The following is a 72,089-nucleotide window of genomic DNA, read 5'->3' as shown; positions in this document are numbered from 1 at the left end:
AATAAATACTAGTAATAAAAAGAAGGATTTGTCTCTCATCGCCATCCTGCCTGGCAGCCCCATCAATGGTCCTGCCAGTCAGGAAGCAAGAGTTAAAGATCTGTCAATCACAGATAGCAAATAAACACTATCCCATTCCCATCCCATGAGCCTTTTCTCCTGCAGTGGAGCTACCTAGCCATCAAAGTAATTTCCATCTTTTTTTTTTTTTTTTTTTTTTTTGTGTGTCTTTTTCTAGATGATGAATGCAGCTGATGATTATTTGAGAGGTGATTCAGGCCATTTCTGGTGAGGTGAGAGGCTGCTGTTAAAAAGGCAGTGTTTGGCGCTGCTGCTGGAGAAGACAAGAAAAATGAATGACAGGATTACATACGGTTATCCTGTTTGTTAGCACTTGCTTGGGTCCCATCAAGTATCCTGGCTTTAGCTCCTCTGGAAGGGTCACCAGGAGGACTGCAGTCTCTGCTCTTGCTTTGAAGTCCCTCCTGGGAGGAAGCAGGTAGGCTGAGATTTGTTCACTACCCGAGACTGAAAGATGCTGAACTCTTGTCTTCCTGGATAGTGGTGACATGATATTGCCTGTGGGGAACTGATGGGGCTAATAGAAGGAGATGGCAGTACATCAGACTGAAATCCAGATGACAAAGAGGCGTCCTTCCGGAAGGGAAACAAAAGCACCTTATGGTGCTGTGTATTTCCAAGGCTTATTCTCCTGACATTTTGGGGGGAATTTCCTTACATTTAGCTACAACAAGGAAGTGCAGTTCAGAAGAGAACATTTCACCTTAATTTTGCCACAGTCTAGTAGTCTAAACTAGTCTAGTAGATCCTGCCCTCCATCACCTTTGATGTTCATTGTGGCTTGTCCCTGAAGTTTTAATTTCTTCTGTTTGTTTGTTTTGTTTTGTTTTTGAAAGGAAAAAAAAAAGTTTCTTATTGAAGGGAATAAATTGTAGTACTTCAGGGAAAGGAGATCAGAGTATGTTCCTCACTATATTGCTAAATATATTTTTTGAATATATATTTGGCTTTCCCTCTAAGACCCATGACACAGGTAAAAGAGTTGGTGGAGAAGATACTGCTGATGCTTTCTGTTTTTTTGTGAAGCTGCAATCGATTCCTGTTAACAAAAGGCCCAAATCTTCTTTCAGTGGTGTTGGCTAAGACTACAGGAGAATCAGGATTGCTTCAGCATTTTTAACTTTCAGAACGTCTTTGATGTGAAAGCATTGTGAAGAAAACAGGATTTTATCTAAGATGACCACAATCCCCTTCTCTCAAGGAAATAATTTCAGATTTTCCTACAATCTTTAGTCTATAGCTCAAAGCCATGTGCTTGCCTTTGAGATGATTAAGACTTACAGACTAAGTACTGAAAGCATTAAATCCACCTCTTCTCTCCCTCTTCTTTCTCCAAAAGGCTATTTTAGTGCTTATTCCTGTCCTTCATACAGGTGATGGTAAAAGACAGAAGCATATGAAAATGGCTATGCTGGATCAGACTAAAGGTCTCTTTGGCCTGGCAGCCTGGCTCTGAAAAACACCAAGGGAGGCGTCCAAAGCCAGTGAAGGTCATGCAGAGATATTTCCGTCTTCTCTCTCCTCCCACCCAACCTCCAGTGATATGGGATTTCCTGAGCATGAGGTAACATCTTGTTGGACCCTAAATTTAATCTGAGTACAATGCTTTTCTGAAATTACTATATTTGTTTGTATTGGTGCAAACCATGTCAGCATAGCCTAGCACAGAAGATGTGCTATGTGTTATGCAATCATGGGACAGAATGGCTCTCTCTGCCACACCAGAACCACGTTGATGATGAACTTGCAATGCTGGTATGTGAAACATATTAAACAATTTAAAGTAAAGAAGGGTGAGGCAGCTGTGAGACATTATTAGTCTGCAAGCATATCAGAAAATCAAGAATCTACATATTTTCCATTTTACTGGGTGTATCATGTCAGAGTAAAGTTCAACAGGAGGGCCTGAGGCATTTTTCTTGCTAAGGAAGGACAATGAACAAGCTAACCGTACTCTCATCTTCCTGTTTTTATGTTCAAAACTGTTTAATCATCTCCTTGTTTTTGATGCTTACAAAAAATGCTTGAGCATGAAGGGAAACTAGGAGCAAAAGTGTAAGGTACTTCTGTGACAACTTACAATGTAGATTCTGAGGCTTAATACCTAGGAGAAACTACCAGAAGATTGCTCTTTTGTCATTCTTAATAAATGAGAGGAGTGAGGTGGGCAAGATATAGAGAAGGTCTTGAAGACACACAAAAAAAGAGATGAATTAAAGGAGGGAAGCAAAGATAAAAGAGAGAAATTGATGTGGTTAAAGTGACATACTAGGAAAATTATGTTCCAAGGATCATTCTGAGATTATATGAATGGAAATGATGCTGTTTCCCAAGGCCAGGAAAGAAATCACTGCAGTCTTCATTCTGAAAAACTGCTCCAGCTCAAGTTTTCTGTGTTCAGTTTCTTGTGAGAAAGGGTGGTAAGAGTTACCAGTCACTAAACACCAGTGACCTATTGTAAATCCCTGGGATCAGAAAACAGTTATGATGAGTGTCAGGCAGTAATTCCAGAGCTGCAGAGTTGCAATTCCTCAAGTGCTGAGTGTGGAAGAACTTGGGGAAAATTAAGTTCCTACCCACAGGTTTCTGATTTTTTTTTGCTCGTCCTGTCCAATAAAAGCTATATAGGGCATAGGTAAAGTACTTATCTTTTTCTGATCTGCTAACCTCATGTGCTGTTTTTTAATATAAAACTGCCATATTTTTGTTTGCATGGCCATAAATCTTTAAGCAAGATCCCGGGTTGTTGGAGTGGAGGAAAAAAAAAAGGCATTGTAAAAGATAACAGTGTATATTTTCTCTCAACCTAGAGTTCTTGTTTTCTCTTTTAATGTCAACCCCAACACTAAATAATTATTCTTTTTTACTTTTTCAGTTATTCTAACAAACATGGTGCAACTGAAAAATAAGCACTAGTGTACAGAACCTGCCAATTTCCTTCCATTCCCATCATTCTCATAATTTGTTCCTTTACACTGGTTCCAATAGCCACTCTCCCTGGTAGCAGAAATATTGTAACCCTGATGTCTGTCAGCTTCTCTTTCTTTCTCTTCTGCCCTTCAAGTATATAGATTACTGCTCTTCTCAAAATGGCAAAAACTCTCAGGAACAGTCCCTTGCTTAACATGTCAAAATGTGAGTTCTGGCTGGCAATTGCTTTAGTTTCATTCCCTTGAGATCTGCTGATGCCAGAAATCAAAGCATAATTTTGCAGATGTTGAGATCCTTTAAGCCCCCTAGGTTGCAAAGCTAAGCCATAAAGCCAGCTGGCACTGTGTACGTGTGCTAAGAATGTAAAAGTATACATTTTTAGTTTTCAACCAACAATGACCGACCGCTGGTAACTTCAACAAAGTGAAGTATTACTAGCTTTATTTTTGGAGAGTAAGTGGCTCTATGCATTCCCCTGAGCTCTTCTTCTGTTCTATTGCTGCTGTTTTAAAGATGCCGTTCAGAATTATCAAAGTTTCTTTGGTGCCTTTCCAGCATATTTTCTGTTTTTAAGGGGATACCATGCTCTGACAGCACATACAGTTCATTGTAGAAAATTTAGGAGTTACTTCAGCAAACCTTAACTGTTGATTTCAAACCATTTTACCTTTCTTTTAAAAGAAACACATTCAAGGGGGAGGAAAAATAATACAATGTCTGAATTAAAACAAGAAGAAGATGAGACAGCCAGCAGGCTCTTTGCTATGTTATATGCAAAGAGGCACCATACAGTCAAAGTGTGTATGGGAGCTTAGATATGGCACGATTCTGTGCTATGCACGACTGGCAAAATTAAAAAACACATCTTTACATTTCTGAAGGACTTGGACAACAAATAACGCCATCACATTTTTTCATCTGGAATTTTCATTTTTTGTATCTGAGTCCTTTCATTCAGTGCAACATGTTTTTCCTGCATCTTGAGAGTAACTGGTAAAAGTGGTAAAAGCAATGTTGTTGGTGGGGTGATTTCTGAGATGATATACAGATAGCTCTGGACAGTTATCAGGGCGTGAAAAAAGTTTCCCATTTAGTCTTTTTTTTTTTTTTTTTTTTTTTTTTAATGTATGGAACCCATCCAGTGGAGAGACTGCCCAGAGAGATATTATGGTCTTGTTGTCACTCAGGATTTGATAGAGTCAACTTCAAACTAATGGGATTCACCGCTAGATATGCAACAGACTGAGTCAGGATCTCATTGATGGCATGTGAACAACATGGCAGAGATTCATGTGTGGTTCTTCAATGTCCATCTGTTTACTCTGACTGCAATGTTACTCTAATTTTTTTTTTTCCCTGCAGTTCTGATCAGAAATTCCAGGACCTGAGGAACCTTTCCTGCAGCAAATTACACCCAAACTGCCAGGTTCTCATGCACAGTTTAAATTTCAATGAAGTGGTATTTTCCAATGAAAAAAAAAAAACAAACTTTAATTGAAAAATTCCTGACAAGCTCTAATCCTATTAACTTCACTGTGGTTGCACATATGCTAATGAGAGCCGTGTGTGTGAGACTGTTGCTAAATTTGCAAAACACAATACCCAGGACATGCATATTATATGTAGTTTGACACAGGCACATATGGTTTATATTCTGTATTCTAAAACAATATTATGAACATTTTATAAGGTTGCAAAAGTAAGTATTGTAAATTCAAGAAATGCAAAAGTTATTGAGGCATGCACTTTGGACTCTCTCCCTCTCCAATGTAATTGGCCATGTTCACCTTCCACTTCCTCTTCTTTCCCTTCTTGTCCCTCTCATATTCCTCTTCCCTCTCCTCAGTGCCTTTCTTCTATGGCTAACCTTCCTTAGCAAATAGCACATGACACACATGGCTCCAATGCTGTACTAGCTGTCAGCGTGAGCTGATGTTGTCTTAGTGCTTTCTCTTATCTTCCATCTGTTCTGTCTACCCAGACTAAGTTCTGCAGGGTAAAGGGTATCCACTCCACAGAGTGTGGACAATTTACTGCATTGCACTTGACTGATCTGTGGACACTTCTGTAGCAAGTACAGTTCAGCAGTACTTATTTCTATAAATATATGCATTCTGATGTATTATTATCTTTAGGTAAGCAATTGCTAACTTGCAATCACTTCTATCACTTTTTTTTTTTTTTTTTTAACAGAGGTTCTAGTTCTCCTTGTCCACCAAAATTATTACAATTTCCCTATACCTGTGTGTCAGTAGAGATTAAGTAGTTGTCTTTTGCTAGGGTAACTACTTCACTTTGATGCTCACTGTCCCAAGCCTAGGCAGAAGTCTTTGGCAATATGAAACTTCAGTGAAGTCTTCTGGCACTGTTCATGCACAAGGATTTTCCTTTACATTTTAACTTTGAGATGAAATGCAGACAGACGTTTTCCTCAAGAGACAGAACAGAGATGGCTGGGAGAGACATCAACCCAATGGGTAGGCGTGTCTCACTGCCTTCTGTCAAGTGAGTGTCTAGACTAAGGTAGACATCTACACTCCATCAGTAGTCCACAGAGATGAATTCCTCTTCAGTGATACCTAATTTAATCATCTGTATTTAGGGACGATAAGTTGTCTTCTGTAAGGATATGCTCTCTCTATTCAATAGATTTAACCATCCTGCTTAGACACTGTGGCTAATTATTAGGTGGCTAATGTAGGATGAAATAATCTCATATTTTAGTGCAGTTTCAGGTTACTTGTGCTGCTGTACTGAATCCTGTTGCTTTGAGGGTCTTGTGTTTCAGGCAGGGTCTTTTGTTGCCATGTGCAGAATGATGGGACAGTCAACAAGAGGAGAACTCAGCTGTATGTTTCTTGCAACACAGGAGCTGGTCTAAGCTTCAAGTTTTGTGATGCAACACAGCAGTTTCGACAGATATATATCAGCGTTACATTGACCTGAAACAAAGTGTTTTTATCCAGCTTAACAAGATGAAATATTTAGAATCCAGTTGACTTGACCAAAAGAATGTATTTTGATTACATTTTCCCTATGGAAAATTGAAACATTTTTGGAAAAAAAAGTATTGTTTTCCCACAGAAAACTCTTTTTCACTGAAAAAAAGTTTTGATGGAACATTTCCAACCAGCTGTAATTATAGTGCATACATAAAAGGGGCCAAATTGATGCTGTAAGGGCATTCCTAACTGTAATCTATCCATAATCTCTGAGTGTTAGTCTCTGTAACATCATAACTTTTGAAAGTTATGAAACTTTTTTAACATTCATAACTTCTTAAAAACTCACATACATGGACTGTGTTGTATTCAATGTACACTGACCTGTGCTAAATTAAAGGGCAAACCCATGACAGAGGCAGCAGAGGCAGTCACCTATTAGACATTGGGCAAGGACCACCAAATTCATGTTCATGTCTGAAACTGTTGCTCCATCTGACTCTAAGTCCCAGAAGGTTTCAGTTTTATATCACTAGCAAGTCAAGAGGAGATGCAAATGATAATTCCTAAAGTGTGAAAAAGAATTTGGCTGTTTTTAGATAAACTGCGATCCAGTTTTCTTGGACATAGGTACATTTTAAGGAGAATGGAGGGTTTTTGTACTCCTCCCCCAACCACTGCTGGAAGTAACAAGCTTATTGCATTTTACACCCAGGTGTTTGCCATAGAATCTGACACATAACTGTGCCCTGGAAAACTATAAAACAATATAATTTATAGAAATAAACTGAGTGAGAATCATTATTTTTTATTGGTACCACTTAATGTGCAGAAAAAGCATACTTTCCAAAAATATGGAATAAACGTTCTGTTAGCCTTATTGGGTCCAAATGTTAGGGTTTAAATTATTTTACTATGCAAACTTTCTTTCATATCTTGGCAGTAGTGATTTCCATTTTTATTCCTTTGGTATCCATAATCTTATTAAAATCAAAAACATATGCTTTGAGATCATTGGACAGATCCCTTCTCCCACCCTACCCCCTTCCCTCCATGTTAAAAAATGCACTGAAAGACCAAAAATCAAGTACTGAGAATAACGGGAATAACATAGGAGAAAATGATGCAGGCTATCAGGCCTGAATGGGAAAACAGTTTGAGAAGTGCAGTTGGGTTTTCATGCTTTTGATTTGAAAGTCATTAAAGGTGCAAAAGTCTCCAAGCCTCCTGCTGGCTGCCATTCGGAACCCACTCCTTCCCCTGCAACAGGGGTTGCTCACACCAGGATCACATATTTGCAATATGAAAAAGAGTACAGGGGGATGTGAGCTATATGACAATTTTGGAGATGTAACACTTGCTGCAACCATCTCAATGTCAGGGAATCATATCTGTGGGACTGAAATGTTAGCTCATTCCTATGGATTTATGAATATACTTTTTTTTTTTTTTTTTTTTTTTTTCTCAGTAGTAGTGTAATGACAAAGCTCTCAATATGCAAGACCAGTAGTTCTGTGAAATATTTCGTGCATTGTGGCTGGTTGCTTTTTAGCCATGGAATACTCAGCAGATGACAAGGATCTTTGATTATATGACAAAGGCCTTTGCTTAGACATCTTCACAGTAGCAAGAAGATTTTTTTTTCTTAATTGTCTTTATAAAAACATTTAAATATACATAAAATCAGTGCTTGTGAAAAAATATGGCTTTTGGAGGCAGAGACCTAACAAAAGACTTCATTTTTTCTTCTGAAGTAGTAATTCTAACCTTTTATTCATCTCTGCCATATTCTGCATGAAACTAGCTTTCATCTATTCTGATGTCCAAAGCTGGAATAGCAGTGAAGATTCCTGTGAGTAATGTGAGGGGATTATGAATTAAACTGGCTGCAAAATACTCCTGAAGCTTCATCACAGTGTAGCTTAGTCTACACTTGAAAAGAAATGCAAGCATACTGAGGTATGTAGATCCACTGTAAATGCACCCAAACTGTCTTTATTCTGCCTGGTAGTGACATCATGTGATGGCTCATTGAATATGTTAAAACATGTTTAACGTTAAGTATAACCCAAACACTGAATTTCTTAAGGGAGCTGTCATTTACGGAATTGCAGCTTGTCAACTAATGATTCTTAGAAACATCACTGTGGATCTATGAGTTGTTGCTATAGCTTTGGGAAGGGTATTTTTTAATCACTGTTTTAGGAACAGAACTGAACTCATCCAAAACTAAAAAGTTACAGTTTGTGCTTGTTTTTAATGACATTTTGAGACAAAGATCAGCAGGATTTACATCCTGCTTTCAGCTGAATGAAGAATTCCCACTAATTTCATAGAAGCTGAAACACACCTTCTGGGTGTGGAGGATTCTCAGGACTTTCAATCACTTCTACTGACACAATCCAACTTTGAGCTGGTAGTTGAGACTTGACAGGTTCTCAGTTCCTTTGTTGTTTGATCCATGATTAGTATCATATGTTGTGATTCTGGTACTTTAGAGTGCTAGACAAATTTCAAACCTGTCCCTTTAAAGATGCCACTGAATTTAATAGTTTTATTTGATCCACCATTTACTCTGTTTGGTCTAGTATTGAAAGTTGTGAGATAGTATTATACCTTGAATGCCAAGTACACTTATTTGAGCATGATATAAAATGCACAACTTAATCCACTTCTAAAATGGGGTTCAGCATGCTGAGAAAGGGGAGCTTTCATTGCAGATAAGGCACATCCTTGATGAGAAGGGGAACTGTGCCTGCTTGCCTGGGTCACTGAGCCCAAGGACCAAAGATGAGTAGAGTTGTTGTAAGTGCCTTTTACAGGACAGGGACAGCCCTCCTCAGCCTTGGTTTGGATCTCTTGGTTTTATACACCTGAAGATGACAAATGCTTTCTACATGCAAAATCCAGGCACCTCTTGAACATTGTAGGTTACCCCCTGTCTCTCATCACTGGCTATTTCAAGAGCCTGGGATGACTGACTCCTAAATGTTACCCTATTTGTAGACCATGCTATTTATATTATCTGCTGATTAAACTGAGAAAGAACAATTGTGGTTTGTTTGAACTTGTCGTGAACTAAGGCAGTTTGTCAAATTGACAGTTATGGCTGAACTATAAACTCAAGTCCAATTTTTCAAAATGGGTATGCAAGAACCTCAAGAACTATAACTGAGAATTAAAATAAGATGAGTACAATAGATGTGTGAGGAAAAGGACATTGATTTTAGGTTATACCAAAACAGCTCCTATACAAGCAATTTTTAGGCACCTGAATTGGAATACAGATATCACTACTTTCTGGTATTCTTTGTTAAATAGCAATTGAGCATGCTTTCTGCATGACGGAGAAACTATCTCAGTTATAAATAGGAAACTTTTGAATATAATTAACAATGATTTTTTCTTCTTTCCAGAAAACATCCATAGAAATAACAAAATTAAAACAAAAATATTTTGCTGAAAAAGAGTAACTTTTCCAGGAAGACATGAGGACTGTTTTTCATTAGTGTGAACCATGGGAAATATTGCAGCTTCATCAGTGAAGGCCTGACATACGATTTCTATCAAAGACACATTTCATTTACCCTGGGCTTATTCAGCACTACTCTTATACAATGTTCCCTACCAGCTGTTGTTGCTGCTGTTTGCTAGTAATTGATTGCTTTGTTCCTGGCCTGAGAAATAGTGTCATTTAGTGCTTAGCTTCTAATGAGCTACTAGTTTCTTCCATTTACCAAATATTAATTGTGCCCAAAAATATGGACAGGCTCCTAACAAAACTTGAGATGCAAGTAAAATTTTGAGTTTTGTTGTTTAATTTCATCCTTCCCCACATAAATTATACTGCAGTAAGTATTCCTGACCCTCCAAAATAACACTAATTTGCTAAAGTATCTGCTTCCTTATGTATCAGCCACATGTTCTATTTTTATCTCAGTGGTGAATCCAAGAAGTCAAATTACCCATTACTAATGGTCATGTGGCTGCAGTGACTGAGAGTCCAGAAAATGCAGAGAAAATGTCTGAAAATATTTTTGGGAATGTACAAGAAAAGCAGAAGTGTGTACACTTTGTAGTAAATGATAAGATACAGTAATCTAGATGCTATTTTTTTTTGAAAGCTCTTTAAGGAGGACCATGCATGGACATTCTTGTTATGCATTTTCTTTCTGGTACTGCTTATTCATCTAACTTGAAACTGTATTACACAGTTATGTCACACAGACTTTGACAGCACTGTGTGTAAGAGCAAATGTGCACCAGCTTGTGTCAAGGGCATGAAAAAGGACCAGCTATTGTTGGTTCCCTTTTGGTAGAAAGTATTTGCTAAAATTGGCTGGGAGCTGTCGTAGAGGATTCTTGGTTGGTACGAATCATGAAAGTGATGAATTCAAGCACAGAAGTAAGATTAATGGATTTATGGAGGGTAGGGTTCTTTTTTCTTGCAGGGATTATTATTATTATTGTTGTTGCAGCTGCATTTTTAAATGAAATGAATGGTGTATTTCAATTCAATTGATGTTTAAATTTAATTGACGTTGCATTTATATTTAATTAATGCTTATAGATGTGTTCTGTATGTGACTTGCTGGCAGTCCCATTGTGAAGGGTGACCTCATTATAATTATTTCCTCCATATTAGGATTTTGGGAGCTTCTGGAAAAATTACATGATACATGATTAAGGGTCGGAAATTTATGATTTACTCAGCTATGTTAGTGCCTCTGGTTAACCTGATTGCATTAGAATATTCACTTTATATGGAAAAGAAGAAGCGGCAAGTTTACTCGAAGGTATATGCATTCAGTTTGGGGAAATACAATACAATACACTGAACAGAATTTGCTTTGGAATTTGCTTAATGACAGGTTCTATAATTAGACTAGGCCTCAACATTCTTGTTAATGATGTAAAGGAATTTTTACATCATGCATTAAACATTAGATTTTATTTTATTTTTTTTTCCAGACAGGAATAATATAGTCGGAGAGTTGAAAACAAAACCAAACCAACCAACCAACCAAACAAAAACGTTCATTAGTTCTAATAAGTATATGGATTGAAAAAATCATTGGTAAGAGTAAACTAGATTTAAAAAGTTATAGGCATAAGATCTAGATCCAAATATGTAGCAAGAAAAAAAAAAGCCCCACAAGAGTTTAATAAAGATTATTTCTTCTTCATGTGTGTCCAAGGCAAAGGTGAAGAGAATTTTTAAATCTCAATGAGGAGAACTTGTACTGGATGTTGTCGGCTCCTATAACACTAAATTTAAAACATGGACCTTTCTGCAAAGGAAATAATCAATCCACTGCTTTGTGTTCAAATGCTGATCAGTCAGAGTTTTACCTGATTCATGAATAAAGATCAAACCAGAATATTCTGAAAGCCATAACTATGGATGTGATTTGGCTATTATCAGTGTTCTGGGTCTGCTCTTGGGGCAACATAACAACTCTCTGATCCCTGTGCAGGACTCTTCAGAAAGTCTTGGCATCATGCAATACTAGTTTACAGTCAAGGAAATTGTGGTATAAAATTTCTGAAGAACATAATGTAGGTGCAACATGTGTTTTGAAAGAGCGCTTGGAACTTGGCAGAAAAGCAGGAGAGGAAGGAATATTGGAAAAAATAACAAAAATAACTCTTCTGTGTTTTTTTTTTTTTTTTTTTTTTTTCTATTCTTCTCCAAGCATTTATTGAATTACAGTGTAATTAGCATTTCTCAACCTTAAAGATTTGTACCACGATGGGATGTATATAATTATCAAAATAAGGATATTCAAGATATACAGTGTTTAAAGAATACTCTGTACAACCTCAAAATCTTCTTTCTGGATTAGATTCCAAGGGAAATTTCCTCTCCACTTTGCCCTGAAGTATATTTCTGCACCAAGTAGAAGTGTATCACTTACTCCCATGCCAGAGCCCCCAAGGACTCCCATGTGCATTCCTTTTGCTCCTGCTCCTGCTTGGAGCATGTTTTCCTCAGAATCTGTGTATCTGGAACACTTATTTTCTTTGGGGAGAAAACAGTATTTGGTGAAGTTCCAGTTTTAGGAGTTCATAGTCAAGTTAACATGGGTTGCTGACTGTGGGACACTCTATCAATTTTCTGCAGAAACACTGGCTATTATCATGGATCTATAAAAAAATATCATTGAGGCTGGAAATTAAAAACCAAACAAATAAACAACAACAACAAAACAACAAAACACACACACACACAAAACACAAACCAGCAACAAACCAAACCAAACCAAACCAAACCAAAAAAACATAATTGATCATCTAATAGATTATCTGAAGGGTTTTATGGAGTACTTTACAAAGTCCAAAATACATGATTTAGGTGTTTTTGTGTACTTGCTACTTTTCCTTTTGTCCAGTCTTTCTGTCTGTTCTGGTTTGGATACAGAATTCACTTTCCTTACAAATTAATTCTTACTAAACTGAAATGTTCTGCTTTGGGTTAAACTCACATGCAAATGTTTTGAGGAAGTTAGTCAAAAATACTTTGTTGTAGTTCTAAGTGTGAAACAATATGCTCTTTACAGCTGCTACAATAATAAAAATTGTACTTAAAGCCTGACTTATGTATGTCCCATTGAGTGCTCAAGTGCAAGCCAAGTTTTAAATAGATTGGTTCAGTAGCTCTAGAGGTCTGTATGTTGAAGAAATTCATAAACATTTCTTCTACTATAAAAAAATAAACAAATTCCATTTGGACAATTTCAGGACATTCCAAAGCTTGTTATGGCCTCTGAGCTGGTGACAGACCAGAGTGATTCATCTGTGTGACAGCAAAATTTAACAGATCCTTGGTCAGGGATCTGGGCCTCTTTGTGCAAAGCAGAACACACATTCAAAAGGAAAAGATGCTCCTTCCATATCAAATCCATATTTGCAAACTGCCTGCTGAACATACAGCACTATGAATATTTATTGAAACTGTGTGGTTCTTGTAATAATAAAGACACCAACTGACATAAAGGTGGAAGAATAAATCAGTGAATAATACATTTTCTTCTCTCCAAGATGGGGACCTTCCCTTTTTTTATTTTTTATTTTTTTCATCTTAACCCTGACCCATGCACATTGCTTCCATAAACACAGAACAAGGAAATTTAATTACACCAGGAAGGGTCCCAAAATTAAGAGCAAATATCTAAACTGAATTTAAAATATACTTAGAATAGGATTTTACATATTTTACTTTGTACAGTATAATTTCATGTAGATTTAACAGAGTTTAAGTATAGGAAAGAGCAGATAATCATATGCTGAGTGCAGAGTTAGGTTAGACTTTAGGTTAGGTTAGTTAAGCATTTTGTTACCCCTCAAGAAGGGTAACATGAGAGTTGCTAGGATGATTTCTTTTCCCTTTCCCTTTCCCTTTCCCTTTCCCTTTCCCTTTCCCTTTCCCTTTCCCTTTCCCTTTCCCTTTCCCTTTCCCTTTCCCTTTCCCTTTCCCTTTCCCTTTCCCTTTCCCTTTCCCTTTCCCTTTCCCTTTCCCTTTCCCTTTCCCTTTCCCTTTCCCTTTCCCTTTCCCTTTCCCTTTCCCTTTCCCTTTCCCTTTCCCTTTCCCTTTCCCTTTCCCTTTCCCTTTCCCTCTCCCTTTCCCTTTCCCTTTCCCTTTCCCTTTCCCTTTCCCTTTCCCTTTCCCTTTCCCTTTCCCTTTCCCTTTCCCTTTCTCCTTCCACTTCTCCTTCCCCTTCCCCTTCTACTTCCCCTTCCCTTTCCTCTTCCCTGTTTTTTTTTCCTGCCCTCTAAGTTCACTCTTATTCATTTATTTATTTCTTTATTCATAAAGAGGAGCTTTTTGTATCCTGTGTTAGCTTTTTAGGATTCTGTCTTCCCAATGTCTTGGATTATATTGAGACCACAGCATACTCCCTGGCATTCAAGTGGAATCCTCAGTAGAGCTCCCCAGTGACCTCATTTATCCCTTGATAAACAGGCTATGATATCTATTCTTAACTGTGGCTGCACTCTCAAGACAGGAAATCCTGTGTGTAATGGATGACAACAGATTTGGGGTAACACTGGAATACGTAGACTTAATATTATCTCAGGTTTGGATTTGATAAGCATCTTTTTGGGAAGGTGTGACTAAGATAACTTGTCCGTGTCCCCAGTCATAAGGATTGGTCTCTATGTAAATTCCTCACAATGTTTTTGCTCCTTGGAGAACTTCTCACAAGTCTTCATAGCCTGATATAAAACTAATGCCTGGAAGTAAATAATTAGGTAGAATTATCAGGTATCATTGGGGTTCTCCGTGCTTTTCCAAAGCTGGTCAAATAGTTTCTCCCAAGTATAATGGTTTAACTAGACAACCATTTTAATTCATACTTCCTATAAGATACAGAATTAAGTCACATTGTTTTGAAAAGTTGAATTTGACTTACATAAATCTGATTCTATCTTCCCACTACAAAACTCTCATTTATTTCATCAACCAGATGGAGAGTACCTTCCTTCTCCCTCCCTCACAAATTATCTTTTTCATCCATGAGCTTCTGCACTGAATGAGCAAGTCACCTTTCAATCTTTAATACTGAGCTGAGATCTTTAGTTTGCATTTCAGTATGGCTTAAAAATTTACTTAAGTTAGAGAACTTCCTAAAAGAGCTCCCTTGACCTGGTCTACCCAACAGGTTTCCATCCTCTCCTCATTCAAGTCTTTCCTTAAATGATCTGTTGAGCTCAGCTGCATATGTGTCTATGTTATAATCACAGAATCAGAGACTTATTCTTACACTTTCTTCAAAGCAGACTTGTGACATTTGCTTATTTGAGGCTATGTCAGAAGCTGTCTGTTACAACATGAATGCCCATAATTATTCTACCTCAGCTACCTCTGGCCTATCCCTAAAGTTACCTCTGAGAAGACCTCGTCTTTTTTTCCCTCATCTAAGGACTGATGAGCTGCTTTAAAAACTTTTTGCCTCCATAAACAGACAAGCAGCCTAGTTTGTACTTTTGTACTGAAGAAAAATAGAAATAATCATGGTCATGATAATTGTTGTGCTCATGATCTTATAAAAGTTCTTTTTTTTTTTCTTTTTTTTTTTTTTCTTTGACATCTTAGAAAAGTCTTGTTTAACATCTCAGATGAAATCTCTGAGCTTAATACTTCACATTTATTCCCGCTTTTTTTCTTTCAATAACCAGGATTTTTTTTAACATTTTCCTCCAAGTTCTTTTTTAGAACAAGGTAAATAAACATCTACAGAGTTTTTTTAGGGCAGATATGATCTTTTCTTACCTCTAGAGAATAGAAAAGATGATCTCCTGAGGTCCCTTCTGCTCTAATTTCTGTGAGTCAATGATTTTTAAATAGAAGATTTTTCAATAACCCTGATTTCTAGATCTCCCTTGGAAAAAAAAAAAAAAAAGGTAATAAGGACTAAGGAAAGAGGTTCCCCAAATTCTTGCAGATGTCAGCTAGCTATGTTATAGGTGGTCATCATTTCTTTGTAACCCTCTTATGCCTCATTCATGTGACATGGAAACAATTACATGAAAATGCAGATGTAGATTCCAGTAATCTCTTTGGAATAGATAAATAGACTTTGAAATAATTTACAAATGATGCACAAAATCTGTGGGCCATCTGCTCACTGTTGGGGAAAAAAAACATGTTTCTCCCCAAAGGCTTTTTATATACAGAATTGCTCTTTTCACACAGCAAGGAGGAAAACAAAAGATAGCCAGCAATCTGGAATGTGACTCACTCACACACACTCTGAGAGCTGCATATTGATCATCTTTTGTGAAAGCAATTAGGGAAAGAACTGTGTGCATATTAAGAATTTTCTTTTTCTTTGGCCACATGTGAAGCCAGAGCAAGGACCTCTCAAAGCAAGAACTGCCTGTGCATTCTGCTCTGCAGACAGCAAATAAGTTGAGGTGTCTGTAAAAAGACGGAAGAAGGCAAAGCGAGCTTATAGCTATCATCCACAGTGTGTGCTACCAGTACTGCAATATCTGCTCCTGTCAAGTCCCTGACAATTTGAACACAATTTCTTCTGATGTTATTCCAGTATCTTGTAGGGCTCTGCCTATGCAAGTCACCGACAAGGCTTTCCCCTAAAGGTCCTTTATTGGAAACATATAATGTAAAAATCTGCTTTAATTAAGGAGAAATAAACTTTATTATGCATTATACTTCTATTACTGATTTAATAGTTAAAATCACTTTTAATTAGAGACATGCAGACTATACTCTAAGAGTAATGATCTAAAATTCTTTTGTGTGACCCTTAATCATGTAGGTCACATAAATATTAGTAGTGTTTGCAGAAGCCAAGTTACAGCGTTCTTGGTGGCAAAATTGTCAGCCTAGACTCAGCTGATCTGCAGAGGATAGTCTTCTACTGTGAGTCATAGCCTGCACGTGGCCATATCAGCACTTCAAATTTTCTTGACAACCCCATCTGTGTCTGCTGGCAATGCTCTCTAGCTTTGACCAGAGTGGAAACAATTCAGTACGATTCTGAGGCAGTTGAAAGCTGGTTGCCAAACAATAAGATTCCCAGCAAGAGAGTGGCTCCCTGCAGCTGACAGTCACGTTTTTTTCTGCCAGGGATATCCCTCTGAAAAGTCAGTTTGAGAAAGATGAAATAAAGGGTTGGCAGTATTTGATGTGAGTTACAGGGCATGAAGGGGATCTTGGCACAGTGGGGGGCCAGGTGAACTATCATCATGTGCCACCATTCTGGCTACATGGTGACTGGGAGACAGCACTTGACCAGGAAGGCATACAGGTTGTAGGTTCTGTGACATGATACACGGTCTTCAATTGGTGTCACACATCAATCAACCAAATATGAAACAAGTGGTTTTAGGCTGGAATCCAGTATGCTGATAATTTGTAGCAGAGGTGAAGGGTGGAGTCCTGAAGAATAAGAGTGCAAAATTTCCAGGAAGAGACAGAATACTTAGCTAGTAAATCCCAATAGACTGCTAAGGGTCTCATTTTTGGCAGCAAATTTTATGAGATGCCACAGTCCTACTAGGAACGAAGTGAAGGTATCCTGATTACCTCATATTTCCTCCATTGCAACATTCATCTCCTGAGTTTCATAAACTTTACTGAATTTGAATAAATGCATACAAATGATTTTGAAACATTAGGCTCCAAATATCAGTTGTGGTCAGTAATGAAACATGACTAACCATATCAAAATTGGGAATGTCATTATAGTAGCAAGCAATCTGAGACTGACTGCTAAAGCACATCTCATCAGAGATGACAAGCATCGAGAAAGTCTGATAACATAAAGTTAAAAATAATTGGCTGTCATTTGGATTTGTGAGATAAATTGGTCAGCTGGGACTCAAGGAGTTTGTCTTCTTGATATGCTTTCTCTGAGTACTTGGGCAATGTTTTCCATGCATGCAAACTTAAATGATTACTTACATGACCAAATTTGGATGAAAATGCTCAAAATCCCAGTCACTGGCTGATACAGGGATATTCTTAAATGTGCCGTATCACATACTACTGAGGAAAATACCACTGAGCTCAATAGGGTAATTCATTGGAGTAGATGCTCGTCAGTGGGAAGTAGTGCTGTATGAGGAAAAGTAAAGCTGATTAGAACCATACTTGTTTATGGTATGAAGGGATAAATTGTGTCCCACTTCTGGCCATAAAGTATTTCTCAGCTCTGTGAAATATCTTACTGCAACTGGTTGCAATGCTGCTGTGACGGTACTGCCTCAGGGGGATCTTATCTTGGCTCACTGTCATTTCAAAGGCTCAGAAATAAGACCTGTTTAGATCATTGCAAATTTGGATGGGGAATCTGTAGTACAGCAGTGTTGCCACACAGCATTCCCACATAAGGTTTTTGTTACCCATTGTCTGTTCAAAGTGCTAGACACTGGCCGTGTGACTCCTATAAAACTTTCTTTTGTAATTTATTTATCTAGGAAACCGCAGTTTACACTCAATGTCTGGTTTCCAGTGAAGTCTTGCTTTTATTTCCAGCTGAACTTGCTGAGGCACAAAATGGTCAAAAAACTAGTGAAAGGTCACTTGGTGATACTTGCTGATGGCCCAGGCCAAATTACTACCTTCTGGCTACTTGGTATATCTGTTCAGATTTTTTTTTTTTTTAAAACTATGCTTCTCTTCTACTCACCTGTTTAAACTGCTCTTTATGGAAGCTGTAGTGCAAAAGCCTCACACCTTGCCTCAGAGAAATATTTTAGAACTGCATTTGAGGAAACAAACAAGCAAACAAACAAACAACAACAACAACAACAACAAAAAAACAACACAGAGAACTTACCTCGACAAAACTATTCTATATATGTTGACTTCATACCAGATGTGGGTATACATTGGTGTATATACTCCACAGTCATGGTATTCTAGTTGGCCAGACTGATAGAAGATAGACTCAAAAGTCTCTCACCTTTTCCTTCTCTCCCTTTGCACAGGGTACTGTCAAGTGGAAAACAGCAGAAAAAAGATGAAACAAATGATTCTGATTCTGTCATGGAGTTAGTATGCTTGCACCATGGATTTAGGATCAACCCTGATTGTGATGCTAAGATCTTCATGCAACCTGTTCCTAACAAAATTATTAAATTTCGTTCCTTGTGGGAATTTGATAGGTCATGTTTGTTCAATGATTGTCCCTTGCCTTACCCATTCTGGAATAAAATGAAAAATCTTCCCTGTGATAGCGTTTGTAGTTTGTAGTTTGAATTGATAGGATGACAGAGTGACAGAAGAGTGAAAGGTAAAATGGTCAGGACTAGAAAGGAGAAAGGTCAAATAAAAACAAAATAAAAGGTCAAATAAAAACAATACAATCATTTGTGTAATTCAACTTCAGCAAAGGAAACCAAATTTTCTATTTGAATAGACTGCAGCAGTCACAAGAATACTAACAGCATAAAGAATGGGGAAAAAAAAGAAAAAGAAGATATTTTTTGCCTTTTTACAAAAGTCCCCTCTGAAAATTGTCTGCTTTCATCTTGGGTTGTAACTAAGTACTGATCTCCATCTCTGTGTTCTGTGTATACAGCAGAATGGTCGAGCAATATATGGGAGAACCAACCAATGTGGGAGGACATTGGCATGTGATGCTAGAAAGCACAGAAAGGCCATGGGGGTATATTATATCGTCTTAGACCATGGAAGTGGAACAACAAACCCCAGCCTAAAGAGATAAGAAAACGGAAGCAGCATAATAAATGGAACAAGTAAATTTTATTTGATTGACAAGAACAGAAAAACCCTTAACCAGCTGCTCAAGCTTATGGTGGGCTTTTCCTGGAAATGATTTTGATGGACCATCCTTCTTCATGAACATGGTTTCTGGGAGATGAAAAAATAAATGCATTTTATTAATGTTGTAAATACTTTGGGAGACACTTTAATGTTCTTCCTTGCTCACATACAAAAAGCTATATTACATTTGTGGTTATGCACTGCATAGTGTTGATAATTCCAAAAGATCAAAAATCACAAGTCTGGATTGCAAAACTGTGAGACTAATTCCAAAAGTATATTTCAGCTAATTTCTTTTAAAAATATTATATTGAATTATTTGTTCTGTCTTAAGTCTTTGGTAGTCTTCCCATCCCTTTTCAGCCCCATAGCACTTTGTCTCCTAGAAGGTCAACCTAGTCCCAGTTCTCTCAAATGTATAGGATTACATGATTCAGCAAACTTTCCTAGAGCTCTCCTACCATTTTTAGCATCATCAGTTCTGTCACCACTCATTTATCTCTTCATTCCATACATTGTTTTTCATCTCCAAAGAGATATAGCCTTACTTCTTCCCTTACTTTCCTAAGATCATTTTTGTCCATCCTAAGAGATCCTGAAAGTAGCTATCTTCCCATCTCACCCACTTCTCCATTCAAAATAAGGATGTCCATCTCAGGATTCTTCCATTGTTTAACTGTACGAGGTCTGGTGAAGGGACATCCAACAGCTACAATTTTAAATAATTTGCTCGCTGGGAAACTGGGCTTTTCCTGTCCTTTCCTCCCTCCAGTAAGAAAAATGGTTAGTCCTTGGAGGAATATGAGAGAAGCTGACTTTTCCCCATTAGGTCCTCTTCCCTGAGGCAGGAAGAGTGTATCACAACATGTGATATTTTTCCAGGAAAACTAAAATTCAAGAGGAAGCTGGAGCTGCTCTTGCTGTGCTGGCAATGGCTCCAGCTGCAACTGAAATAATCTACCTCCCCCCACAAAAATCCAAACGATTGCTTCCTGCTGTATCATAAAGTATGAACTCAGTGTATGCAGAGCACACTGATAAAATGGATTGCCAACCATCTACATTTGTGACAGAGAGACTTGGCTAGAAAATAGATCCTATTTTCCTCTTCTTTCCGAATGATCCATCCCACCTGTCAGAGGTCAGCATTGCTTTACAGCAGGGCTCTGCCTCCCCTGATTGCCATGCTACTGTTTTTAGGTAAAGTTCACTGTGTAATAACCTGAAACCACAGAACATGTTCACTCACAGGAGTTTCAGTGCTGGGATCTGAGTCCCATATTGCCTGCTGTCCTGTGCCTGCAGGCTGCCCATACCAGCTGTTTCCTGTTGTAGATCTACAGCACCAATGAACATTGTGAAATGTTTTTAGCAGGGATGGGAAGTGTCCAGAGGAAACAGACAGGATGAAAGGAAGGAGAGTTCACTCTGGCTGCTGGCATTGTAAAAAGAGCTGGGAGTAATTTAGAAGAGAAATACAGAAATGGTTAAAAACTTCAAATAAGATGTTGCTGCTGCTTGCTGTTTTCATGTCACCTCCATAAACTATATTTCTTTATTCAGATACTTGGAACAATTTCCTTTATCTTCCTGGTAAGGTGAAGTAATGGTAATGATTTTTAGCACTTGAAGACATTCTTGAGACATTTCCAAGAGACAGCAGTATTTTCAGCACATATGCACATGCATGTGCGTATGCATTCTGACATAGTTACTAGTCCTCTTTCTGATTTTTTTAACTCAATATTTATACACATAAAAACTCAATACATGTGAAGATATTTATATTTCTGAGCTGGTTAATTTCTGTGAAAGATGGTGTTTATTTAGAAATTTAGCTCTAATTTCAGACTTCAGTCCTTTGGTCTATTTTCTTGCTAATGGACCTAGTGTCTCTGTCATAAATTGTAAAGACAAAATAACCTCCTCACCCTTTTATTTGGGTATTGCAATTAAGCTGCTTGAGAAGTAGTAGTGATTATTATCCATTCACAATAAAATAGAAAATAGATGTGATTTACCAAAGAATACTCACCATCTCTGTGGCAGATCTCATCTTCAAATGTAAACTCTAGAAAGTAGGATCTGTATTTTTTATATTACTTGTGAAATCAAATGCCATGAGATCCTGAAACATTTTTTATGCTGTATAATTATACTACTACTACTACTACAACTACTACTACTTCTACCAACAACAACAATAGTTAAAAACAGACCTAAAAAATCTTGAACCCTGCTCCTACTCTCTTGTGTAGTTGTGTTGGACTATGTTGTCCAAATTGTCGCAACAATGATCTTAAGTTTATTTGCTTGGATTAGTGCCTGATCCACTTGAGAAAAGGATTCAGTGACCTGAGCTGGTTTGATATATTTTTCTCCTAATTTTCCTAAGTTGTTCTCCAGAAGTTAGAAATTCTTATCATTTTAGCATTTTAAGAAATAGTGTAATTGGATCTATGCAGTAAGTTAAGTCAAATTCAAATGGAATAAAACCACTTCAGGCATCCTATTCGATGTGTGAGGAAAGAAACTGTTTGTCAAGTTATAATTTTTTTTTTTTATTATTTTTTTTTTAATATCCAAAGGAAGGAAGGTTTTGTGACTGATGTAAAGACTGAACAGGGAGTTGGAAGACCTGGGTTCAATCTGCAGCTCTTCACAGACTTCCTGTGTCACCTTGAATAAGCCATTTACATTTCCCAGTTCTTCTCTTTCCTTCCATCAAAAAACAAATAATTGTATCTATCAGCATCACAGGAGGTTCATGAGACTTAAGAAATGAGAAAAATAATTTTTAGGAGAGTTCTGGCTCTTGGAAGTTAGTCTACAACCTCATGTTCTCAATATGCTCAGAGCTTTAGACTTCAGAGCACCATGGAGGGTCTATCTTAGCTCCTCTGCATATGAGGAACTGCTTTAGACAAAGCTGGATAAGAGAGGTTCTGTTACTTGGTACTGTGCATCTGTGAAGGTTTATTTATTTATTTTTATATTGCTGCTAATCTGGGCTGATGTTATACTTGTGAAATTTGTTAGTTCATATTTGAAAGCCTGTTTAGGATGCTCAGAGTATCTGCTGCAATTATAACATTTATTAAAATGAAAAAATAAATCAGTAATATCTGCATAGGGAACTGAAATATTTGGAGGAGACTTGCAGAGCTGAAGTAGTTCTTATGTGTCATTAGAAGGTTATAATTGAAAGGATCTTCAAGATTATGTATATACTTTTTTTTGTTAGGCAAAACTTAGTTCATTTTTTTTGATAGTCATTTGACATCAGGATACATTCACAAAAATGCATAGCCTCTATGTGTTGTTGCATGTATATATTTATATGTGTGAATATGTATTTGCACGTGTGATGTGTATGCATAAAGAAAGTTGCCTCTGAGTGCATGAACTTGTGTATGAAAGTAGGAACAATAATTTTGGTATTGCAGCTGTGGCTGTTTTTGACATCAAAGCGAAATGAAAACAGTAAAAGTAAAAGAAAAGAAGGAAAAAAAAAAGAAACATAAACCAAAACTATTATTAGAGAAGAACAAAGGAACTGATCCCACAGACAGTTTTTCAACAGCTGGCAAGGTTCATCAGCTATTTTTACTGGTGTAGTGCCGGTCCTGTTAACTCTGTTATTTTTTCTGTTTAGTTTTCCTATTTTTTTTTTCTGTGCCTGAGTATCACTTATGGTTGGATTGATTTCAATTTCACAGGTGTATGTGTTAAGTTAAACCATACTGAAGTCAAGGAAGTGCAAAAATCAGCACCCTCAATATTTCTGTAGAGATTCATTGCCTTGATCTGCCAGGCAGGTGGCCCTTTGATAATATATATTTAACAACTGGTCCAGCATTTCAATTATCTTCTCTGGATTTTGTCATGCTGTAAAGCAACCCTCCAAGTAAGCACCTTCATTCCCTGTTTGCAGTGTGATCTGAGAGCCATGAGACTGCCAGCCCTTGGCATTCAGAGTACTGGTCTCCTAATGGTAAAAAAATTACCCCAAAATCACATGACTTAATAAAACTGGGAAACTCCTAGTTTCTTTTGGTTCATTTTTCTAGCTTGCAGTTCTAGTCTCAAAACTGGAACCTATTTATTTTATAGGAGGAAAGCTGAGATTCTTGCTTAATCATATGACCCCAGGAGCTGAAGCTTAATGGAAAAGAAACAGAAAACTGTCATAAGACTCAGGATACAAATTACGAGATTTGGCAATGCTAAAGTCACATACTCCCCTGCTTCTGAATCTTGGATTGACTAAAAGATATGAGCTTTCAGCATCCTGCAGAAGCTGTGTGTGTACCCAGAAGTTTCCTCCATAAATGATTCCTGCTGATGCAGCTTCTCTTCCTTTTATGGGGCTGATGAAAGTAATGTAACCGGTAGCAAAGATTTTTCACTACCAATAATGTTGTTCCAGAAACAGATTGTGAAGCAAAACTTAGAGAATATTTTTAACAATGAATTGATTAAAGTAGCTTAACTAAGAAATGGGTTCTGCCCATCAGGAGGTAATTATTTACAGTTAAGGTTTTGGAAGAAATTCGTCACTGGGATAAGGGAATATAACTGCTGACTTAAGTAGAGTAGCACACATACATAGGAACAATAAAAATTTTCATTTTCATATCTCAGGAATATTTTCCAGCTATGGCATCTAAAGAAAGCTAATTCACTGAAAATCTGTAAGTATAGCCAAAATTAAATGTAAGTAGCAAAATATTGTTTTCCCCTTTTGTGATGTTATTACTAGCTTGTGATAGATACGTCATTATTATTTCCCACTGGGTCAGGTTCCGAATTGCCTTTCTGGGCATCTATTTCTGGCAGTACAATGTCGATAAGTATATATCTGGACAGAGGAGGGGAATCTAAATACATAGTTTTCTTATACAGAGGCATGTGTTCATGTTTTGAATGGAATGACTTCCATTGAGGCATTCCTTACTCCTGACAATTCAGTAGGAGCAGTCTAAAGCTAGCCAAAAAGATAGAGATGTGGAGGAAGCATCTTCTTTCAAACTGCAGTCCCTAAATCCTGAATGATGACTAGGAATCTTCACCTGCTTCAATGTGAAGCAGAGACAACCTAACTTTATTATCTGCATTGGTACAATTGCTCAGAACTGAAAACTTGGACCCAGTGACTTCCCTAGTCGGAGGAATTCAAATGGATATTTGCTCTTCTCTGAGGAGTTTTCTCAATATACAGCAATTAAGCAGGCTTAAGGTTGTTCCTTGTCTCACATACGGGTTGCTTGGAGCTCAGACTGGGCTAGCAGTGGGAATAGTTTACTGAACTAGCAAGAGCAAGTGGCTCTCAGTTCTCTCCCCAAGAGCTAGAATGGAGTCACGTCTTCCTTTGGCTACCTTTAATCTATACACACTGAACCCTTTCATAACGACTTTGTTAGATTTTGATCATGACCATTCTTGAGGTGAGTACACTTAGCTTTGGAATTACTTGATAACACGTGGAATAATATTTACATTGGCCTGCTATGAGAGGAAAACATGAATATTTCAAATTGTGTTCCACATGTTTACTTTTTAAATCCTCTTAAGCTAGCTAATTTTTACACTGAATCTATACATTCATTACCTGGTATCACACACTCAAAGAAAATATCTATGGACTAGAGCTAAGAGGTCATCATGCTGATTTGCTTGCACATACAGAATCATTCCCTACAGAAATATTTGTTCTTAAAAGTTTTGTTTTGCCTTGTTTTAAATGGTTGATCAATGGTTTTACTATGAGTTCCCTTGGGAAACTGGCAGGTAGACCTTGATGTTAGGAATATGATTTTACTATTTAAACTATATTTTTCTCCTAAATAATTTCATCTGTTTTCATTTACTATTTTATTTACCATGATGTCTCCTTCTCCATGCAAATTAAAAGAATCTTTCTTGGACATCATCAGGATGGTGCTCAGTGGTGTCAAGTGATAAGATGAGAGGCAATGGGCGCAAACAGTAACATAGGAAATTCTAGCTGAACATGAAGAAGAACTTCTTTACTGTGAAGGTGACTGAGTACTAGAACAGACTGCTGAGGGAAGTTGTGAAATCTCTACTCTGGAGATATTCAATAGCTGCTCGGACACAATTCTGGCTACTGTGCTCTAGAGGACCCTTCTTGAGCAAGGGGGTTGGACTATGATCTCCAGGGGTCTTTTCCAAATTCAGCCATTCTATGATTCTGTGATTTGTGATCATCAGAGTGTTAAGGACAGAAATCATGCTGTGCCTGGAACAAATGTACTCCTTCATAGCTGGGGCTTGGTCATAGGAGGTTTGATTTCATTGCCCACTAATGTTATCTTGTATCTTTCAAACTCAGTACAGGATCCTGACCAGTCCCCTACTGCTAATCCACAAGGTTCTTTGTCAGAGCTGCCAGCCTCGTGTGGATGTTTCAGAGGATTTGTCAGATGGTGTTCATTGTTTCTATTAAGGCAGCTGAGTTGCACCGAGAACGTCCACTTTAATATTAGTCTTCTGAGTAAGGTAAGCATAAAAAGACTTAATGTGAAGTCTTATGAAAAGTCCTCTTCATGTCAATGAGGATGTTAAGCTTAAGTCTGGACATTGAGGTCAACCTCTTTCTGATTCAGGATAATCTGTGGCTATATCTGCTCAGTTTCTACAGGGAAAAGCTTTTTTACTATGATTACAGATGAGACATTGTTGGTGGATTTCAGCTTTCAGACCAAGGTACCTTAATGAGTGTTACAATCACCTGAGCCTGGGCCTCTCTGACTACACTGGCTACTACTCATAGTGGGTTTCAGTAGCCTAAACATAATGCCCCAATTGATGGATGGACCACTTGGTGGGTAGGGAGTTGGGTGGACAGTTATACTCAAAGAGTTGTGGTCAGCCGCTCAGTGTCCAAGTGGAGACCAGCACTGAGTGGTGTTCCTCAGGAGCTGTTATTGGAACTGGCACTGTTTGACATCTTTTTTGGTGACATGGACAGTGGGACTGAGTACACCCCCAGAAAGTCTGCAGATGACACCAAGATGTGTGGTGTGGTTGACACACTGGAGGGAAGTGATGCCATCCAGAGGGACCTGGACAGGCCTGAGAGGTGGGCCTGTGTGAGCCTAATGAGGTTCAACAAAGCCACGTGCGAGCTCCTGCATCTGGGCCAGGGCAATCTCAAGCAAAAATACAGGCTGGATGGAGAACAGATTGAGAGCAGCTCTGAGGAGAAGGACCTGGGATTACTGGTTGATGAGAAGCTCAACATGAGGCATGAGGCAATATGCGCTTGCAGCCCAGAAAGCAAACTGCATCCTGGGCTGCATCAAAAGCAGTGTGGTCAGTAGGTCAAAGGAGGTGATTGTCCCCCTCTGCTCTGCTCTTGTAAGAACCCGCCTGGAGCCCTGCATTCAGTTCTGGGGCCCCCAGCACAAGAAGGACACGGACTTATTAGAGTGAGTCCAGAATAGGGTCACAAAGTTGATCAATGGCTGGAGCATCTTTCTTAAGAGGACAGACTGAGAGAATTGGGGCTGTTCAGCCCAGAGAAGAGAAGGATCTGGGGAGACCTATTTACAGCCTTCTAGCACGTAAAGGGGGACTACAAGAAAGAAGGAGAGGGACTCCTTATCAGGGAATGCAGTGATAGGACAAGGGTTAATGGTTTTAAGCTGAAAGAGGGTAGATTTAGATTAGGTATTAGGAAGAAATTATTTATTCAGAGGGTGGTGAGGCACTGGAACAGGTTGCCCAGAGAAGCTGTGGATGCCCCATCCCTGAAAGTGTTCAAGACCAGGCCAGATGGGGCTTTGAGCAACTTGGTATAGTGGAAGGTGTCCCTGCTCATGGCAGGTGGGTTAGAACTAGGTCATCTTTAAGGTTCCTTCCAACCCAAACCATTTTATGATTTTATGATTCCGTGCAGTGACCTGAATCTCATTAACAAAATTCACCTGCAGAGACATACTTGGTTGGTGTCATCTATAATGTGTTTATATATTCAAACTATACACAATCTGTTGTACATATAACACAGATCATGCCAGGAACCCACATATATTTGAGGAGTGGTGGAAGTGGTGGTACACCCTAGGCCATGTAAAACAGTGCTAAGTACCTATATTTTCCTTTTGCTAATACAACTCTGCTTTGCTTATACAACTCTGCTCAACCCCCCTGCTTTGGCAGGAGGTTGGACCAGATGATCTTTTGAGGTCTCTTCCAACCCCTGCGATTCTGTGGTTCTATGAACTCAAACTTGCCTTGAAATTCTCAAATATAAATGTTCAGATGCCTCAGAATCTTTAAGAATTATGTTCATTCAGCTAATTTAACAACACAAGATAATTTTTGGTGTATTTTATTGTCTTTAATAGTTTATTTAGGGCATCTAGTTAGCAATAGGACAGGTAAAGTTTAAAAAAGAAAATAAGGGATACTCCATTAACACCTAATTCAAATATGCTTAAAAATGATGGCCACATCAGGAAACTATCAAGTAAATGATTACACTAGCTCATGGATGTCTAGGGTATTCACATTGTTATCAATGATATCAAATTTGAACACCCTTAATAGAAGTGGCTTGCTCTGCCCCCGACCATATAGCCAACCTAAAACCTAAATGTGGGTGTTCTGAGTATCACCTGATAGGAAGTCCAAAATCAGCAGTGTAAAACCTACTGAAGGCAATTACAAAATATTGTTCTGGAGCTTTGTTGATTTACGAAAATTAGGCTTCCTCTACTGAGTTCATAGTGCAATACTACAGTAATAACTCTCAAGAAATGGACTGAGACAGACAGTTCATTGCCAATAACTGAGAAACAACATGACTGCATACTCAAAACACAAACAAAGATGTTCACAAAAATAAGAAATTCTCTTACAGTTTATTGTTTAACTTTATGTTGACCTTGATGTTGTAAAAATAAAAGTAGTCCTGTATAAGTAATATATGTAATGTGTCTTGAAAAAAATTTGCTTCTAGAAGATGTTAGTGAAATTATTGCTGTTGGCTTAATTAACTGTTTGAAGTTCTGTGAACATTATCATACATTCATCTTCATCTCTGAGATGGAAAATGCCAAATTTGTTTTGTTTTGCTTCACTGTCATGAGTTCCATTAAGATTTTTTTCTCTGTTACATTTTGATTTGAAGATTTATTTGTGTATATATTTTTGTTCCCTTTGTTTTAATAAATGATGACAAAATTCATGTTGGTGATATTTCAGACGTCAATCTAAAGTTGATTTCCATGACAAAAGTAAGTAAATTCAGGAAGAATAGGTAATTACCCTTGTTTATTGCTTTAACCAAGGAATATAATACTTTTGAAAAGAAAAATCAGAGTAAAATCCAATAAATTCTCATTTATTTGCATGTGAAGAATGTTACCAATTTGCTTACTTTAGAGAAGGGTTTTGCAAACATTTATTACCAGAACTAATAATATAAGATGCCAAAACTTGTACCCACAAATTCAGCATTACAATTAGTCTTACAACAACCTGAAGAAGTAAGGAATTTCTTCTGGTATAGTATGTGTCTTGTGCTTTACATTGAGACTCACAATGCAGAGCATGTCTACACGTCTGCTGACCCTGTGCAATACAAACCATGAGCTGCATCCTCTCAAAACTAAAAGATTAAAAACAATCATAAATCTGGAATTCTTTTGATTTACCTTCTGTCATCAGAGTTGTTATCTTTGAAGTCTTCAGAGTTTCTTCAGGCTTGATATGTCATTTTTAAAAAGAGGAAACTAATGTTTGCATTTAATCCTGAGTTGAAAATTGATCTAGGAAAGAAAAAGAGAAACCAACACAAACCCTCAAATCAGGGACCCCTTATGAAAACAATGAGGGTTCCCAGTGCTGCCAAGGCACCTGTCATTCCCCTACCACATTTCACCTGTGTAACAATGCATTTTTGTATTTGCTACCTTGTCATATTAACTCAGATGGGAAAATACTCTGGAATACATTGCAATGCACTCCACCACATTCTGGCTTAATCCACAGTGTCTGTTTCCATGTTTTTGCATTCCTTACAGGTAACACAGATGAACCTTCACCTCAGTCAGTTGTTTCCTTGGGAAGGTGAAAATGTGAATCACCTTTACTTGTGTGTTCCTAGTAGGAATGGGCTGTTCTTATAATTTGGATGGCATGGCAGCTCAGGGCTTCCTGGGTATCATAGTATCCAGTATCATAGTCTTATTTATCTCCTTTAATCAACTTAGGCATCCTGGTAAATAATCGTGGCTGACTGATATGTGCCTACAAGCTAATACATAAATTTACTTTACGTCCATTAATGTGGCTATAAAATTACCAGATGGGTAAATGCAGCTCTTTCCTCACAGTGCACAGAGGCGTTATCCAAGCCAGAGAAGGATCCAACCACACCCTGCAGAGCTGAGGCTGCACATACATGCAAAACTACTTGTGTGGATGTGACTGCAGATAATTTAATGCTAAAGACCTGGGGAAACAGAGTTGGGGTGTGCCCACTGTGGCTTGGCAATAACAGGTACAGCTTCCAGCTTGGCAGCTCATCTCAGCCTGAGCTTCAAAAGCTCACCAGAGGAACCAGCAGAGATTAGCTTTCAGGGTGAGGTCAGCAAAAACATTCCCAGTCTCAATTCTCTTACCTTAAACAGAAGCCACTCCTGGGTTGTGTACTTATACCACTGAGTACCTGAAGGCTTTAAGGAGGAGAGCTGGGATGAAATAAATAGGAGTGTGTTCAAAAGGTATCAATGACAGGAGTGTATGTGTGTATAAATGTCTCCAGGCCTAGAGACATCATCCTGCAGAGAAGGAACCCAGAAACTTGGTGTGTTTTTTAGTTTTTGCTTTGTTTTGCCCCATCTAATTGGTTTAAACTGATACGTTTTCAAAATGGTATTCACTAGGACGAAAGAGAGCAACTTTCTTTTCTTACAACAAAACAAAACAACCCAGAAAAACAAACAAACAAACAAAAAACTTTTACTCCTCTTGTTAAGCACCATTTGAACAGAAGGTCTTTGCTGCCAGAGTTGTAAGTTTTGTCACTATTCTCCTTATCTTGTTTTCAAAAGCAGTGATTAGAAATATTTTATGTACCTACATTATATTTACCTTTTTCTTCCAAAAGGTAATGAGTGAGTGAGCACTTGTCACATATTAGACAGATGTATATGAGTTTCATATTTTCTTTTTAACCAGAAACTATATATTCTACCTGAAAGTTTGCATGAAAAAAATTACCTTTTTAAAAAGGGAACCGGAAAACAGAAGAAGTATTAACTGGAGAGCCCTTTCTGTCATGACCTGTGTCTTGGGCTGAGACTACCCTGAATGATGATGAATACCTTGTATTCCCCTACATATTATCAAAATGAAAGTTAAGCTCACAGAGATATATATGCACTGCATTTTTGTAAAAGTTTACTTGAAAACATGGATTGCTGTGTTTTGTCCTACATCTATTTTCTACATCTTTTTATTGATGTGATAAATAAACCACATACGAACTTTATATTCTTTAAAAGGAACTATATTGCTCTCCACTCTGCTTATATTCGTAAAAGCGGTTTAACTTTGTGTACTGACATCAGCTAAGTCAATTGGATTTAGACCTGCCCTGGAATAATGGTAGTAGAACTTGCATGGGATCCAGTTCTGCTGTTTTTGTATCAGTGGGAACAAACCTAGGTTCATAGTGTAGAAAGCTTGTAATAAACTTTGGTTCAATAGAGGATATGGAAGGAATATAGTTTATTCTTAAAATGATTTATTTAAATTAGTAGACCAGAATTATACTTAAAACCAAGTGTCTAAATGCACCTGTTTAAGTCAGCTTCTTGTTCTCCCAGGTATTTAGGCATTGAATTTTCCCCATTAGCAACATGATTGACACTGTGGTCCTTACAATAACACATGATTATAACTCTGAAAATAGCAATTACATAAAATGGAAACCAGATGTTGCATGGAATTTGACTCTCTTGGTTTCTCAGTGAAGTAGATGAATTTGTAAAGCAGAAAACCACAATCATTATTCAGATGGATTGTACATGAATTAATGACATAATATCTAAATCATATATGGCTGAAAATAATGATTAACTTCAGCTATCAAGATAAGCTAATGGAAAACAGATTTTTTTAAAGAAAAAAAATCAAGGACATGCTCTTTTCAATATATTTTATCTTTATGGTAATAACAAAACCAGGCCTGTTTTAACATTTCTTTATACCTCAGATATCAAGGATATATGTTAAAAATAAGCTCTTCACAGCTTTTAACCTCAGAGAGTGAACTGAGCAACCATTTTCATTGTTACTTGTTGATGGCAAGTGCTTTCCCATTTTAGGCTGTAATAAGTTTGATCAAATCACCTCACTTTAATAACATAGAGTGTTTAGTGAATGAGCTTTAGCAATGTTCAGTTTTGCATTTGCATAGAATACAAGTGTCATGTCAGTGCTAGGTCTTTGAGTTCACATCACAAACATGCAAACACACAAGCAAACACCCTGTGACAGAGCAGCAGACCACCACATTGTTTGCAGAACTTTAATGAACCTACAACAAGAAGTATCACACACACGTCTCAACCGTCAGTTAGCAGCATCCTAAGTGGTTAAATTTATGAAAGCCTTGGCACATCATTTTCACTATCATGTATTCTCAATGACATCATCATTGTAAAATTAGGAACTTTCTTTCTCTCTTTCCTGCAGATGTGGAAGTTTGAAATTGCATTCCATGGTCCTGTGCCACATTTCATCAGCGTTTTTCCTTTGCTTTCTCCAAAGACTGGCCACATGTGGTGTGTAGATTGCTGGTGCTGTTTGGGATCTCATATCAAATACTGCTACCTAATCCCAGGCGGGCCTTGGCGGGCCCACACCTGCAGCTGATTGAATCCTCCCGGAGTACAAAGGCCTGATTTACAGCATCAAGGATACAGGGCCTGGTTGCAGCTGGGCTCCGGCAGGAAAAGGAAGTTGTTCATCATCTTGTGTGCATTTCATTAACAATAGTGTACCCGATATGTAGCTTATACAATAATTTCAAATCACTGACAGAGAGCATTATGGTATTTGGCATTAGGAGGAAAAATACTTCAGGATGGGCAAATTAAATGTGAGCGTGAGGTTTTCATGTGACCCACTGAAAGTCCACAAGCTGATTTACACTGGAAGGGCTAATATTGAAATATTTTATTTATTTAACTTTATCCCATTTCTTTCACTCTGTCTGATGAATGGGCTGGTACAGCATGTGAGCCTCAGTGTACAAGCATGGGAGAAAGTTATAGCCATGTTCAGAACAAGCAACCCCAAAGTTATGCTAAAGTAAGAGGTGACTATGGCTACAAGACTATTGTCTTTAAAAACAGGGAACTCAAGGTTCAGAAAAGAGTTTTTAGATAAATTCCCTTATCTTCTTGGTGCACAAATGGATTAATCTGATGAACATTTCAGATGCCCACATTTGTATTAGCTGTATAGATATGGAAGGAAATGAACATGGTTAATATGTCATTCTTCAAGCCTACCCATGCACTCAGTACAGTCCCCATGAATTCAGAAGAGGTCGTGGGTATTTGTTTCCTGGCAGAACAAACTTTTCTGTCCTGGCTGTGGTCTGAAATGTTTCTGATTGAACATTTAGTGATGTGGTTTATCTATAATAGTTGATTATTTACAAGAAAATTTAATTCTTTATTCTTATTCAAAAACTTTTGAATTTTGTTGAGTGTTTAGATCTTCATCCTACTTTATAAAGTAAAATGGTTTCTTATTTCAACAGAAAAAAAATTATTTGTCAAAATGGGGTAATTGTATTCAACTTTCCCCAATCAGAAGACTGCCAGAAGACTCACAGAAATGGCTTGCATATTTGAGCCCTTTAAATTGAAAAGACACAAAGTTTGGTTGAATAGTCTCTAAATTGAACTCATGGTCATTTTCTGAAACAATTAAGTAGTTTCCTGTCTAAATGGTACTATTTACACTGCAAAGTCACTGAACTTCTGCAATTGCAGTGTCAAATATAATTTCGAATTGATGGTATTGAGCTGAGGCATTTAAAGAATACATCATATATCCATATAAATTCAGCATAGTTTTGATGTTGCTAGGACAGATAACACTAAGAGAATTAAAAACTCTCTTGTTTGCTTTGTGATCAGGAAATTAAAAAAAAAAAAAAAAAGAGATCTTGAATAACATTAAGTTTAATATCTACACAATCAAAAATACATTTTAGACAGGGTAAGATTTGCAATTTTAAAAGTTCATTAGTTTTATTGTAACATCATAGTCTAACAGCATTTTGCTGAAAAACAAATTAAAACTCAGAAGGCCTTTCTACCTGAAGAAAAAAACAAACAAACACACACACACAAAAAAAAACAAAAAACAAACAAACAAACAAACAACAACAAAAAACAAACAAACAAACAATAAAAACACATATATTCTTTTATATCCAATTATTTCATTAATGTGTAACATGAAGTATTATTCTGGAAAACAATTCTCTCTAATGTGTAAACCCAGTTGATAACTGCAGTTCAAGAAATAAGTTAAAACAACAATACAGTGTTAAAAGCCCACAAAAAGAAAAATACTATTTCACCAATTCATATTCTTATTATCACACCCTTCATGTACCAATTGTGTGAGTAGAGCCACATGAATTAGTGTGATTTTCTGAAAAATTATTTTTAAAGTGTATAAGATATTACCCAGAAGACTTATCTGAGTGGATAGTTTTAGAGGCACAAATCATGGGGAAAACTCAGCTGTGACTGATGGTTTGTCTTTGGTGCTGAGAGATTCTGAAATTATCAACTAAATGTTGTTCTTAAAGGACATATAGCAATGAGAATAGTAGTAGTGAGGCTGTCAAAATCTGTGTCTCTTTGAGATGTTTTGCTGACTGCATCCAGATTTTTTTTAGCACTTCATACCATGCAGCATTTTCAGACTCTTTCATGGGTACCTAGTTAAGCCAAAATTGTCATGACTTATTTTTCCTTAGTCTCCTCATCTTTTGTTGTTGTTGTTGTTGTTCCCAGTAATATTTCCTCATACATAAGTCCCAGATTTGTAGTTTCTTACTGACTTTAATGTCTGTGCTAGTCACTCAGCCCAAAACCTTCAAATATCTTCTTGTTTTTACTCCCTTACTGCTTACTCTTCCTCTCCTCTAATCTAATTAAACTAGTCGTGTTTATTACATTCTTTCTCTAGCATGAAGTGTGTCTGTGGTGTGTTTGTAGGGCAGGACGCCTTCACCAAGGTTTTGAAGTCAACAGACTCCCAACAAGGAACATAAATGACATAAAGTCCTAATGATTTTATGAGACAATGAATTTATGTTATGAGACGAGACATCTCACTGTTCCTTCTTCTGAGCATTTGGGACAGTCTCTAACCTCTTAGTGTATCCAAAAGACCCTTTTATTGCCTGCTCCCATAACCATGTACCTGCCTGCTCTGATAAATGCTTGAATTACTTGGCTGTCCAGGCCATGTGAGAATGGCCAGCATCAGCTTTTTAAAATTGCTACAAACACAACTTCTCTATACCCTCTTCCACACCATTTTGTTCATGCCTTAGGTTTTGAAAATATCATGTGAAAATGAGAGGAAATAGGAAGATCGAAGACATTTGTGTTAGATTGAGTATCCTGATTTCATGATGAGATGAGAAGTTATCTTACATTTCTGAATTCCAGAAATATGAATATTATTGAGGACTGGAATAAGTCCATTGAAATTGTCTGTAAAAATAATTTCCCTTGAATAGTTACCCATACAGTATTGTTGCTTATGCAGTTATAAAAAAAACATTTAGCACTTTATAATCCAATCTCTGCTCCTATGCAAGCCTGGGAACATATTCTGCTTAGAAGGGTAACAACTTTTACAAAGTGTTCCTCATGGAAATCACCTGGAAAGTGTCCAGGATGGCATTCCAGATGTTATAGTTTTAACAGTCACAGAAATGCATTGCACTGCATTTCCAGATCCTGCATACAGTAAAATGACTGTATGGGGTAGCACCTTCACCTTAACCCAAGAGTATTGTTACAGAGTTGTTTAGCATTTGATATGTAAGCTGGGATGTTCTAAACTTCTCAGTTGGTGCTGGCCTATCTCTGCTTACAGGAAAGCCAAGTGTAAGACCTGAGATGACTTTACAGAAAGCAGAGTTAGACCAATACTGAAAGTCTTTGGTAATTACACATACGCTCTAAGATTGGTCATGTACAGTTCACATCTCTATATGTATAGATGTGTATATCAGGAAAGGTCATTAACTTCTTTCTGAACATGGTTTCTTTGTTACAAATATACAATGAACTGCCTTTTTGATCTTTTGGCAAAGCTATCTTTTGCATGGCTGTAAGTGCCAAAATTTTATCTGGCACTGCATACACATGTGATGACTTCAGACAATGTAGGAATGACTCTGAAACCTGCTATTCAGGGTTAAAAGAAAACATATTTCATAATGGGATAATATGTTCAACTCTAATTCTTATCAGCTTTTAGGCTTGTCCATGAGTAATGTGACCAGTGTTTGAGCCATCTATCTGACAGGCTGTTGGGCTCTTATCTTGGTGTAGAGCAATATAAAAAATGCCAAATTCAGAGCTTGGATAAAGCCTGAAACTTATCTTTGGAGCCATGTCAAACTCCAAGCTCACATGCAAGTTAAAATATTAAATTTGTTATATTTGCTTGGCTGTTCTTTAATAAAATACCTAGAAATCCAATGCAGATTCAGTAATCTAATGCAGATTCAGTAATCTACTATGCTAGCTACTGACTAAAATGCACCTTAAAAAAAAAAAAAAAAAAGTATCTCTTTCAAGAAATGACTGCAGAAGCATAAAATAATGCACAGTGATTAGAATCAAACAGTCTGAACATGACTATACAAAGAATCCCAGTGCTTTTTCAAGAATTTTAGAGTGACTTTTCTAGCTTTTTACAGAGTAGTATTCACTGCAAATGTCCAGAAATAGTACTGCTGCAGAAGTTCACATGGGATCACTTCTCAAACCTGTCCAGATCCCCCGGATAGTATCTCTTACCTCTAGCATATCAACTGCACTACTCATCTTGGAGTCTTCTTCAAACTTGATGAGGGTACACTCAATTCCACTATCAATGTTAGTAATAAAGTTATTAAATACTAATAGTCACAGTATGGAACCTTGAGGGACAACATTTATTAATGGTTTCCATACAGATTGTTTACTGTAGGTCTTTGGGTGCTGCCATCCAGATGATTACTTATCCATCTCATAGATGTTTTTATGTTCAAGGTCCTCAGGTGTTCTCAAGCCTGATTTTTTCTTATGATGTGAGGGGCTTAATTCCACAAATCATGACTTGAGGTTCAAGAAACTTGAGAGTTGTAGGAAGAGTGATTTCCAGTGAAAACTTGTCATACTCAGAAGAAAGATATTGTCAAAGAGATAATAGGAGAGGTTTCAAAAAAAGACCAGATGCTTACAAGGAAGAAGGAGGGAAAGACTGACCATGCACTCCTGAAGCAAGAAGTAGAAAACTTGGATAATGCAAAATGTCATCTCTGCATGATGAGTTAGTGAAAAATTTAGTTTGCTGATGTAGAATCAGAGGAAACATATAACCTTAAGACCAACTAGAGTTAATTCAATCAGGAAAAAAGAAAGACCCATGCATTAATGTCAAAGGAATAGTATAAAAGGAGGACAGGAAGAAATGCATACGTGCAGCAAATTAAGGATTAGAAAATGAGGTAATATCTGAAATACTGTAAATACAAACAGTAATAATACCTGTGGACATTTAAAATGAAGAAGAAAAAAAAAAGTGGGGTGGAAATGTCTAATGGTCATTTGAAACTGCTTTCAGGCAAGTTCAGTTGGTAATTTGGACTGGAACAAAAGCACTTGACAGGGCTCTGGGAAGATATGTCTGAGGCCTTGGTGACTGATGGGAAACACTGATACTGAGCAGAAGATGAAAGTGTAGGAGAGGGAGTGGGAAGTGGCATTGCAGTAGCCTCAAACAGTCATGCAGAAGCACAACACTGGTGCCAGCCAGAGTGCTGCCAGGGTGAGTACAACAACCATTATGGTTTCTGTGTGGGTAGATGATGATTATCTGGAATACGTTGTCTGCCCTGCTGCAGTGCCAGCACCTGCCAGCATCCAAGCTCACAGCTCCCTTACCCCCATGGTCCCACAGCATTTCCTCCATCCTCTCTGCCAGCTGAGTGGGGGGCTGTGGGGCTGAAGACCAGGGCTATGATGGGTGGATTCTTGACCAAGGTCTGGGCAGCACTTTTCAGGCAGCACTGAAAGATCCTCAACCCTGTGCTGCCCTTGCTGTGGTGAGATCTGGCAATCATCTACAGGACACAGTGGTGGCAGGCAATGGCAGTGGAGAGGCTCTTTGTGCACACTTTGTGCCAAATAAATTTCTGGAAGGCATGCCCTCAGAGGAGAAGCTGAAGACACTTTGGTTTTCTAGTCTGGAGAAAAGAAAGCTAAGAGGCGAACCCTCATTGCTCACTACAGCTTCCCGAGCAGGGGAAATGGAGGGAGGTGCTGTTCCCTTCTCCCTGGTAACCAGTGACAGGACAGATGGGAATGGCACAAAGGTGCACCAGGGGAGGTTCAGGCTAGGTATTAGGAAAGATTTCTTTACTGTGAGGGTGGTCAAGCACTGGAACAGGCTTACTAGTGAAATGGTTGATGCTCCATGGCTGTCAGTGTTCAAGAGCCATTTGGATAATGCCCTCAATAACATGTTTTAACTTTTAGTTAGCCCTGAAGTAGTCAGGCAGTTGGACTCAATGATCTTTGTATGTCCCTTCCAACTGTACCATGCTATTTGATTTTATCAGGCTGGACAGGGAGGCTCAGATCCAGCAGCTGTGGCCTGGCTGGAGGACAGCACAGTAATGGATGTCTATGGACTTGTCAACACTATCGTGCACCAGTGCAAAGAGAAGGCCTGGAGGCAACTGAGTCACCAGGATGTCCCCAGTGCTGGAGGGCAGGAGGACAGGTCCGCAGCCACCCACTGCCACCACTAATGCCTTCCTGCAGGGGACTCCTGCCGCAACACCTGGACCCTCCAGCAGCACTTCAGGTCCTAACATGGAGGAGATCCTGAGCACATCCAATATCACTAGCTTTAGATAGTTCTTTTATAAAGAAATTTCTTAAGCCATTTTTTCTGTTCTCCTCTGAGGTCCAGATGCACCAGAGTAAAAGTGAACTTATCTTGATGAATGAGTATCATGTGTTGCTCTTAGAGTCCATTTTTCCAAACTGTTTATGCTTAAAACATACTTATTACTGTGCTGAAAAAGAGCCAATATTGCTCAGCACTACTGTGTCACTGTCCCTCTGCCCTTGCAGGGCCTCTGAGCCCTGATCCTGGTGCTTTGGGTCCTTAAAACATGATGGGGCCTGGCCCACTGCTCACACAGGGCCTCTTCACCAGGGCATGATGAGGCCCTTGGGCCTCATAGAGTCCCTTTCCTGTCAACAGGCTGCCATATTCATTTAGAGCTTGCCTGAATCTCACCTCGTTCTCCCATGAAGGTGCTTTGTAAAGAAAAGCTATCTGAGAAAAACAAACAAACAAACAAAAAGAACCTATTAATTTGCAAACTGTCTTGAAGGTAGTTTACTGCCATTTAATTTCATAACAGGTCATTCCCTCTCCTGGTACAGTCTGCTTTCTTTTTAAAGCCCCTTCAAACAAGAGAGATTTATTCTCATTTTCTGTTCAGCGTAGAACGCTTTTCTAGAATCTATTTTTTTCCAGAAAGAGAGGGGCATTTGAAACAGCAGTGTATACAGGGAAGATCACAGAAGACCCTGTACATTCATTTATTTATTATTTTTAAAACACTCTTAGTGATGCTAACACATGAGGATACTATCTCTTGTAAAGTAGCTACGCTTTATTTTGGAGAAAGTGTGTACTGAAAAACATTTCTATAAGTACTCTTTCTCTTCTTGAACATTTCTCCAGAGGATCATCTTGCCTCCTTTCATTTCAATTCACAAATCATTATTTTTCCAGCCAAAGATTCCTTTATTTGGTAAGTAGCAGAACAGAACTTTATCCACATGTTGTCACCACAGGTTTCCAAAATAGCCTATTCAAGTGGGTTGGCAAATTTCAAGTAATATGTGTGTAGAAGTGAAAACAATATCTGGCTTCTTGAGTTACCAGACTTAATTGTGCCAATGTATGCTTTCATTGCCTGTTGCTGTTCCACAACTTTCTCAAACATAAACAAAACAGAGTTCCAAAATATTAGAACTTTCCAGCTTTGAGAAAGTTGTTTTCTTCCTCAAATTGGGTAAGGGATTTTCTAGCTGTCAAAGAATGGAAAAAGCGTTCAAAAATATTTTTTTTTACCCAACCACCTTCTAATGCTTATTCCGTATTGCATTTTTACCCATCATGTTTTTGATGTGTGTTAAAACACACAGCAGAAGGTATTTGCCTACCAGTTCCACTCAGTGTCTGTACTGACATAACAACTATTTGTCAACACAACATGGTGTTTAGATGTAAGCACTCACAGACCACTAGTTGAGTGCCTTTTTCACCTGTTTGACAGCAACATATTTATGTATACTAGTTAAAAACAGATAATACATTTATATTATTATATAATCCAATAGAACTTGAAGGTTTTAGAGAATAAAATCTTAACCCCATCAGCTATGTTGAGCATGAAAGTTATCCCTGGAACTAGCTGTGATTCACTGTGTGCTCCCTGACTCTAGCATACCATTAGACATGCATATGAATATCCTCATACATGTTTTTTTCATTCTTCATAACCTAGATTTCGTAAAACTAGGCAGAGTAGTCTCCAGTAAGTGGAAGTGGTCATTTGTGGTTTAAACTTCATTGATCATCAGGAAAAAAAACGTTTGGTGAGAGCAACATAAAGATGAGCCCATAAAACTCCAGATTCTAGTGATAGGCAGGAATGCAATTTGTAATTAACATGTTTTGTTTGTTTGTTTTTGCTTTTGTGCATGTGTGTGTGTGGTGTTTATTTTTAATGACCAAAGTTTGCTGTGGCATTACTAGTTATTCCCTCCAAATGATTATTTCTAGCAGTGATACTGCAGAAGAGCAAAATAAAATGCCATTACCAGTGCAAAACTTGACTTATTTTAATGATCCCAGTGAGCATGAGTATGGTTCTCAGGTTAAGCAAAACATTAATTAAAACAGCTGCTCTGCCTTAATTTGCTTCAGTTTCCTAACTTCTTGGATTCTTCTTTATTACAATTGTTTTAAGAATTTTTGAGGCTTGAATTACGATGGTGTGGATTAGAAGCTGACTACCCTAACTACAACATCTGTAAACTCTTAATTTCTGCTACAGCAGGTGTCAACTTTTCCCTAGATGACTATCCTTCTGTTGTTCTGGTTACATGTAGCCTTGTCAACAAGCTGTTTGTCAGCTGGTACTCTTATGTTTCCGTTCTTTCATACCATTGATCAAGCCAAAAACTGGAGAGGATCTAGGGTGGAATTCCCTTTAGTTCCATGGTGGTTGATTTAAAGTATAATCAGACAGGTCAGAGAGCAAGAAAAGGCATATGAATAACTGTGAATGATTCTGTCTTTTATGATACTATATTTTGTTAGGAGTTGCAAATTGGAACGTTAATACATTGGAACTAACTTTACTTCCTACTTAGCAAAAGCCATAGGAATTCCCTGGATGTCTGAGTATATATTTCACTAAACAGGCCAATATGATGAACACATATTCAGTGATGTAGAATCCACTACAACTTTTAGTGTGTTGTTCCTTTAGTTAGTAATCCTCAATGTAATTTCATGCCTGAGTTGTATTGCTCCAGTTTCCAGCTGTTGGAAGGCATTTTATCTACAAAAAAACTATTCCTTTGCCTGATACTATCAACTTTCTCTTTTTACAGATTGCAGTAAAATAATTTCTTACTTTTTGTCTCCTTTTTACGCTCATCACTGCAAGAGTCATGTTGTCCAGTTCTTTAAAATTTCTTGTGATGATAGTCTGAACCATCCTTAAAAATCTCCATCCATATATTTTCAAGCATGCTTCATTAATGACTAGCTGTGAGACTTGCTTGAGACATGCCATGGAACAAAGAGTCCTGATGAGAGGCAGAGTAAGGACCCAGGCTCAGTGCCATGCTGATAGCTGTGTGCTTAGCTAACACGAAATCTGTTCCAATGCCTGTTGAAATCAGTGGCTGAGGTCCCATTGGTTTCCCTGAGTTCTGGAACAGGCACATGTTTATAGGACTTTACAGATTTTTTAATAACAAACATACTTTGTGAGATTTTATGTCTTATGTGAACCTTTATTTAGTCCCAAAAGACTTCTTTCTAATCTCATTTCTAGTATCAGTTCCAAATTGATACTAGATTCCAAATAACGAATAGATGAAAAATAATTAGTAAATCTGAGATGAAGCCATCACCTTCTGCTTTGTTTTCCCATAAGATATAAAAAATCTGTTTCCAGTATTTTCACGCAATTTCTCTGATTAACCATTGCTTATTAACTATTTGTTAATGATTAAACATTTTCACAGAAATTCTGATTAATTTTCACTGAATGTCAGGCTGACTTGCCAAAACCATGCCTCAGGGCCTGTGCTAATGTCAAGGGAGTCTCTACTTGCTTTCAAGTAAGAAAAAAGTGTTCTAATACTTTTCTTGCACTGCATGGAAAGAGAACCTACATGTGTAAACAAGCACCAAAGTTTGTTCAAGCTGCAGTTGGTTAGGAAGAAACTCACAAGCAGAATGGGCTCACCAGTAAGGGTGAATAGGACTCTGGTTCCTGCATGTAATCAAACTCTGGTTCAGTTGTCTATCCTGCACAGGGAGCCCTTCTGGTGCCAGATTCAGAGTACCACACAGCCACTCTCACCAGGGCTTAGGCATGAGAGATGAGAAGCTGATCTACAACTTGCAGAGCGGCATTAACATTGTACAGTGCTTGATGCACTAACTCCCAAGGCAGGATAGGCTAACCTACACTTGATGCCCCTGCACTGCTGACGCATGGCTCTCAAATCACAGTCTGCTGTGGGAAACCACCCTCACATGCTGACGTTACTTCTCAATTTCCTGCAGCTGACTGTACAGGCAAAGTCTCCCTGTCTGCATATTTATGATCCAAATCTTGTTGAATTCAGTGGCCAGACTCCCACTGGTTTCTCTGGGCTTTGAAATAAGTGTTCTGCTTTGGAATGGCCCTGTGCTTTCTCTGACTCCAAAGTTTATGAATCAGTGTATGCAGTCTGTCTCTATTTCTGCATGTTTCCATTCTTCTGAAGGGAGCAGAAGATGGAATATGAGCTGGACTGTTTGCTTACTATGTGGCAGTCAGTATGTGTGCCACAGGTTGGATACTGCTGTTGGAATAAAGGAAAATTGTAGGGAACTTAATGGCTATAAGAATAATATAAGTTCGAAAAGTGCCAATAAAATCCAAGAATCAGAATCCAGGGACATTTTTAACAGAATATGAAATCAAATTCTGAAAACACTTTGATACCTTTAACAAATATGTTTCCATTTTTCCTCATAATTATCTGGAAAAATTAATTTATTTGTTCCTATTGCTCAGCCCTTTTACAATACCATGTCAAAAGAAACTTAGCAATCACATAAGTGCTGAAAGAACTCTTGATTTTTCTTAAATTCTTTATTAAAATCTACCTCAGTGAAGTTGTAGCAATTTGTTTTTTCTAATTCAAATTCCAAAGAGGCAAAGCAAGGAGTGACTGTAAAGGTATATGTGCCTGTCTCATAGGCTCTTCTACACTCTGAAGTCAAATTAAGCTAGCTACAATAACTTTACTGACCTCATATTTTTGTCTGAGGATGTCCTCTGGCTTTTCTAATTCACTAAAGATCTCACTCTATGTTATTCTTTGACAGCAAATATCTACGGTAACAAAAAAATTTTTCTGTCCTCACAGAAAATTTCCTTTATTATATTTTGTAAAGCACCAAATCTATGGGAAATTTCAAAAAAAAGAAAAAGAAAAAAAAAAAAAAAGGTTGATAAATAGGATTATCAAATTATTTCTGTGATGAATTGTCTCCAGCAACCTGGTTAGTAGGGCCATTTAGTACATATTTCCATGATTAACTCAATTTTCATTTTAGCTTAGCAATTCACCTTTAAATATTTAGTTTGGTTCCTGCGGACAAATGTTGATGTTGGCTCTCTTGTGAGACTGATGAAAATGTTACACAGATGTCCTTTGGTGATGCAGTACCACTAAAAAGCCTTCAAATTGCTAAATGATGAACTCTCTTTCTCCATCATTCTTCTGTTTGGTGACTTTCACTTAAGATCCTTTATCACTCATTCTGTTTACTTGTCTAATGTCCCCCACTCTTCCTAAGTAATGCAGCAATTTCTGTCTGAATATTCTGTTTGCTCGGCAAAACCAGTTGCATTATACTGCTCTAGAGGACTGCATTTACTGGATGCTGATTAACGTTTATGACAATACCCTACATTTTGTTTAGAAATATTATCTCAGTTTTTAAAGTAGATACTTCAGCAGTTTTAGTAGTAGCTCACAGAGTCCATCCCTTAACAGAATATTTTTAGATTTAATAAAAGTAAACCAATGGCTCACATCACTTCAGGAAATCTAATTTAGTCTGCACAAGAATTCCTTCTTTCTTTCTTTCTTTCTTTCTTTCTTTCTTTCTTTCTTTCTTTCTTTCTTTCTTTCTTTCTTTCTTTCTTTCTTTCTTTCTTTCTTTCTTTCTTTCTTTTTCTTCCTTCCTTCCTTCCTTCCTTCCTTCCTTCCTTCCTTCCTTCCTTCCTTCCTTCCTTCCTTCCTTCCTTCCTTCCTTCCTTCCTTCCTTCCTTCCTTCCTTCCTTCCTTCCTTCCTTCCTTCCTTCCTTCCTTTTTCTGTCCCTGTCTGTCTCTCTCTCTCTCTCTGTCTTTTTCGTCCTCCAGGAAATGTGATATCCTCTTTCTTTTAATTTTTTTTCCATAGCTGACTTGGTTGTCATCTCTGGCCCTGTTCCCTGACTGTTCATTTAGGGTATATTTCACTGTGCTCATTTGAACTAATCTTTCTGTGTCTTTGAGGATGCTGTAGTTGCAAATTGGGAGCGAATAGGAGAGCAAGCAGTATTCACACTAATTTAGAATACCTAAAGCTCAGAGACCCCTTTCTTCAGTTCTTTCCCTATACAGCTAAAGGAGACAGGTAAACTGGGGGTTATTCAAAACAGGAAGTTCAGAGTTATTTACAGAGCAGGAGCACAGTTACAGTGGGAATCCAATTCATAGGTGTCTTAGGCCATTTGAGAAACTCTAGGGCATCTTTTTTAGCTTCAGTTTGCAGATGGATGCTATGTGCCATCTGACAGTCCCACGTGGATATTCTGAATTCCCTGGGATATCTTTTTTTCAGGCAACTCTATTGAGCTTTGACTGTTCATCTTTGCTCTGTAAGTTATTTCCAGACTTAGCCTATAATATTTTTTCCTTATTTGTAATGCAGATTGCTTTACTTTAAAGGGAGGCTGGAATTTAGATTATAATTGCATTCAAATACATCATGCATTACATCTCTGCCACATATCCATCTACAGAATGCTTAAAAGAAAGCCTTTCATTAGCACTTACTGTACAAGCACCAAAGCTATCTTATCAAAAGCATAAGACACTCACGGAGAGAGCCATTCTATGTAATACTCTCTAAAGCCCACATGATCTTATGTTCTTTCTTGAGTGGGAGTTGAGAGACCTGTCTGTTCAGTACTTTCCTGTTACCGAATGATCAGTTTTGTTTTCAACTTTTCCTTCAAAATCCAGAACTCTCATGGCACTGTCTCATTGGCTCATGGGAAATGTCTTTTCTGAAATTAAATACTTTTTACCATCCAAATTCATTTTTTCACCTTTCTACTAACTAGTGTGGTGTTCAAACTATGCCTTACTTCAGTGAGGTGCTTGAACTTGCCTCCTTCAAAGCTCAATGCTTGAATAAAAAAAAGCCCAGAAATACTAACCATCCTGTGTTAGTAACGTTCTTCTAAAACACTTATAATACAGACAGAACAAAATAAAAGTTTAATTTATTAGACCAATTCAATATTCACTGTTTTCTGTACAGGTAAGAAATAATTTTCTTCACTGTTCTGAATTCTCTACACCATAATTGTGTGATACATGAGAAAAATTTTCAAGGAACTTATTGATTTGTCATTGTCAACTATTGATTTGTCATTCTCAGTAAAAAGGTATCTTATGTTCTGAGCACTGCATTTAGTCAAAGACACAAAGTCTTCATTTCACTTAGCAGCTAGACAGAGTGAATGATGGGCATCACTGTGAAATTTCTGATGTACTTTCTTTTCAGTATCTATAGTTTCTTCAGTATCTCTGGGTTTTGCATCCTGTTTGCTAATGCATTTTGAACAACTTCTGAAACCTAGAATATTTCTTCCATCCTTTAAAAAAGTAGCCTTAATTTTACTGGGTGAAATTTCACTCCTTTAGAGCACCTAATATTTTGAGCATATCTATGCTACACAACAGAGCACCATGATTGAGACCTGTCAGCTTGCACTAAATGAGTTAGTGTGTCCATAGGGAACAGCGTGATGCCACATAAGACACCAGTCTGGCTCTAAGAAGCACAGCAGCTTGGAAGTATGGCTATATAATCCCTGAGCTGAGTTCTAATGATATGGCTGTAGGTCAGGGGATTGCATATTCAGAACTACTTTGGTTAGTTCTTCCTGCACTTGTTCTGTGTGGTTACAGAAATATTCTACTTCATGGGAACTTGAAGGAATTTGCATTGTTTTTCAGTTAATTATTATTATTATTATTATTTTTTTTTTCATGCGCTGATTGAAAGCTAACCTTGTGTTGATTAATTGATACAAACAAACCATAATTAGCATTGCTCCAGAGGCTAAGTTTCATTGCTGGCAAATGAGGTTTTACTTCATTCACTTCGGTGGACTTGAGCCTGCTTATGTCAACACTGACTTTGGCCTCAGAGAATGAAAACAATACAATAGAGTCATACAGAGGAGAGTGCTCTTTTTTTTTTTTTTTTTTTTTTTCTTTTCCTTTTCCTTTTCCTTTTTTTTTTTTTTTTTTTTTTTTTTTTTTTTTTTTTTTTTCCCTATCAGTGTATCAGTGTATTAAACAAAGGATAATATTAAGTTTGGATAGTGGATAAAGTTAAGCTATGCTAATACTTATAATCAACTACCACTCTGTTGAAATTAGAAATCATGCATTCCTGAGGTTTCTAGCTATTTTTCTTGCCAAGAACATGCAATGTTTCTACCAATTGCATAGTAAAAGTGAAAGAAAGACTTTTTTTTGCAGTGAATCAGTCAGCATTTACTGTAAGTTCACCTTTAAATCATGGACACCTTGATCATTAAAACAATACACAGAGGATGGAGAGATACTGCTTGACAAAAAGCTGTGAAAACATTATGCAGTTTGAGGAACAGAAATTGAACAGTGTTCTTTTGTGGTGTAAAAAATCTCATCATAGAAAGTAACAAAGAAGCTAGTAAGTCTCATCTTCTCTCTTTGTCCCTGTTTCTCATTAATAAGAGGAAATTTGCCTGCTCATGGTGAAACTCTCACCCTGTGAAAGTGAAAATTTCCTGCAGGTGTTGGGCCAAGCTGTGAGTACACCTTGCATGCTGGGTTAAGTGGAAGGGTGGTCCCTCAGGCTTCACCTAGAGTAGAAAAATTTGGTATCAGTTTAGACATTCTGGAAAACTTTTCCTCAGCAGGCAAAGTAGTGAGATTTCCATCCTTAAGAGATTTTCAACACTTAGTCAAACAGCTACAGCTGATTTGACAGCTACATTCCTGCAGGAGGCTGGACTGGATGGTCCACCCAGAAGTCCCTTCCAAACAATATTTCTGTGAGTCTATCAACTTGTCCAGTCTTTGGTACAGACTCATTATACTGGTGTATACTGAGCCTGGGTATTCTGTAGAATAATAAATTACTTTCACAATGGAAAACGCTTTCACATGTAGTGCAGCACATCTGCGTAGAATATTGTACCAAAGTAGCTACGTTCTTTTAGTTATGTCTTTACAAAGACACCATTGTAATAATGCAAAAGGTCAAATAACAAGATTTGTGTTAAATACCTAAACTTTTACATGATCATGTTTTACAAAATCTTAGGAAAAGATTATTCTTGTTCCTCTTCTTCCCCTTTTTCCTCTTCATCCAGTGTGATAGGAATGGACCACATTATATTTTTGAGTATTGTACTTTTATTATCTGTTCATGGGAAAAATACTTTGTAAAGTTGCTGTTTTAGATATACTATGCCAATGTTTAAACCTCATCTGGGATTTAAAGATTCTTCTTCTGAATAAACCACCAGTCTTGAAGTACTTGCAAATTTATGTGATCTCTGTAGGTAATGTGAATTAAAACATTGTTCTTTTTCACACTGAGAACAGACCTCTGACTCAGCCCTAATGGTCAAAAACTTAGAGGCAGAGTATCCTCCCTTTATTATAACAAATAGAGAAAGAAACATTTGCTCAATTTTGATCTAAAAGACTGTCAGTTTCCAGACCTAAAACACACATCTGACCTTCTAACACGGAAGTGCTAGTTTATAGGCTAAGCCAAATAATTTTTAGTGCTCCACCCAGGGTTACAAGACCTTTGTATTGTCTATATTTTTTCCACTTAGTGTAATTAATAACAACTTACTTTTAGTCAGTTTCTTTTGCCCTAAAGGATGTAAACACAGCTTTATGAACTTATGAAGAAATAACAGGTTTTCCATAACTACAGTGGCCATCAGCTTCCATTGCAAGACTTCAGTTTTACCACCTTATAATGTTCACTTTGGAAAAACAACAACAAAAATACTTGAGCTGATAATTGCTGATTTTAGTCTAAGGGCAAAGAATTCTTCAGCAGAGTTTGATGAAAAGCCACCAAAATGCACCTGAGTTACAGACCATTAAAAATCACCTATATTTCAAATTTTAGAATTTAGCTTGAACTTTAGTTTTGACACCTTTCTTTGTATGAAAATTGTCATTCAATCTTTAATGATGAATGGTCAAACTCTGGACCTTGCACTTTGTGTCTCACATGAAAAGTGGTACCTCTTGTAACATATTGCACCTTGATTTAGAAGTAAGAGTGCCTTAGAGATATGGTTGCAGCTCCCATTCAAACCACTGTAAATCCTGAAGGTCAGTCTATTTGACCATGTGAGTATATTTCAGTCCAAAATTATTTGACTGCATCACTAACACTCTCTATAATTAAGTAGTTATCCAATGCTTATCATAACTATCTGAATTATTATTTCCATTTGTTTCATTTCCTATTGGTATCTTGTCTCATCTTATTTATTTATTTATTTATTTATTTTATTTATTTTTTTTTTAACTTGCTAGTAGGTGAGTGATTTATTTGCTTATTTTTTAACATTTTTTTTTAGAGGGCTTTAATGGTTTCTACACAAACCCATAATCCACTGGAGATTTCCCTTTCTTTTGTTATAACAAGGTAGAATTGATCTAGACAGAATTGATCTAGACCTGGCATTAATACTACAGCAGAAACCTCCATATCTCTTTGGTAGAGAAAACAACTGGTGAAGCAGAACAGCTATCAGGAACCTTCTCTAATAACATTTTTTATTTTATTTTTTTCTAAGAGGTTTCTGACCACTTTAGTCCCTTTTGTCCTAGTGTTTCTTGCTCAGACATTCACTGATATATCTCTGTGTGAGTACCTGTATGTGCACTAGAAATTTGCACTCCCATTGTAGTCAGTAGAGATTGCAGTCAACATAGTGCCATCTGTGAAATCTCCTAGGTAAAAGCAACATTTCAGGTTAAATTATATTTTATAGGCTCTACTAATAGAGGAAAAGAAGATTTATTATTATTTATTTATTTATTTATTTATTTATTTATTTGTCATGGAATCATAGAAAAATTCAGGTTGGAGGGGACCTCTGACTGACTTCTGAGGATCTTCACATTTGTAATGGGCTGCAGTTCAGCTTTAAGCCATTACCTAACACCCATTGAGCTCAGCGTTTTAGTTAGTTTTCAACCTGTCTTTCCATCTGTCCAGTCCATATTTTAGCAGATTGTCAACAAGAATGTTGTAGAAGAATAAGTCTTGCTAAAATAAAGATAAATGATATCTACTTCTTTCCCCTTCATCACTGAGCAAAGTGTTTTGTCAAAGATAATAAGGTTTTCCAAGTACAAATTATTCTTGCTATGTCTGTGCTGTTGCTTTTTCTTTAATTATTTTTTTTTTCCCCAGTAATGTCCTGCACGCCCTTCATGTGTCTAGAAATGTCTATCATGAGGATCTATTCCATAGTCTTTTCAGGGACAGAAGTGAAACTGAATGGTCTGTAGTTTCCTGGATCTTCCTTTTTGTCATTCTTGTAAATAGGTGTATTTGCCCTTTTCTAGTGATCTGTGACATCTTCTTTCCATGACCTTTCAAAAATGGTAAAGAGTGGCTTTATGATAGTGCAGAGCAACTTTTTAGTAACCTTGAACGGATAGCATACATTTGTATGTATGTCCCTTACTCAACCCAGATTTATTATTCATAGTTGGTCATTTACTTTCAATTGGTTCTTGACATAGAAATGTAGGGGATGACTTTACCTATGAAGACCACAACAAAGAAGTTTTATCTGTGTAGGGTTTGGCACAAACAAATCCGAGGCTCTACATGTTATTGCCATGCAAATAAAAGAAATAACAGTTATTACACTAAATCTCACAAACAAAATTAAATTGCTATGCCTCAACAAGTCCCTGGAGTAAACAGTAATGTTGCTTAACTTTTGGTGTATGCAATATATACGTCTACATCTGAGCTAGTCATTCGAGGCTACTTTTTTGTCAAAGAGAAAATGGGTTGATTCAGAATGATTCTTGACTTATTTTAGACACCTGCTACATGACAAGATGAGCTGTGCCTTGCACTGACTATATTTACTAGAATAGGGGACTGGTTCAGACACAGATATCTAGTTGCCAGAAGAATCCCCACATTTGCCCAGTCTTGGCTAGCACTGAGTGAGATGTAAAATTCTTACTCCAGCAGCAGAGAAAAAGGATTACAAATCCAGCTATGATCATGGGGTGGTATGCTCAGCCTATGCTCAAAAACCCAGTAGGTCACATTAACTGTATTATACACATGAGTTTACAGTGCCTTCTCTTCTAATTTCTCTGTGAAGCTGTGTTGAAATCAGATGGAAAATGGTAGAACTATTTAATAAGGCAGTAAACTAAATGGTTAATGTGAACACATTTAAAATGCAGAAGAGAATAAATAGAAAGTTATTTAGCTTCTAGAGCCAAATAAACCTCCGGGCTTCTTCTAAAAGTTTTTAAAGAGAGCAGTGGGTCTCATACTAGTAGCAAAACAGTGCTTCCCAACCAGCACACCTACTGTTTAGCATGACACTGGAAAAAAATCAGCACCTCTGGCCTCAGCTGTAGCAGCTGCAGAACAGATGGAGACTAGTGTTGCTTGACTCCTCCTCCACTTCTAATTAACCTGTACAAAGAGGAAAGCAGTCATAAGATCCTAAGTGAAAAACCCTATGTCTCTGCTAAGGCCTTTACTCTATAAGAGTGGTGAAAAGTGGGGAGAGCTCTATATCTTAGCAGGTACAGCTCCTGCCTTTCAACACAGAGACCACACTTTGTGTTTAAAGCAGCTGCTTACATTAATTCAATGCATCTCACCTCAAAACTTAATGTTCAGTGGCCTTAATTAATGAATGGTTTGACTCTCAGTACTTCTCATCAGCTGGGAATCTCATATTCAGGAGAAACTTACTTTAATGGAGTAAAGTCTAATCTCATCTATAGACAGACAGGGGGAAAAGCGTTCACAAAATCTGTGCTGACTTACAAAGTAATTACTTAACTGTGGAAGATGTGAGTCCTCATAGGATCTGTGCTGAGACCTCCTGCCAGTGGGTGTTCTGCACTAATAAATATGTGTGCATATACATATACTTATATATATATATTTATATATTTATATACATACATATATGTATATGCTAAATGTTTGCATATATATAACATAGTAAGTATAACATAGTAAGTTTAGGGCAGAAATATGCTTGAAGAATTCCTGTGTAACAGAGGCAGAGCCGACTTAATATTTAACTTGCATATGTGATGAATAATAGCTGTTTGAACTGCCATAAATTTTAATATCTGTGAAGGGAGGGATTCTCATCCAGTTCTTCATTTGTTCTTTATAGTTTTTTATTGTTTATTTCAAGATGGACTTATTATAGAATGGGAATCACACTATGAGACACTATGTGATTCAAAAGTATACATTCCGAGGTATGAAGAATTTATAATGTGTTAAGACAAATGAAAAACTGAGTTTAGGAATGGGGATACAAGAAGGAAGCAAGAAGAATTGCTTGCAAATATCATGAAAAAAAGAACATGTAAATCACGTGATTTAACCTTGTGTCATAATGATGTTTTGGCAGTTGACTTGGGCAGATGCTAATTTAAAATCAAATTTAAAAAAATGTGTTTTAAAAATAAATGTAAAAGCTAAAAAAACACATCCGTTTTAATAATTACAGAGGGTGTCATGGGGAAAAAAATGCTTAGCAGGTGTTGGCCCAGCCAATAGTCCAAAATATTTTATGTTATTGCCCAATATAATAATATTATACAACGACATCACCATACAACTTCAGAGGTGTAGGTATTCATCAGAGAGTCATTAAATACTGGATTTTCTCAGTGGCACACAATGCAGAAACAGTTGTATTGGATATTTGTGCTGATCCACTGAGAAAAGCGTCAATGTTGAATAACCCTCAAACATGTTGTAATTTAGCTATACCAGGTATGTAGAGGGCTGTAATTTAAGCTTGTCAGCTGGTGGACAATAGGCAAAATCTCTGCTTCACACTCCACTCATTTATAAAGAAAAATGTCCTTTTTTTTTTTTTTTTTTTGTTTTTTATTATTATTCTTTATAAGGTTAATTTCTTGCCCATTCTGTGTTTTGAAGATGCTGTTGTTTTCCATCTTTTAATTTCCTCACTGTTGTTATTTAAGGATTCCCTTTTCCCCCATACAAATTTGCCACTACTGTCTTTAGCTTTGCTTTCAGGCTTCTAGATCATTTTCCCATGTGCTTGGATATTCTAATGGCTTAGACTGTCCTGTGGCATTTGTTTTTTAATTTCTTCACTTGGAAGTGGACTCAGATCATAGGCTGGATCTTGCCCTATGTGTTCTCTCACCTCCTAGATTCCAGGACAACACCTTTCTGTTTTTCACTTTTTTTTTTTTTTAAATATATATATATATATATATACTTTTATATATAAAAAAGCAATAAATAAGCAATCTAAACATCCTGTTTTAATCTAATGAGTTGATCTACAGACATGCATATATGCTTAAAGCAAATATGTATTAAAATTTTTGATGAGTCAGAGCACTACAAGTTTCTTTCAATCTTGGAGTAGCCTCTTGATTTACAGCTGATATTTACCACTGTCATTATTACTTTTATTATGTAAAACATGACAACTGGCTAAGAGTCCCAGGCATAGACTAGCATCCTGTTATGTTTAATATAATGCAAACATAAAATGAAAAGTTTCACTGCTTCCTCCTCTGAGAACTTCATGCACAGACCTGGACTGAACATCACACAATATTTTCTAGGAGCATCTCAGCAGGAATGGACAACACAGCACGGAATCAAAGGATTTCACTTACCTTGTGCAGGGTAGACTCTATTTCCTACCAGAATTAAATTAGGTAATTTGACTGCATCTGGATTTTCTTGCAAGAAACTACCCTATGTAACTTAGTAGATGTACAGTTCAAAAGAATGTTATGATCCAGACAAAATCAGTGATGTCACCTATATGGGAGTTTTACAATTGGTTGTGAAAGGAGAAGTAGCCCAGCCACCACTGTTGCTAAAAATTATCACTTTTTTTTTTTTTTTTTTTTTCTCACTTTTTGAGAATTAGGAATTACAGAATAATAATGCATTCAAGATTTATATTTCGTAGGGTCTGCCGTCCTTTCTCTCAGAAGTGGCACTGGTGGCACTGGTGGTCTAGTAATGTGCTGGTTTTAGATCAAGTATTCCACTGTATTTAAGAAAGGGTTTCCATGTCAAATCTCCTATATTTTAAAAACAATTTTTATACAGTTACGTCAGCACTCCTACAACTTCTTACTTATTAAATATAGTTCCCAGTGCGATGCCCTGGCTTAAACACAACAGGTACTTTTATGAAACCTGGTTTGAGTTCTTAGTGCAGCTGTGCAAAACTTTTGTAATGAAACCCAAAACCTGCTCAGGCTTGAGTTTCATTACAAACCTGAAACTCACATCAGGTTCTCTAAAGGGTTTGTCAGAGTTCACAGCTCTAAAGGTCTGAGGCTGGATGAAGCAAGTCTAAGCTGAGTTATGGTTTCAGGTGCAAGCCAGGGAAAATGCATTGTTTTGACCCACAACTAGATAAAACCCAGTGGTTTATGTTAAAAAGGAATAAGTCCTTGCAAAGGAAAAAATAAGGGATGAATTGCATAAGTTCTTGTGAACCAAAGCAGTTGGGTTTTAAGCTGTGTAGGTGAAAGCTTCATCAACAGTTATGACTGCACATTTTATCTTTCTTTTATTCATTATTATGAGCTTGGCATTTGTTATATTGAAGATAAGTTCATCTGTATAGTCCCTAATCAGTTGAATAAAATTGGAGTTGAAATACATAAGTATTCCTCTGATCTAACAAAGAAGCTACTCAGGAGGTGAATTCTGCACATACTTTGACAATGGACCAGTTATCTTATGTTGAGCAGTGGTATGAATACATGTATTTATGGCTTTACATTTCCATGTCTGAAAATTGCTTTTACCCTTCTAAATGAAAGCCATTCTAGCACATGTATTCCATGTAATAGAGCAGTGTATTGAGAATCCTATAGTAACATAGAAAAATCTAAAACATCTACAGAGCACAATGCACCAGTGTTCCTCCAAATTAGCTCACTTTCCTGGAACAGTGCAAGAGAATCAGTGTCCCACACCAGTACCAAAGCCATGCTGCGGCTCCTTAACCTATTGCACTGTTTGCAAATCTGTGCTAATACAACCACACCATTTTTCATTCCATTACTGCTTGCTCAGAGCTAACCTATGTGCTTCCACATTGTCCTCCACTGGAGGTGTGAGAAAAGCAGGTCATTGTGCAATGTGACACTAACATCCTAGATATAAAAATATGAAAAATACTATCGCAGAATTATTAGAGATTGTTCCTGTTCCTTGTTTCAGACATCATCCCCTTTTTGTCTTTTATTTGCTTCATCCATTAAGGGCCCACTGAGTGTATTTATTATAAAAGCCTTTCCATACATTTCTCCCACAGTTCCTAGGAGAAACGTTGCACATTTTATTTTGTGGAATTCTAATAAAAAAAAAATCTCAAACTCAGTCACTTGAAAATCAGTAAAGTGAGAAACTTTTCCCTAAAATGTGAAGGTTTGAAGTAATTGTGGGTGGAATCATGGTTTTAGAAATTGAGTATATTGATATAATTGGTCTTGGTTCAGGTCCATTGCTAATTTTAGTTCACTGTGAAGAGCCTGATGCCAATTCTCATGTCTGCAGAACTAGAGTATCAGTGCAGCCTCAGATTCATGTCTCCCTAGTAATTAGTGCATTTAGCAGAAAAAAAAATAAATCTCTCTCCTCCAAGAATTGTCTAAGAGATGTAGAAAAACAGAGCCAAAAATCATAAATCTTTCAAAATTGACAGAATTTACAAACTCGTCTTTGTACCCTTGAAACTAAGTGGGATTACCCTTTACAGCTCTAAACAATGTAAATTATATTTGTTCTGTGGTTAACAGTTATTGGGCATATATTGAAATATCTTAAACATGACTGTAAATGTCACCAGTCTACTAACTTGAAGGCAGTGTAAAGATAAAAGGAAGTTGTCCAGTTCTCTGTCTACATGGTGGAACGTGTCATAGCTAGTAAGTATATCCTGGAGATTGGCCTTGGGGGCCCTGCATAGATCTGAAGGTGTTGGCAGTTCATATCCTCCTTCTACTGGTCCCTTTCGTAGTGTTCAGGGTGCTCCTACCAAACTGGGTGATGAAGAGGACAGCTTGGCTAGGGTAAGGAAGACTACATGAGCTATTGTACTTTTCCCACAAGGAGGAAATACTTACAATGCTTGCGATTTTATTCAACCTTTAACCTGTGAGTAGAACATTTTGAGACCTGGCAGCCATTGTGAACAAGAATAAAGTGTTTTTGCTTTTGACTAGAACTGGTGATGAGGAATATTTATAAATATCTTTTAAGATGCAGATAACAAGTAAATATACATTGAGTGAGTTCCCTTAGGTATGTGGAGCTTCTTTATTGTTAAGCATAAGTGACCACATGCATTTCATAAATGGATTTGGTGCTATTATATACATCTAAAATACTGTCCTTATTCTCACAGCCACCAAAGAGGAGTGCAGATGATCACTAGCAAATCATTCATTGATTTGTGGATGCCAAGTTCTCCTCATAACAATCCCAGAATTGACATCATGCTTCATAGCACTGGATGTTGCATTTGACTTTCTGCTCTTCCTAAGAGATGAAAATATGTGTTGTTAGACCACTCCCAATAAGTTACCTATCTGAGGAGTACCTATATTTGGTCTATTTTACAATTAAGAAACATACTTGGGGAATGGCTGTTTGACATGGTAGACTATGAAAAATTGATTATAAGTCTCATATCTCCCATTTACATCCAGACTATTTGTCCTTAAGGGGATTATCAAGTACAGGGCCTGCAGATTTTAAAGCATATTGAGGGATGGATTTTGGAGACCTGTGGTTGTCATTTAGCTAGCTGTTAGTTCCTGAGACACACAGATCTTTCCAGTTCTTGAAGATACGTGGTTGTCCCTGAGGTCAGATCAGAAATCTATTCAATCTTTTCAATGGTTAAGTAACAATAACAGAGAACTTTTTTGTGAAAAAATAAGAAAATAAATATTAAATGCATTGATTAAACCTGTAATTAAAAGAAAGAAAAAATAAACCACACAAAAACATAAAAAACACCAGCATTGCATTCTTAGCAAAGATACAAACATCTGCTCATTGTGTCATTCTGATGAAATTTGAATTAGAATTAGAATAGACTCTCAAATAATCTAAATAAACCACTGAGCAAGTGGGAATGTTAGAAAAGATGAAATAATTTTATTACTGAAATATATACTTTTGTTCTTACTATGAAAAAAATATGTGCAAAGTCTAAATGCATAATACACTTTGATGCTCATCTCATTCTTTATATTACAGGGGTTGTTGTGAGAGGTATCCACTTTTATATTATTACTTTGAAGCAATATGGAGCACAGTTCTACCAGGAACTGCTGAAAGTCTTTCATTCATTTCATATTTTCTCTTGTGAAAAAGAAGTTTTAATCTATCTTGCTCCCTGTTGCCCTCTTCATCCCTTGCACAGGCTTGCTGTACCCAAAGGAGATGAGAACTCCTTTGGAGGAGATGAGGGCTGAGAGAAAATCAGAGGTATGTGGATATATGCAGAGAAACCACAACCATTTCTGGCAGCCCCAACCCAAAATGACCCTTTGTAACTCTGGCGTGAGTGTAGTGATGAATCAGCATCTTCCTATGACAGACGTAGTCCTGAAGGAGTACTTCCTTCTCATGTTTCCCTCCGAGCTGTAGAGCTGAGGGTATGCAGAGGTCAGGTTGGAGCCTTGGCCCGTAGTTTTACTGTGTGAATCATAAGAGTGTGTTCCAATCAGAAATAACTCAGTGAAAGACATAATTTAACTTGCTTAATTATATTGACTCTTATATAGGCCATGAGTAAATAAATACCTTGCATACAAGAATACTTGTTTATTGAATAAAGCTTAGCTGAATTACAATTTGGTGCTTTTAATACATTTAGAGTACATTTTTAATACTTTCATATGGCCAAATAATACTTCCACCTTGATTTTTTCCCCTTATTATTTAATCTACCGTACAGTGAACATACGACAAAGGCTCATTGATTTATTGTGAGTGTAGCAATAGGTTTATAACTGCATGAATCATGCAGATTGCTCAATTCACCACATGCCTTAATAAAAGTTTCACTTTAATAAAACAGAGCTAAGGCGAATATGTCCAGAGCCTGGTCTGACATTCCTTATACATTACCCTGCCTCAGGAAATTATTACTATATATTTTACGGCAGCTACAGTAGGTTGGGAATCAGGATTAGAGCATAGTAACTACTGTGACATTTAGCAGAACTCCTGTGTATGCCATTAACCCTCACAGAGTGGACTGGTGCAGACATGTTTCAGGACAGTAGTTTTCATCTTTCTTGTGGGGAACCCACCTAGAAAAATTTTCTGTACAAGTACAATTCCTCACTTATTGAACGTAACCCCTTAACTTTTCATTTACACCTTTCACAGACACTTTTGAAGTAATTTGTGGACCTCACAGGGTTCTACAGGTCATAAACTGAAAATCGCTGTTCCAGGACAGCTTCCAACATTTGGCTATACCTAGATGAATGCAACCAGTCTCTACTTAATTGCAATAGTCATACTTTAAAGACACAAATTAATTTCAACATTTGTATGTACTTCAACATGGTATCTCAAACTAATTATGAAAATTAAATCTCAGCAAGATCCCCGTCTGGATGCCTATCTGGGCAACCTGATCTAGGAAACCTTCTTTGGCAGGGGGGGTTGGACCCAATGATCTCTTGAGGTCCCTTCCAATCCCTACAGTTCTGTGATTCTGTGATCTCCTGTCATGGGATGAAGTCTTTCTCAGCTGAGATTGTAGAAAGTATGATCCTCATATCCAAATCTGCTCTTTTGTAATGGGAATTGGCTAGTTTTTAGGCTGTTAGGCAAAAGCAAGCACATAGATAGACTGATTTCTGGACTTAAATCTTAAAAGTGTTCATTGTTGCTTTGACTAGTTAACTCAGTAAAAACTAGATCAGTGCTAAATGATAATGAAAGTTTTAATGTCTTTGGTCAAATTATGATGGTCTCTGCTTATATAATATTGAAGACATGCTTTGCTGTGCTTTAGAGAACTGCCAAAACTCTGATGTTAGGGGTTATAGTTTGGCAATTTATTTTATTTTTATTTGTTAATACTCTTTTGTAAGAAAAACTAATGAAATTAATAAATTTCACTTGTATGAAACTCTTTCTGAAGCAGTAAAATTTTCTTCTCTGGATTTTTTCACAGTAATGAGCTTTTGGCCTGTGTTTCTTCATTTTGAACACTGTTGCATAAAGGTGACATGTTTACAAACAAAATAAAATAAAATACTGTTCCTAGTGAGATCCCCATTTAAAAATAAATAAATAAATAAAAATAAAAATAAAAATAAAAATAAAAATAAAAAGAAAAAGAAAAAGAAAAAGAAAAAGAAAAAGAAAAAGAAAAAGAAAAAGAAAAAGAAAAAGAAAAAGAAAAAGAAAAAGAAAAAGAAAAAGAAAAAGAAAAAGAAAAAGAAAAAGAATTGGGAACAATCAATGATTTTAATAAAAAACATCTCTTGCATTATTGTCTTCCAGTACAATGAAAACCTTTTCTGTGACTAGGTTGTCAGTACTGCAAAGTGTTTTTTAATGTATAAACCTCAGGCATGCAGATAAACCAAAGTACACTGGAGCCAAGATTTGAATTTGGTGCTTGAAACATGTCCTTAAAGCTATCTTCTTTGTCGGGGGAACTGTCTGTCATCTGGAATTATGGACTTCAAGGCACCCCTTGGCCATTAAAGGAGCAAGTGTGAGGATTTCACAATTATTCCTTTGTAGCACAGTATCTGTGTTACTCTTAAGTCTTGGTTCTGATTAAAATGATAATAATTTTAGACATGTTGCTTCAGTTTCTAATTGAAACATGGCTGAAAATCTACAAGGTTCCAGTTCACTGCAGCCTGCTTTGCTTATTAATTCCTGTTATTTCTATCTTTGTGCCTTTTTCCCTTGTCTATTGATTGAATATATTCAGGAATCACTTCTTCTTGTCTTGAAATCTAACCTCAAAATGCATACATGTAGGTCTATGAACCTAAATGAAAAAAATATATATACTGGTTAACAGAGAAACATTTTACACTATAATTTAATAAAATTGATGCTTTTTTTGTTTGTGTTTGTAGTCCCTATAGTTTGTAGTAACTATATTAACCAGAAAACAGTAAAATTCTATACCAAGATATGATTTATGGAGCAGAGTGGAAGGATACTATGTAACTTAATTTAGAGAGTCCTGTTTGGTGATCATTATTTTGGTTTTGGATATAGTGGCCGAGATGGGCCTTAACAGGGTTGTTCAACCAGTTTGATTTCCCTGGTTTTGTGGATGCATCCTGTACAGTCTTATTTTAGTGTCAGACTCACAAAGCTATACAGTGCTGTCATTGTTACACCATTCTTGGAAGTTGTGATTGAACATTTTTCCACCTGGCAGCCAAGAGGGCAAACTACATTTTAGGATGCATTAAACACAGCATAGCCAGCTGGTCAAAAGAGGTGATACTACCACATTGGGATTTAGCTATGGTGTGGCCTTGTCTTGAGTACTGTGTGCAGTTCTAGTCTCCACGATACAGAAAAGGCTGTTAAGGTCCTTGAATGCAGAGAAGGGCAACAAATCTTGTAAAAGGGCTGGAAGGCATGTCTTGTGAGGAGGCGCCAAGTACACTGTGAAGTCCAGTCTGAAGAAAAGGAGGCTGAGAGGTGACCTCAGTGCTCCCTGCAGCTTCCTGAGGAGGCGAAGCTGAGAGGGAGGCATTGGCCTCTGCTCCCTGGTCACTGGTGACAGGGACATATGGGAACAGCACAAAGCTGCGCCGGGTTTGTTCAAGCTGTGTGTTAGGAAAATTTTCATTACTGTGAGGGTCAGACACCAGAACAGCCTTCCTAGGGAGTTGGTTGATGCCCCTTGGCTGTCAGTGTTCAAGAGGCTATGTCCTCAAAAACATGATTTAACTTTTGGTTAGCCCCAAAGAGATCAGGCAGTTGGAGTTGAAGGTCCATTCCAACTGAACTAGTCTCGTCTAGTCTAGTCTAGTCTAGTCTGTTCTATTCCTTTGAATGACACTTTGAAAAAGGACAAATCTTCATCTTTCCCAGAACTTTCTAAAATAAGAAGGAATTAATTTTTATCTATAGATGTTGCTGGAAAAACTTTTTGTTAGAATACTTTTATTTGAACTATTCTTTATACTCTACTACACAGTAACTGATGTTTACATTTTTAAACACTTGGAAAAGGTCTTTTTATCTAAAATAATTTCAGAGGATATGTATTATTTATACTATATCAAATGTATGGTTCCTCTCATAAGTATAATTAAAATACTCTGCATTGAATAAGGTCTGTCCCTTATAATTACCTGAAAGCCTTATTTACCTCAGTGACAAACAATATTTTTTTCTAAGTTAAGAAGAAATTTAAATTGAAAATGTCATTTATTTTATTTTTGTCAGATTTTTTTTTTTTTTTAAAGAGCATCAGATAATCTGACAAGAACAAAGATAATATTTCCTACAATCCAATAAAGAATACATTGGTTTTATCTTGAATATGGCACATGAAATATTTGTCAATTATTTTCAAGTAAAAACAACAACAACAACAACAAAATAAAAACAATCCAGAGCAGACCTTCAGACTGAAAAAAGTCAACAGATCACTAGTATCTAGATCACAGTAACCTGTGATCTAGATACTAGTGATACTAGTGATAAAATGCTTTCCAAAGCATTTTAAAATATATAAGTGGAAAATGACAATGCACCTGGGAGATTATTCTGTAGTTCTTTTATGTGAAAAATTGGTAGAGATGGCAGTCTGGAATGCTGCCATAATTAATTGTAGATGTATTCCTCTTAAAGCAAAACTGTCCAGCCTGAGCAAGGTGCAGTACTCCTTGCAGGCTCAGTTAGAAACATAGCAAGTGGGTTGTGAGGCTCTGTGCACTCTTTGAGTAGTGTTCTGCTTTATTTCTTTTTATGACATCATGGATGTTGTACTTGTTTCTGCCTCATTATTTGACTTGAACCAAAGTGTCTGCTGTCACTAGGCTTAGCCAGGACCTGGAAGTGACCTTGTGTCCTCTGCAAATTGAGCAACAGCTTTAGTTAGTGGATGTTGCACTTCAAAGGTGGAAAAACAACCTCTGTCTGCAATTGGTTTTAGAAGAAAGAAGCCATATTGTGTTTTATATAGAGTTCAAGCCAATAAGCATGCAAATGAGACTTACTTTCCGCACAGAACTGATTTAGGTCTCGGGGAATCTGCATGTCAGTGCAATAGTCTATTAGTTTGCCATAGGAGAAGTGTTCTAAGCCAGTTGCACAGGAGGCATGCAGAGCATTGAACACACATGTCAAGGAAACACAGAATTGTAGAATGGAATGGTTTGGGTTGGAAGGGACATTAAAGATCATCTAATTCCACTCCCATGCCATGGGCAGGGACACATACCACTGGACCAATTTGCTCAAATTACACAGAATCACAGAATCACAGAATTTTCTAGGTTGGAAGAGACCTCAAGGTCATCGAGTCCAACCTCCAACCTAACGCTAACAGCCCTCCACTAAACCATATCCCTAAGCTGTACATCTAAGCGTCTTTTGAAGACTTCCAGGGATGGTGACTCCACCACTTCCCTGGGCAGCCTGTTCCAATGCCTCACAACCCTTTCTGTAAAGAAGTTCTTCCTAACATCTAACCTAAAACTCCCCTGGCTCAACTTAAGCCCATTCCCCCTCGTCCTGTCACCAGGCACGTGGGAGAACAGGCCAACCCCCACCTCTCTACAGCCTCCTTTAAGGTATCTGTAAAGAGCGATAAGGTCACCCCTGAGCCTCCTCTTCTCCAGGCTGAACAAGCCCAGCTCCCTCAGCCGCTCCTCGTATGACTTGTTCTCCAGGCCCCTCACCAGCTTCGTCGCCCTTCTCTGCACCCGCTCAAGCACCTCGATGTCCTTCTTGTAGCGAGGGGCCCAAAACTGAACACAGTACTCAAGGTGCGGCCTCACCAGAGCTGAGTACAGGGGGACGATCACCTCCCTAGCCCTGCTGGTCACGCTGTTCCTAATACAAGCCAGGATGCCGTTGGCCTTCTTGGCCACCTGAGCACACTGCTGGCTCATATTCAGCCGACTGTCCACCATCACTCCCAGGTCCTTCTCTGCCTGGCAGCTCTCCAACCATTCCTCTCCCAGCCTGTAGCTCTGCTTGGGGTTATTGCTCCCCAGGTGCAGGACCCGGCACTTGGCCTTGTTAAACTTCATGCAGTTGACCTCAGCCCATCGGTCCAACCTATCCAGATCCTCCTGCAGAGCTTTCCTACCCTCAAGCAGATCGACACACGCACCTAACTTGGTGTCATCTGCGAACTTACTGAGGGTGCACTCGATGCCCTCGTCCAGATCATCGATGAAGATATTAAAGAGGACCGGCCCCAGCACCGAGCCCTGGGGGACGCCACTAGTGACTGGCCTCCAACTGGACTTGGCTCCATTCACCACGACTCTTTGGGCCCGGCTATCCAGCCAGTTTCTAACCCAACGAAGCGTGCGCCAGTCCAAGCCAAGAGCAGCCAGTTTCTTGAGGAGAATGCTGTGGGAGACGGTGTCAAAAGCCTTGCTGAAGTCAAGGTAGACCACATCCACAGCCTTTCCCTCATCCACCCAGCGCGTCACTCTGTCATAGAAGGAGATCAGGTTCGTCAGGCATGACCTGCCTTTCATAAAGCCATGCTGACTGGGCCTGATCGCCTGCTTCCCCTTCAAGTGCTGCATGATGACTCTCAGGAGGATCTGCTCCATGAGCTTTCCTGGCACTGAGGTCAAACTGACAGGCCTGTAGTTTCCTGGGTCTGCCCTCCGGCCCTTCTTGTAGATGGGCGTCACGTTTGCTAGCCGCCAGTCGATTGGGACCTCCCCCGATAGCCAGGACTGTTGATAAATGATGGACAGTGGCTTGGCCAGCTCCTCTGCCAGTTCCCTCAGTACCCTTGGGTGGATCCCATCTGGCCCCATCGACTTGTGCACATCTAAGTGCCGTAGTAGGTCACCAACCAGTTCTTCATGGATAATGAGGGCCACATCCTGCTCCCCATCCCCTTCCACCAGCTCAGGGTACTGGGTATCCAGAGAACATCCGGTATTGCCGCTAAAGACTGAGGCAAAGAAGGCATTGAGCACCTCCGCCTTTTCCTCATCTCTTGTAACTAAGTTTCCCCCCGCATCCAGTAAAGGATGGAGATTCTCCTTAGTCCTCCTTTTTGTGTTGATGTATTTATAGAAACGTTTTTTGTTATCTTTAACGGCAGTAGCCAGATTGAGCTCCAGATGAGCTTTGGCCTTCCTAATTTTGTCCCTGCACAGCCTCGCTACTTCTTTAAAGTCCTCCTTAGTGGCCTGCCCACTTTTCCAAAGCTTATAAACCCTCTTTTTCCTCCTAAGATCAAGCCACAATTCTCTGTTGAGCCAGGCCGGTCTTCTTCCCCGCCAGCTCGTCTTTGGGCACGTGGGAACAGACCGTTCCTGCGCCATTAAGACTTCCCTCTTGAAGAGCGCCCAGCCTTCCTGGACCCCTCTGCCCTTCAGAACCGCCTCCCAAGGGACTCCACCAACCAATGTCCTGAGCAGCTCAAAGTCAGCCCTCCGAAAGTCCAATACAGCGGTTTTACTGGTCCCCTTCCTGACCTCGCCAAGAATAGTGAACTCCACCATTGCGTGGTCACTCTGCCCTAGACAGCTCCCGACGATCACGTCCTCCACCAGTCCTTCTCTGTTTGTGAAGAGAAGGTCTAGCGGGGCACCTCCCCTGGTAGGCTCACTAACCAGCTGTGTCAGGAAGCTATCTTCCACGCTCTCCAGAAACCTCCTAGACTGCTTTCTCAGGGCTGTGTTGTGCTTCCAGGATATGTCAGGGAAGTTGAAGTCCCCCACGAGTACAAGAGCTGATGATTTTGCAACCTCTGTCAGCTGCCTGTAGAATTCCTCATCCGTCTCCTCATCCTGGTTCGGCGGTCTATAGCAGACCCCGACCAGGACACTAGCCTTGTTGTCCCTGCCGATCCTAACCCAAAGGGACTCGACCTTGTCATTCCCAACCTCGAGTTCTACAGCCTCGAAAGACTCTCTAATATAGAGAGCCACACCACCACCCCTTCTATGCTGCCTGTCCCTTCTATAGAGCTTATAGCCAGGCATTGCAGCACTCCAGTCATGAGACTGGTCCCACCACGTCTCCGTGATGGCAACCAAGTCGTAGCCTGCCTGCCGCACGATGGCTTCCAGCTCCTCCTGTTTGTTACCCATGCTGCGTGCATTGGTGTAGATGCACTTCAGCTGGGCCATTGCCTTATCCTCCGGCCTTGCCATTGTTCCCCCTGGCACAGCCCCAACAATCCTAGCCTCAGCCCCATCCCCCTTCCTACCTAGTTTAAAGCCCTCTCAATGAGCCCTGCCAGTTCCTGGCCCAGGATCCTTTTTCCCCTAAAAGATAGGGACCCGTCTGCGGCCATCAGGCCAGGTGCTGAGTAAAGTGCCCCATGATCAAAAAACCCAAGATTTCTGCGTTGGCACCAGCCCCGGAGCCACGTGTTTAACAGGTGGGCTTTCCGTGTCCTCTCTGAACTCCTCCCTGCCACCATAGGGATGGACGAAAACACCACCTGCACTCCCGCTCCATCCACTAACCGACCCAGCCCCCTAAAGTCCCTTTTGATAGCCTTGAGGCTTCTCTCTTCGATGTTATCACTGCCCGCCTGGACTATCAAAAGGGGGTAATAGTCAGAGGGGCGTACCAGGTTAGGAAGCTTCCTGGCAACGTCCCTGACCCTGGCCCCAGGGAGACAGCAGACTTCCTTACGGGTAGGGTCCGGCCGACAAATAGGGCCCTCTGTTCCCCTAAGAATCGAGTCACCAACAACAATAACCCTCCTGTCTTTTTTGGTGGAGGCAGTCCTGAGGCGCGGAGTCGACCTCCTCGCTCCAGGCATCCTCCTGGGAACATTTGCTACCTCTTCCTCACACACCGGCCTCTCAATCTCTAGGGCCTCAAACCTGTTGCGTAAGGGCACCTGGGAAGGTGGGGCCGGAAGGGGAGAGCATCGCCTGCGATGTCGAGCAGGGACCTGTTTCCATTCCTCCTCAGCTCCCAGATCCCCTCCCTCTGCCCGACGGGGACAGGGCAGGGGGTCCGCCCCCATTTGGGGAGTCTCACCTCGGCACCTCCCCTTGAGGCCCTGCAGGGAGTTACTCCAGAAGTCTATCTCCCGCTCACACTCCCTGATGGCCCTCAACCTCTCCACCTCCTCCTTGAGCTCCGCCACCATGCGGACCAGGTCATCCACCTGCTCGCACCTCACGCACGCAGTTTCTCTGCCTCCCGCCGATGGCAGCAAGAGGCTCAGACACTCCCTGCATCCGGTGACCTGAACTGCGGCATTTTTTAACGGGTAGTCGGTCTGCGTGTGCACCGACTTTCTGGAGAGCGCGCCGTGCCTGGTGGCCACCATTATCGCCTAGTTACGGCTGTTGTTAACGAGGTGTTGTTTGTGTGTAGGGGGAGCGCTCTGCCCTTCCTGCGCGCCCTGCCTGCGCGAACTGCCGCGCTAACTGCCGCGCCACTCCCTCTGACGCGCCACGCCCTGTTTGCCCGCCCTGGTCGCCGCGCTCCTGGTCGCTCGCGCTCCCTAGGGGCTGCTTTTGAAGGGCTGGGGAGGGGGCGCTGCTGGCTCCGCCTTCGCCTCGTCAGCCTCCCTCACGAGGGCTGCCGGGTCCTGGCGGCTCCCTCTAGTAGGCTCGATGCCGGACAAAATTAGCCCTGCCTGGCCCGATCCCCCGCTCCGCTGCAGAACGCGTCTGCCCCGGAGCCGCGTTCTTTTCTAAATTACTAGTTTAGATCCTTGGATGAACTAGCAGTCCAGGATTTGGATAAAAAATTTGGGCTTAAATTCTGCAAATCTGCTTTAATTTTGTTTGACATCATTGTGTTTTTAGTTGTATGAACCAGTTGAGCTTTGTGTACTGAACTTGCTGGTTCAAAGATATCCAACGAACCAAAGGGCTAGCAAGGTATTGAACAAGCTTCTTCCAATGACCTAGAGCCCTCAGTAACTCCTCTCAACCACTTTTCAGACTGCAAATGAGAAAGCTGAAGTATTACAACAGCAGCTTTTACTGAACAATGTATCTTATGCAGCCTACATTAAGGATATTGTGAGCTCTACCAGTAACCTTCTTTCTGCTAAAATATCTGTGTTACTAATGGATCAGGGTTGAATTTCTATGCTTTGCAACATTTGCTTCTCAAGCAGATAATATATTGCCATGGAAATACAGGCCATTTCTCACTGCACATTTCAAAGAGAGAGCATGGCACTATGCCATGTTATGGCTGCTAGCATCACTATATCATCCCTTCAGACTGGTCTGCTCTGCTACCACTTTCTAAAGGATCTCTTTCAGGGCATGACACTGTGAAACTGGAGAAATGATGTTTGGCAATAACATAGGTTGATGGCAAGATATGTCAAACAGTTGAAATGGTAGGCTCCTTTTCAAAAGTTGTCCTCTGCTCCATTACTGCTGTTGATAGTTAGATTTGTTGGTCCCACCTCCTAGTTTGCACAAATGAGATAAAAGCACAGGAGCAACACAGGAGCACAATACACACTGTGTGATATCTGTCAAACATCCCTCAGTGCGAGCTTTAGGCGGTACAGATAGTCACGTAAGATGAAGTGAAATAAGTGTTCCTTTGTGAATAGAGGCCCTCTGCCCAGCCTTTGCATCACACTGCTTAACCTGGCCTACAGCCTATGTAAAGATACATAGATTATAAAGAAAACACTCCTTTCAGAATGTGTTGTGAAAACTTGTAAAACATTGCCTTTGTCCACCCAACAGGTATTCATTCTGGAATGTCAAATAAACACAGGGACTTTCTGAATATCCTTCCTCAGGTCTGGCATTTTGGGGTCCAAACATAAAACTGATACATTATTAAGCAGAGCTAAGAAAGTAAAATCTGTGAAAACATCTTAAAGAGAGACTGTAATTTCTTTCTTACATGAAAGTCCAGGAATCAAAGTGTGGCCTCCTCAGCATGGGTAGGGAACTGGGGGAACATCAAGCCTTGATCTCACTCTGAGCATTGTCCAAGGAGATTTAGCTCATCAGGATGGATCAACTCTCATCTGAGCTTTAGAGGGTATAGTCCTTTTAACTGTCTCTCCTTATTTTATTTTATTTTATTTTATTTTATTTTATTTTATTTTATTTTATTTTATTTTATTTTATTTTATTTTATTTTATTTTATTTTATTTTATTTTATTTTATTTTATTTTATTTTATTTTATTTTTAAATAAAATAAAATTTGACATATATTTCAATAGGAAGGTCTATTTTGTTTGATGAAATTCTGAGAAATGTCATTGCTTCCTTGTCTTTTTTCACGTGTCTTGTCTGTAATTCTTTGTTTTCTTTTTTTTTTTTTTTTTTTTTTTCTATTTGGGAAACTATGAAAATGTGGAAAAGTGCTTTTCTCATTTTGATATTGATTTCAATTCAACAGAAGAGAAAAATAACTTAAAAACAATTTTTAAATGGAAAATGGAAATTCTTTAAGATTTCCTATTCCCTTCAAAAATATACATTTTAAAGATTCAGATAAATGAAAATGAAAAATGAAATGACATTTCTGACTATGTTTTCTGCTTAAGACACTGCTAAAATAATAATAGTAATCTGTAGTCAGTATTATTCCTATATTTTTTCTTGAAGAGTGTATTGATATTTAACAAGTTTCTAGACTATTCATTTTAGTAGCACTTATTACTGTGATACTCTGATACTGTGGTTACTCATATTAATCATAAACAACATGATGTGATCCTCAATATTTTTATCCAATTTTTACCTTTTTTTTTTTTTTTTTTTTTTCTGAATTCAAGGTTTCCTTTCCTTTCCTTTCCTTTCCTTTCCTTTCCTTTCCTTTCCTTTCCTTTCCTTTCCTTTCCTTTCCTTTCCTTTCCTTTCCTTTCCTTTCCTTTCCTTTCCTTTCCTTTCCTTTCCTTTCCTTTCCTTTCCTTTCCTTTCCTTTCCTTTCCTTTCCTTTCCTTTCCTTTCCTTTCCATTTCCTTTCCATTTCCTTTCCTATTTCCTTTCCTATTTCCTTTCCTTTTCCACAAAGAAATGAGGAATAAAAAATACCACCAATGAGGCAAATCATAGCTACTGTGTGGATGGTTACTTAAATGCTAAAACTAAACAATGTTACTACTCATGATAAAATATTTGCTTACTTTCAGATGAACTTGGTGTGTGTTAAGTATTTTAATAACTTAATTTACAGATCTTCAGATCTTGCTGAAGCATGGAAAAAAAAATCTATCCCAAATGTAGTGTTTCTGTTTTTTGCTTTTGCATTCCCCTACATGCTTCCTGTACGCACAATCTATCTTTGGGAAGCTCAGTGCAAAAGCCTGGGATATGTCATCAGGAGGGGGAAAAATGAACTGAGTAGCATTTGTCAAATATCTGTGATGATTACATTATCATATGTTTCTTATAAGATGTTCTGCTAACGAAGGCCCACTTACAAGATCTCTTCCTTCTCTCCCATCCCTCCACCCTCACCCCATCAAAAAAATATTCTAGCTTCCGTTGATCCACATAACGCTTAACGTCATTTTAATGCACAGCCCAGAGCTGGCACCCTCAGGCTGTGAAAATTATGTTCTGGTATGTGATGTGGGGAAGGGAACAAGTGAAAGATACTGCCTGGGTTTGGCAAGGATGTCAGGAAAGGGAATGGGAGTTGGAAAAGCTGTTAGGAAACGTAGATTGGTAAGAGTGTCAAACAAAGGCTGAATGGGCAGGACTCAAGGGAGAAACTGAAAGTTTTGTGGAGAATATATGAGGTGACTGGTTGTGTTTGAAAGCATCCCTATCAACCATTTCAAGTCTGCTCTTCTCTTATTTCAGCTTCTTGTTTACTTGTCGTTCATTACTCTGGTGGTTTGCCTCTCTAGTGACTTTTTCCTGTGCAAATGACATTCCAAGGCTTAAGTCAACCAGGTGCCCAGGTGCTTCCTCTCTCCTACCTTCGAATAACACCCCCTGAAAGCCAAGGAGCAGATAGGATACCTCATCATTTTCCTAAAGTCCAAGTTAGTGTTTTCTTTTGCTTTCAGACTTGTGGCACCCATCCATGCTTGGGGAAGCTAACACTGTCTGACTGTGTCACTCTCAGAGACTGTGACTCTATAAGCTGTTTTTATGGTATTCGGTTTATTTCCTTTACCTCTGACTTTTAGAAAGCCTTCAGTTTTTCTTCTACCACATCCCTCTCCCTGCTCACCCTTCTGGCTACTTATTGGATCTAGTCTCTCTCTGCTATTTCCTCCTCCTTCTTACCCCCTACACTCCACTTGACAACAGCACTATTTCCATTTGCCCCCTTGCTGGGTAATATTTACCATGACTTAAGCGCCATCTCTAATGTTCCCACCTGATCCAGCACCCCATTCTGATTCCATAAAAAAGTGTGATTATGAAACATCTTGGATGGGTACTTAGCTGGAAGAGGTGTGCATTCTGTTTTTTCATGTGTAGTCTATCAGTTTAGATCTTAAGTAATGGAACAGTGGGCTCAAGCTGTCCATATGTTTCTACTGTCTTTGTTTTGGTCTATAAGTAACAACTTTCAGATTGCAAACCCTCCAAAATGCATGATGTTTTTCACAGGTTGGCCCTGTGAAACCCTATTTGTGGCCATTGGGGAGCTGGAGATGCTTGACAGCAAAAGCAACTATAGAAATAGCTCTCCAAAGTGTCATGAAGACTGGGAGATAACTTCATATTTCTATGTAAAAAAAAAAAAAAAAAAGGAAAAAAAAAAAAAGGTGGGCAATACACCAAAGACTTTACTTTTTGGCACAACCCTTTATGAAAGGTTATAATCCAAATCACAACAGTTTTCATACCACAGAACAGCCAAAAAGGAAAAAAAAAACAACAACAAAAAAAACAAGGTGTAAACCCAAGCCTTTTCATTTCCAATTTATATGACTCAGCTTTGGTTGCACTTGGGTTTAACCATCTGCCATTTCCTTGGTTTCTGCTGATTTGATTCTCTTGCACTTGTGGCAACACTGGAGCTGCCGTATCAGGATCTCAACCTGTTCTCAGAGATCCTGAAAGTGCTAAGTGGACATGCCAGTCTTGTCACTCTCAGAAATGTTTGATGTTGGGGACTGAATAATCAGCTTTTGATTTTTCACATGGTTCCCATGCAGGCAAAGTATTTGTCCCCAGAGCTACTCTTTTTTTATTTGCTTTCTAAGGTGGAAAAATACCTCAGGGATGCCTGAAAAGGGGAAAAGCTGACAGACCAATCAATATCATCTAGTTTGCAATTGTTGCCTGCAAAGGTCAGTTGGATTAGATAAGCTCAGAGAGAAAGAAAAACTTCTGGCATAAAGGTTTGCTCTGTGGTTCATTTTGTGTAATCACAAAGGCATAAGATTAGAGACTACCTTGTTTCTCACAGATCGTTTATTCTGTGATGGTTAAGCACTGTGGGATGAATAGACCCTTTGCTGCCTTTTATATACACCATAGCTAAGAGGGAGCATCTGGGAGGGTGGAATACCTCTGAGTCTTTTCTGGGGAATTGTTTTGATTGCACCTCCTATTACAAGGTACCAGAGTAAATGCTTCATACCTCCCTGGAGCAAAATGATTACTGCTCAGAGGAACAGTCTCAGGTTTACAGCACCCTGGAAGTGAAGCACTGTTTGAAGACAGAATTGTCTCTTAGATGTACTCAAACTGCAGGACATTCAATATGTGAAAATACTTTTTCTTCCTGCACTGAGTTGTATCTGATAGTAGTAAAATTTATTCATAGTGGAACAACAGGCAACGGAGAAAAATCACTCTTTTATCTCCAGAATTTCTCTCTTTTATCTTCAGCTCCAATAAAGTTATGCTGTTATCAAAATATTTGATATTATTGAAGGAGAACACAGATCTTTTTTATGTTTCTTCCTTAGGGAAAATCAAAATGCTTTAAATAAATAGCATCACCCTTTCTTGTATTGAAAATGGAGGTGGCCTCATGCAAAAAAAGGTGATTCTAGTTGTCAGTCTGAAACAGCACAAAAGTGTTTGATGATCTCTGCCTCTAGCCCTACATCTGATCTGCCTACTCTTTTTCTTTTATATCATTACTGGTTTGCTTTTCTCTCCTTGAATTCATACCTCTCTTAACCTTGTACATCTGCATGAGTTATGGGAAGTCACCATATAATGTGTTCAGCAGAGGAAGTTCTCTGGTGCCAGCCTGCACTATCCTGCCCAGGCATGAAGTCCTCTCAGTCTGAGCTGCAAATTCTCTGTAGAGCATGAGCTTCTGGAGCAGGTTCTTCAGCTGGCAACATAGACATTACTGCTGGGAATCCTGCCATAAGACAAGCTATGGAATATGTGTGGGTGAATGGAGTAGCCTTCCCAATTATCCATGTCACCCAAGACAGAATACCAGCACTGCCCTGCTTGGTCTTGCATGGCTTCAGGAAGGGCTGGCATTGAAGATCCATTTTGCGTGATGGTATGTTTCCTGGCAGAATGTGCT

Source organism: Aythya ferina (genome assembly GCF_964211825.1).
Source record: "Aythya ferina genome assembly, chromosome: 3".
Taxonomy (NCBI): Eukaryota; Metazoa; Chordata; class Aves; order Anseriformes; family Anatidae; genus Aythya; species Aythya ferina.
Note: the sequence above shows the minus strand (reverse complement) of the source record.